Source organism: Salvelinus fontinalis, chromosome 30 (genome assembly GCF_029448725.1).
Source record: "Salvelinus fontinalis isolate EN_2023a chromosome 30, ASM2944872v1, whole genome shotgun sequence".
Lineage (NCBI taxonomy): Eukaryota > Metazoa > Chordata > Actinopteri > Salmoniformes > Salmonidae > Salvelinus > Salvelinus fontinalis.
The window spans coordinates 34,000,986-34,072,889 of NC_074694.1; the positions used below are offsets into that span (position 1 = coordinate 34,000,986).

A 71,904-nucleotide genomic window follows, 5' to 3' on the forward strand; every position below is an offset into this window, starting at 1 on the left:
TTTCTATTTCTACTTTGCACATTCTTCCACTGCAAATCTACCATTCCAGTGTTTTACTTGCTATATTGTATTTACTTCGCCACCATGGCCTTTTTTTGCCTTTACCTCCCTTATCTCATCTCATTTGCTCACATTGTATATAGACTTATTTTTCTACTGTATTATTGACTGTATGTTTGTTTTACTCCATGTGTAACTCTGTGTTATTGTATGTGTCGAACTGCTTTGCTTTATCTTGGCCAGGTCGCAATTGTAAATGAGAACTTGTTCTCAACTTGCCTACCTAGTTAAATAAAGGTGAAAAAAATATATATATATATGGCAAATATACCACGATTAATGGCTGTGTCCAGGCACTCTGTGTTGTGTTGTGCTAAAAACAGCCCTTAGCCGTGGTATTTTGGCCATATATCACAAACCCCCGAGGAGCCATATTGCTTAACTAATGTATAGATCATGTATAGTTTTTTATTCTGACAATAAAGTTAGTCATTAGTGCACAGGTGTCAAACTCATTCCACGGAGGGCCGAGTGTCTGCGGGTTTTCGCTCCACCCTTGTACTTGATTGATGAATTAACATCACTAATTAGTTAGGAACTCCCCACACCTGGTTGTCTAGGGCTTTATTGAAAGGAAAGACCAAAAACCTGCAGACACAAGGCCCTCCGTGGAATGAGTTTGACACCCCTGCATTAGTGTAACGGCTTTCCTGAGGAGCAGGGATTCGACCAAAACGCAGCGTTGTGAAATTACATGATTTATTTAAACAAGACACAAAACTAACTATACTTGATAAACTACAAAACAAATAAACGATGTAGACAGACCTGGACACGAACTTACATATAACGTGAAGAACGCATGAAACAGGAAACAGACTACAACAAACGAACAAACAAACCGAAAACAGTCCCGTGTGGTGCAACGACATAGACACAGACACAGGAGACAACCACCCACAAACAAACAGTGTGAAAACACCTACCTTAATATGGCTCTCAATCAGAGGAAATGAAAACCACCTGCCTCTAATTTAGAGCCATATCAGGTCACCCTTATACAAACATAGAAACACATAACATAGACTACCCACCCAAACTCACGCCCTGACCGTCAAACACATACAAAATAACAGAAAACCGGTCAGGAACGTGACAATTAGAGGTAAAAAATAAAACATCTAAAATTAAACATAATTTAATATAATCTATACTGAACAAAAATATAAACGCAACATATAAAGTGTTGGTCCCATGTTTCATGAGCTGAAATAAAAGATCCCAGATTTTTTTAATATGCACCAAAAAAAAAATATTCAAATTTTTTGTACAAATTTGTTACATCCCTGTTAGTGAGCATGTTTCCTTTGCCAAGATAATCCATCCACCTGATAGGTGTATCATATCAAGAAGCTGATTAAACAGCATGATCATTACATAGGTGGACCTTATCCTCAGAAGAGGCGTGTTCATTTTGTGGGAAAACTTTTCTCGAGACTTAACAGCCACCTTCCCAAATGCAAGATGGCTCCAGTCACCATGACAACACAAAGACCCCCCTTGCCTACTTAACCTAATCACATGTAAGAAGAGCAAAAAGACATCATCATCACCTTCAAGAATTTCTACTAAGAGTCAGAAAACGTCATCTTCATCATTTACTCCACCTACATCAGCACCACCGGCAAAGACAACTAAGACTAAGAAAACATCATCATCTTCCTCATCATTGCAAACTACTAAGAAGAGTAAGTAGACACTGTCATCACCATCTTCATCTTCCACACCATCAACTAAGAGAATGAAAAAGCAGAAGCTCCTTGAGACTTTGATAGTCTCCAAGGAGAGTTTGGTTAAATATCCAGCCCAGACCCCCACGAATCTCAAAAATACAACAACCACAACCAAGCTCAACGCAGCGCCAGCCCCATTTCCTGCTACAGACACAGCCAAGACTAAACCCAAAGCTACTTCAGTCAAGCTCAATCAGCCCCAGCCCCAGACCCTGCTACAGACACAGCCGAGACTAAACCCAAAGCTACTTCAGTCAAGCTCAACGCAGACCCAGCCCCTGCTACAGACACAGCCAAGACTAAACCCAAAGCTACTTCAGTCAAGCTCAACGCAGCCCCAGCCCCAGCCCCTGCTACAGACACAGCCAAGACTAAACCCAAAGCTACTTCAGTCAAGCTCAATGCAGACCCAGCCCCTGCTACAGACACAGCCAAGACTAAACCCAAAACTACTTCAGTCAACCTCAACGCAGACCCAGCCCCAGCCCCTGCTACAGACACAGCCAAGACTAAACCCAAAGCTACTTCAGTCAAGCTCAACGCAGACCCAGCCCCATACCCTGCTACAGTCACAGCCAAGACTAAACCCAAAGCTACTTCAGTCAAGCTCAACGCAGACCCAGCCCCAGACCCTGCTACAGACACAGCCAAGACTAAACCCAAAGCTACTTCAGTCAAGCTCAACGCAGACCCAGCCCCAGACCCTGCTACAGACACAGCCAAGACTAAACCCAAAGCTACTTCAGTCCAGCTCAACGCAGACCCAGCCCCAGAACCTGCTACAGTCACAGCCAAGACTAAACCCAAAGCTACTTCAGTCAAGCTCAAAGCAGCCCCAGCCACTGCTACAGTCACAGCCAAGACTAAACTCAAAGCTACTTCAGTCAAGCTCAACGCAGACCCAACCCCAGACCCTGCTACAGACACAGCCAAGACTAAACCCAAAGCTACTTCAGTCAAGCTCAAAGCAGCCCCAGACCCTGCTACAGACACAGCCAAGACTAAACCAAAAGCTACTTCAGTCAAGCTCAACGCAGACCCAGCCCCAGACCCTGCTACAGACACAGCCAAGACTAAACCCAAAGCTACTTCAGTCAAGCTCAACGCACCCCCAGACCCTGCTACAGACACAGCCAAGACTAAACCCAAAGCTACTTCAGTCAAGCTCAACACAGACCCAGACCCAGACCCTGCTACAGACACAGCCAAGACTAAACCCAAAGCTACTTCAGTCAAGCTCAACACAGACCCAGACCCAGACCCTGCTACAGACACAGCCAAGACTAAACCCAAAGCTACTTCAGTCAAGCTCAACGCAGCCCCAGCCACTGCTACAGTCACAGCCAAGACTAAACCCAAAGCTACTTCAGTCAAGCTCAAAGCAGCCCCAGCCACTGCTACAGTCACAGCCAAGACTAAACCCAAAGCTACTTCAGTCAAGCTCAAAGCAGCCCCAGCCACTGCTACAGTCACAGCCAAGACTAAACCCAAAGCTACTTCAGTCAAGCTCAAAGCAGCCCCAGCCACTGCTACAGTCACAGCCAAGACTAAACCCAAAGCTACTTCAGTCAAGCTCAAAGCAGCCCCAGCCACTGCTACAGTCACAGCCAAGACTAAAGCCAAAGCTACTTCAGTCAAGCTCAAAGCAGCCCCAGCGACTGCTACAGTCACAGCCAGCACTAAAGCCAAAGCTGCTTCTAAGAAGAAGGTGTCACTGAAATAGCTAATTGAGCTATCCGCTCAGACAGCCAGAGCTGCTGCCACACTATCCAAGGATCCTTTAGCAGGGAAAAAAAGAGAAGCAAGATGCTTCTGGCAGAAGGTGGAGTTTGGGAGCAGTAGAGAGGAGTGGTCAGCTCAGACCCCGCATCCAAGACCACACCACCAGCACAGCTGACCTCAAACGTGACCGTCAGTACAGCAAGACAACCGCATTGGACCATAACCCAACCATAACCTTTGACCTAAAAAAAAACAGTCTACGCAGCAAGACAAGCAACAGGGACCACTCACGGTCAACCACGTTTCAACAGTGCTGGATCGTGTTCAGACCACGAACACTGATCATAACAAAGACCATCTATACAACAAGACCAGATGTCTTTTCGCGGTTGACCTTGTTCAAAGCTCAACCACAAACCCCGTCCTCAGTGGTAACCGTGAAACTGTTGGCATGTTAGCGCCCGAAGCTAACTCAGTCCAGTCGCCAACCCTCAGACCTCACTAACTGGACTAGTCACAAGCAAAAGCCAACACTAACCGAGAGAATAAGAGATCTCAACAGCAACATACAACCCAGCCTTCCCCCGTCCCTTTCAGCCATCACCTCTGTTCCCTCTGCCCCTTCCGTCACCTCTTCAGGATTACCCCACCGTGGCCTGCATAGAGGGTCACCCCACCTCAGCCTTTTAATTTCTCTCCCTCTCTCTGTGTCTCCATCCTTGTACTCTGATCCTGCCCCCCCCCCCCCCCCCCCCCCCCCGTATGGACGCAACGCTTGAGATGAGATAGGACTCAAGATAACGTCATCACCCTGCTATCTTACTGGCCCAATACTGGAAGGACTGATGCTTCATGCGTCTACTCGGTTCACTCCCTGTCTCCCATTCTCCCCTCCTCCTCCCTCTCACCCTCCCACTCTTTCTGCCCCTCCTCTTTTCTTTCTTTCACCTCTCTTCCTCTCATCGAGGACAGCAACGGCCAATCAGAGCGTGACGAGGGAGAGAGCGCCACTCACCACCAGGAAGTACGGCACTGAGCAGAGGATAATGGGTCAGTAGTGTTTGTCTCGTCCTACTTTATTTAGACTGGCTAACACCGTTAACCTTTGACACCCCTACTCCCTGTAGAAGAGATGATGAGTTGCAGGTGCACTGTCTCTAGGGGAGGTGAGGCTGAAGGAACTGCCTGGCTTGATCGCTAACCGAGCTCCCGTCAACCCCATACAGGGAATACTGGCCCTGCACAGAGGTAGGACACCCCACACACACACACTCACTCACACAGTATCTTTTTGATTATCCCAAGATATAGCTCACTTCCAACTGTCATTTTCTATCTCTCTCTAGGATAGCAGTGGTACTACGGGAGGTACTCTATATAGACGTGAGGACAGGTGGGAGCCCCTAGTGGTGGAGACAAGATGTGCAGAGCTGTAGTCTCGTGTTACCTGTAAATAAAGGCTAGAAGAGCTGAAGCTATGGCGAGTTCTCAACATAGAATCGTCTGTGAGAGGTGGGAGAATGTGAAAGAGGCAACACTAAGGTGCTGAGCGAAAAAGTCTCATTTCAGTTTCATGTCTTCTAGTCTAGACGTTATATATACACTATATATACAAAGGTATGTGGACACCACTTCAAATTCGTGGATCCGGCTATTTCAGCCACACCCGTTGCTGGCAGGTGTATAAAATTGAGCACACAGCCATGCAATCTCCATAGACAAACATTGGTAGTAGAATGGCCTTACTGAAGAGCTCAGTGACTGTCAACGTGGCACCATCATAGGATGCTCCCAGTTTGTCAGTTTGTCAAATTTCTGCTCTGTAAGTGCTGTTACTGTGAAGTGGAAACGTCTAGGAGCAACAACGGCTCTGCCGCAAAGTGGTAGGCCACACAAGCTCACAGAACAGGACCGCCGAGTGCTGAAGTGCGTAGCGCGTAAAACATGTCTGCCGGGACAGGGGCTGAGATTAAAAATAAAAGAATATAGGACAAAACACACATCACGACAAGAGAGACAACACAACACTACATAAAGAGGGACCTAAGACAACAACATAGCACGGCAGCAACACATAACATCACAGCATGGTAGCAACACAACATGGCAGCAGCACAAAACATGGTACAAACATTATTGGGCGCAGACAACAGCACAAAGAACAATAAAGTAGAGACAGCAATACATCACGCAAAGCAGCCACAACTGTCAGTAAGAGTCTTTGAATGAAGAGATTGAGATAAAACTGTCCAGTTTGAGTGTTTGTTGCAGCTCGTTCCAGTCGCTAGCTGCAGCCAACTGAAAAGACAAGCGACCCAGGGATGTGTGTGCTTTAGGGACCTTTAACAGAATGTGACTGGCAGAATGGGTGTTGTATGTGGAGGATGAGGGCTGCAGTAGATATCTCAGATAAAGGGGAGTGCGGCCTAAGAGGGTTTTATAAATAAGCATCAACCAGTGGGTCTTGCAACAGGTATACAGAGATGACCAGTTTACAGAGGAGTATAGAGTGCAGTGATGTGTCCTATAAAGAGCATTGGTGGAGCACCCTTACCTGCCGATCTATAAATTACATCTCCGTAATCTAGCATGGGTAGGATGGTTATCTGAATCAGGGTTAGTTTGGCAGCTAGGGTGAAAGAGGAGCGATTACGATAGAGGAAACCAGGCCTAGACTTAACCTTAGCCTGCAGGTTTGATATGTACTGAGAGGACAGTGCACCGTCTAGCCATACTCCCAAGTACTTCTATGAGGTGACTACCTCAATGTGCTACCATAGTGCAAATGTTAAAGTTTGGTGGAGGGGGAATAATGGTCTGGGGCTGTTTTTTATGGTTCGGTCTAAGCCTCTTAGTTCCAGTGAAGGGAAAGCTTAACGCTACAGCATACTATTCTATATAGACCATTCTAGATGATTCTGTGCTTACAACTTTGTGGCAACAGTTTGGGGAAGGCCCTTTCCTGGTGCAGCATGACAATGCCCGTGTACAAAGCAAGGTCCATACAGAAAGGGTTTCTCGAGATCGGTGTGGAAGAACTTGACTGGCCTGCACAGAGCCCTGACCTCAACCCCATCGAACACCTTTGGGATGAATTGGAACGACGACTGCGAGCCAGGCCTAATCGCTCAACATCAGTGTTCAACCTCACTAATGCTGCTGTGGCTGAATGGACGCTAGTCCCCGCAGCAATGTTCCAACGTCTAGTGGAAAGCCTTCCCAGAAGAGTGGAGGCTGTTGTAGCAGCAAAGGGGGGACCAACTTCATAATAACGCCCCTGATTTTGGAATGAGATATTCGACTAGCAGGTGTCCACATTCTTTTGGTCACGTAGTGTATCAGTATATATCTGAAGTATTTATGTGTTTTTTTCTTTTTCTTTCTGTTGTGATGAAAGGGAAGGATACTTCAACAGCACTTGTATTACTAGGACTAGTTAAGATTACTTGTTGTGTGAACAGCAACGAAGTGAAACCAGAACCTGTGAAGGGCTCCCAAGCCTGTCCACCTGCCCTCTGTCATTCTTGGACTGTCTTGTATATGGCTCATGATTTCGCTATACCATCAACATGCTACGTTGTAAGTCTGTGGTGCCTTGAATGAATTGAATGTGAAATAATGACCAGCAGTATGAGTTTAAACTGGACCCCACAACAAAGTGAATGTCTAAACTACCACCAATAATACATTTGTTGGAGAATGTATTAAATCAATCAGGCTGAGCCAGTTTATGATTGTATTCAAAATGAATTTATTATTGACCTATTTTTGCTGTTGTAGTAAACACACAAACTAGAAATGAACAACTGACAGTATTTTGTAACAATTTCTCTTGGAACACTTCAAAGCCAACAGAATAAAAAAGAACTTAATTTTTCTCGTGTTTTTCCTCTGGGGTTTTCCTTACAAAAAATTATAAATATTTATGTTTCACGTTTTCATTTTTTATACCAAAAAACCCCTATACAAATCATGTAGATAGCGAGACAGACCAAAAGAAAGTCAACAGTGAAAACGGGTCAAGAAAGTAGAAATGTATTGCTCTCCTTGGCGGAAAGGGCATAGCCTAGTACCTCAACCCCTCAAGACACTCCTGTGTGAAATTACTTCCCGTTCCCTATATAGTCCACTACTTTTGAGTCACATAGTTACATAGGCTCTGGGTAAAAATATATGGGGAATAGTGTGTCATTTGAGTGTCGACCAGCAGACACAGGGGTCCTCAGGACCAGGGCTGAGAAGGCCACACCCAGTGGTTGTGTTCCTCTGCTCAGACACTGCTGGCACATAAAGACCTTACAACGCCTGGATAGGCGTGCCACATATGTTCAAGCAATCTGGTGCCCGACGTCACGGCACAGTCAATGACGTGGCACGCAACCATTGGTTGATGTATGCAGGGAATAGGGATATATAGGGAACGTTTGAGCAGGAGAACACGACCATTCAATCCCTTACTCAGACACAAGACAAACTGACAAACAGGCAGTGACGTGTTCTCCTCTCTCTCTAAGGCCTTCAGTCTGTTCCTTCAGTCAGTTTAAAAGCATAGTTTACATACACTTGTCTCTCATCTCTCAACTGTGCGGAGGGAGAGAAGGATAGAGTGGAGGAGGGGAAACTAAGTGTGCTAGGGAACGAGTAACATTCCTCCGGGGTGAGTGAACACACGCACACACAACAAACATACAAACACACCAGCACACGTACACAGAGAGTGGACATACATATATATACACATATACCTTCCAGGGTCATTGTATCACATGACAGTGAGACATTGCCATGGTTGCGTGTTGACGTCGCTGGGACACACATCACTAACAACACAAATAATAGTGATGTTTCATTTCTAAAAAAGTAACTAAATCTAATCGAAATAAAAAAAAGATAAACATGTAACATTTCTCCCTCAATCTGAGGAGTTAGCTCCCCCCAACACCAACACACTTGTGTGTGTGTGTGTGTGTGTGTGTGTGTGTGTGTGTGTGTGTGTGTGTGTGTGTGTGTGTGTGTCTTGGTTCTTCTATACTTGTGGGGACAAGGATAATAAAACAAGGAAACCAGCAGTGGCTGGTGACATTTCCCACATCCCCATGAGGACAAATGCTTTTTTAAGCTTAGAGGGTAGGTTTAGGGTCATGCTTACAATTAGGGTTAGGGTAAGGGGTTAGGTTTAGGGTTTGGGTTACAGGTTAAGGTCAGGAAAAATAGGATTTTGAATGGAAATTAATTTTAGGTCCCCATGAAGATAGAACAAAATGTGTGTGTTTGATGTGTGGGTTGGTTTTTCTATCCTTGTGGGGAACTAAAATCCCCAAAAGTCCCCACAAGGATAGTAAAAAAATTGAAAAATTCTCCCTAGTGGGTACATGAGGACAAACGGTATTTTAAGCTTAGGGGTTAGGTTTAGGGTTATGGTTACAATTATGGTTACAATTAGGTTTAGGGGTTAGGAGTTCAAATCAAACGTTGTCACATGCGCAGACCGAACACAAGTGTTTAGGGATTAAGGTTAGGTAAAATAGGATTTTGAATGGAAATTAATTTTAGGTCCCCACGAGGATAGAAGATCAAAACGTGTGTGTGTGTGTGTGTGTGTGTGTGTGTGTGTGTGTGTGCGCGGAGGGGCATCACATACCTTTAAGGTACATAAGAAAAATGTCAAAGATACATTTCAAAAACTGACAGAAAACCAAAAGCTGCTTTAGTAGTTAGACACTCAGAGTGTGAGTGAGTCTCTCTGGCTTGACTATGAAAACTGAAGTATAAAACAGAAAAATAACATATTTCTTGTAGTTGTCAAATCCATCAAATGACTGTGGTATTATATACTGAGTATACAAAACATTAAGAACACCTGCTCTTTCCTGGTGAATCCAGGCAAAAGCTATGATCCCTTCATTATGTCACTTGTTAAATCCACTTCAATCAGTGTAGATTTTAAGCCTTGAGACAATTGAGACATGGATTGTGTATGTTTGCCATTCAGAAGTACAAATGGGCAAGACCAAAAATGTAAGTGCATTTGAACGAGGTATGGTAGTAGGTGCCAGGTTCACCGGTTTCTGTCAACAACTGCAATGATGCTGGATTTTTCACACTCAACAGTTTCCCGTGTGTATGAAGAATGTTCCACCACCCAAAGGACATCCAGTCAACTTGACACAACTGTGGGAAGCATTAGAGTCAACATGGGCCAGCATCCCTGTGGAACACTTTCGACACCTTATAGAGTCATTCCCCGACAAATTGAGGCTGTTATCATGGGAAAAAAGGAGGGTGTTCCTAATGTTTGGTATACTCAGTGTGTGAAGATGTGTAATGTCAGGTGCAAAAATGAAAGGACATTTCTTACAAGGCTTCTTCATGTAAACATTTGAAGGACAACATAGAATTTCTCAGGCACAGAATCATCATCTTCTTCCTCCCTAAACGTCAGCATAATTGCACGTGGCTAAAGTTGGGGTTCAGGGGGTTGATATCTTCTTCCGGCTCACACCCAACAGGACATGATGTAACACAGGTCATGACCCCTGGCTGTCCTACAGTAACCATAGTACTGTAACCATAGAAAAATGATCTAGATTATATTTCTATGACTGTAACTAACTCAGAGCTGGTTGAGAAGGACTGACAATGGGAGAGCAAAATAAGAAAATAAACAATAACAAACATGTAGCCCCAAGAATGAGCCGGCGGGGCAAAGGATGGGAGGATGAGAGAGATGGAGAGATAGAATGGTGGCACGTCCGTCTGTCAAATCTGTCTGTCTAACATTCTAGAATGCTGTTCACAGCTGCCTCTAGAACCGAGTCTGTGTCGGGCAGGGTGGGCGGGAGGGGCAGGGGGGGAGGGAGGGGCAGGGGGGCCTGGGGGTGAGAGGAGGACAGGTGAGACAGGAACTGAGTCTGTACCGGCTCTGTCGACATCGCCGCTGTGGCAGTAGCAGCCACATTGCCATGGTGATAGTTGCTGTTGTTGCTAGAGGCAGCTTTGTTTCCATAGTTGCTATGTTGAGTCCTCCTCAGGTCCATAATACTCTTAAAAGAGTCTATTCCTCCTCTCCCTCCTCCCCCCGGGTCTCCATAGCCCGACTGGGGGTCTGTCCTGTAAGGGGGGTCTGTGGTCGCCCCCCTCCCTGTCTGTTTACCGCCGTGGCTGGACGAGGGGGAGGAGAGAGGGTCCAAGGGGAGGCAGGGTAGAGAGACGGGAGATGTCTTCACCCCACAGCAGAACTCTTCCAAGAAGCCATCTATGGAGGGAGAGAGGGAGAGAGAGAGAAAGATGATGAGAAAAAATAATGGTCCACACTTTTTCAATGGTCCACACCCCTGCCAAGTCCCGCCTCCTCACCTGGGTCCACCAGTATCATACGTTTGTCTTGTGTCAGGTTCTGGCGCTCCTCTTGGTTGAAGGTCCTGTCAATCATCACCATCTCTGAGGAGGGACTGGAGCGCTGCAGGGAGGGGAAGGGACTTCCTGTTAGCACAACACTTTTCAAAGATTCAAAAATAATTGTGTGTGTGTATACTCACTTCAGCCTCCACCATCAGCAGTCGTCTGTATTTGTTGATCATGACCTGGGTCCTCTTCAATACCTGAGTCGCCATCGACTCAAACTCATCATCCACTGTTAAGAGACAGAACACAGTGGTTACACAAACACACACACACTAGTGGTGCATGGATTGACACAACCTGTAGTCCCAGCGGTTATGTGCGCAGGGCGGGCGGGTTTAGGGTCATGAAATATGGAGTGGATGAAGGGCGGGCGGGTGGCGGGCGGGTTTAGGGTCATGAAATATGGAGTGGATGAAGGGCGGGAGGGTGGCGGGCGGGTTTAGGGTCATGAAATATGGAGTGGATGAAGGGCGGGCGGGTGGCGGGCGGGTTTAGGGTCATGAAATATGGAGTGGATGAAGGGCGGGCGGGTGGCGGGCGGGTTTAGGGTCATGAAATATGGCGTGGATGAAGGGCGGGAGGGTGGCGGGCGGGTTTAGGGTCATGAAATATGGAGTGGATGAAGGGCGGGCGGGTGGCGGGCGGGTTTAGGGTCATGAAATATGGCGTGGATGAAGGGCGGGAGGGTGGCGGGCGGGTTTAGGGTCATGAAATATGGAGTGGATGAAGGGCGGGAGGGTGGCGGGCGGGTTTAGGGTCATGATATATGGCGTGGATGAAGGGCGGGAGGGTGGCGGGCGGGTTTAGGGTCATGAAATATGGAGTGGATGAAGGGCGGGCGGGTGGCGGGCGGGTTTAGGGTCATGAAATATGGAGTGGATGAAGGGCGGGAGGGTGGCGGGCGGGTTTAGGGTCATGAAATATGGAGTGGATGAAGGGCGGGAGGGTGGCGGGCGGGTTTAGGGTCATGAAATATGGAGTGGATGAAGGGCGGGCGGGTGGCGGGCGGGCGGGTTGAATAAAGAGAAAACAATGCATTAAAAATCCATAGATGTATCATTCTTAAGCAGTTCATATCTTTAGGCTACATTGAGGTTTTTATTTCATTATTTATTTAGGGACTAACTAAGTTTACCAAATACACACCAATTGCCAAATGTTTTGGGAACTTGGGCAGAAAAAGTTAACGTCAATCCACTGAGACAAAAAGTCTGAGTTGAATTCAATAAGAGAAAAGCTGTGAAATGTAGAGTTGAAAAGAAATAGGAGGGTCAGAACAGTAGCATGATGTCTGGGGAAGATTTGGTGAAGTGGTGAAAGAGGATGATTGCAGTGGCAGCTACGTTCTGTGTAATGATTGTGAGACACCATTCCAATTCATATACAAAATCTACATTTTGACTCGGGAACAGGAGTGGAGAAATATGATTCATTTCATTCAGCCTCTTGAGAGAATGTGAATGCGCGATAGGGACCGTCTGTAAAAGGTGCTATCTTTATCAGCGCCATAAAAGCCGATAGTATTTCAACCACATAAAATATGCATCCAAGACGAACTGAAATCTGATCAGAAACATATTTGGTTGTTTTCACAGCTTTTAATTTCCTTAAAACCGGTTAAACAGATGTAATTTGTTATTTAAAAAACAAAAAATGTCCCCGGTCCTTAAACATCTTAGCTGCGTGAGAGAATGAGAGATGAAAAACCTTAACAATGTAAACTAGATTGAAGCATTCATTCTGACATTAAAGACACTTCTGGTGAGCAAGGGTTGATTTAGTATTCTCGGGCAACAAAGGCATATGGCTAAGCTTCCCCTAAAGTATATTGAATTCAATTGCCAAAATTATAAAGCCTAATTAGTCTATTACATAAATAAATTAAAACATCAAAAACAGGCTACGACACCAGAATGCATGATTTGGCCACAGAGGATTATGAAAAAAATCTTCTTTGAAAAAAATAAGCTGTGGATTGTTTTAAAATCACATTGCCTCCAGCGGAAGGGCCCACATTTTGGGCAGCGCACACGGCAAATACCAAATAGATGATTGTTGAGTTGCGACTGTCAGTGAAAAGTAGAGAGGCCCAGCCAGGCATAGGCCTATTGCAATACTTCAAAATACAATTACGGGAAAACATAGCTATTTTCTTTCCAAACTATTGCTGTAAAGCAGTGTTTCCCAAACTCGGTCCTCGGGACCCCAAGGGGTGCACGTTTTGTTTTTTGCCCTAACACTACACAGCTGATTCAAATGATCAACTAATCATCAAGCTTTGATTATTTGAATCAGCTGTGTAGTGCTAGGGCAAAAAACTAAACATGCACGCACCCCTTGGGGTCCCCGGGACCAAGTTTGGGAAACGCTGCTGTAAAGAGAAGACAATGAAAAGACTCTAATCTGTCTTTTAGTTATCAAAATTCGCAACTTAATTTAATGAACAATATAGCCTTTCTCAGGGATCATCAACTAGATTCAGCCGCGGGATGATTTTTTCTTGTAGACTGCAAATTGACCGCAAGAAGCCCAAACAGATATAATATTTGACTAAAACATAATCATTTTAAACGTTGCTTACATATTTGAATATGATCACATACACTCAGTGGCCAGTTTATTAGGTAAACCCATCTAGTACCGGGTCGGAACCCCCTTTGTTTTCAGAACAGCCCAAATTCTTTGGGTAATGGAAACATTGCTCAACAAGTATCAAGGGACCTAAAGTGTGCCAGGAAAACATTCCCCATACCATTACACCACCGCCACCAGCCTGTACCGTTGACACCAGACAGGATGGGGCCATGGACTGGTGCTGTTTACGCCAAAACCTGGCTCTGCCAACCGTAACAGGAACCGGGATTTGTCGGACCAGGAGATATTTTTCCACTCCTCAATTATCCAGTTTTGGTGATCACGTGCTTCTTCTTGTTTTTAGTTAGTAGGAGTGGAACTCAGTGTGGTCGCCTGCTATAACAGCCCATCCGTGACAAGGACAGACGAGTTGTGCATTCTGAGATGCTGTTCTGAACACCACGGTTGTGCTGCGCCGTTTGTGGCCCGCCTGTTAGCTTGCCCGATTCTTTCCATTCTCCTTTGACCTCTCATCAACGAGCTGTTTTTGCCCACAGGACTGCCGCTGACTGGATGTTTTTTGTCGCTCCATTCTCGGTAGACCCTAGACACTGTCGTACGTGAAAAGCCCAGGAGGCCGGCTGTTTCTGAGATACTGGAACCGGCATGCCTGGCACCAATGATCATATCACACTTAGGTCACTCGTTTTGCCCATTCTAACGTTCAATCGAATAATAACTGAATGCGCTATATAGCAAGCCACGCCCACGTGACTCACTCTGTAGGAGCTAACCATTTTCGTGAACAGGGTTGTGTAATTTAAAAAACTGTCCACTGAGTGTCTCTCTCTCTACTATGTGTGGGAATACTTTGGAACAGATTTCTGAAATTAAAATCACTTGAAGCTAATTTGCTTGTGTTTTTACAGTCAATACAAATATATATACTACTAGTCAAAAGTTTAAGAACACCTACTAATTCAAGGGTTTTTCTTTATTTTTACATTGTAGAATAATAATGAAGACATCAAAACTGTGAAATAACACATATGGAACCATGTAGTAACCAAAAAAGTTTTGCCGGCCCTCAACTTCGTCTAACTTCGACTGATATGTTTTGATATGTTAAACATATCAAAATATATTTTATATTTGAGATTCTTCAAATAGCCACCCTTTGCCTTGATGACAGCTTTGCACACCCTTGGCATTCTCGGACAACCAAAAAACTGACTGCGAAGATGTTTTGTCACAAACTGAATTTAGGCTAACTAAGCAATGTATAGTGTAAAGAATCATTGTACGATCTAAACCGCTGTGAACTTTCCAAATAACCAAAAATATTGTATTTTCAGATTTTTGAAGCTGGTCTACAAAACTGAAAGTCAAATGCACAATAGCAAAACTTAACCGGAAGCATAGAAATAGTGCACATAGAACCGATCTACTGCTTCTTAAACTTGCTTTCAATGAAAATGACAGATCTATAACTCACATTTCTATGTCAATTTGCCCAAAAAGTTACATATTACAGCTTTAACAGTAGTATTACCCCTTTATGGTGACTATCCTTCTAACGACTGGAGGCTAGTAGGCTACATGAGCACACCCAATGAAACAAATGACTGTATATTGGGATCGTGCGTATGTGTCCCATGTTGAGCTGCCCTCCAAATTCACTACAACACTGCTATTTTGCACCCCATTATCCTAACCTGTAGGCTAATAGTATATTACAGTGGGAAAGTGAAAGTTAATTAGACTATAGCCTATCTGCATTATACCCAACAGATGTGGGAGGAGTGAAGCAGGGTTTTACGCAAACGTGTCTGTGGGAGGAGAGGCAAAGGAGCTAATTTTAAGTGCTGTTTTAATATATTGAAATAATAATTTATCTAAATAGGCTTATTAGATCAACGATGATCAATAATCATAAGCTATATATAAATAAATAATCACTGAGAGAGAGAGAGAGAGAGAGAGAGAGAGAGAGAGAGAGAGAGAGAGAGAGAGAGAGAGAGAGAGAGAGAGAGAGAGAGAGAGAGAGAGAGATAGAGATAGAGAGAGAGAGAGAGAGAGAGAAAAAGAGAGAGAGAGAGAGAGAGAGAGAGAGAGAGACTCCAAGGACCACATTAATTTACCACTTTACAGTGTAGACAAGGCTAATCTCCCCCGCACTGAAATGGTAGCATCCAATTGAACCACAGTGATGAACCCCAATTTTCCAGCCACACTAATATTTCAACTTTCAGGTAAAAAGAAAAAGGTCAATTAGAACATTTTACAAGGTAGGAAAATAAGATTTTAAACAATTTCAACCAATTTTCTATTACTCAATTTCAACAAATGGACCCAAAAATGTAGAATTTTTAACATAGAAACTAATATTCTATTGTTCAATATCAACGGGTGTATTAGATCATTAGATTGATAAACGTTACCCCCCCCCCAAGCCATAAACTGTTGGCAAGCGGTTACAGTGCACCAAATCTGGAACCAACAGGACCCTGAATAGCTTCTACCCCCAAGCCATAAGACAGCTAAACAAGACTACTAAATAGCTAATCCAATGGCTACCCGGACAACCTGCATTTACCTTTTTTTGCACTAACTCTCTTGCACTGTCTCTATGCACACACACTGGACTGTCCTTACACTGACACCCCAACACATACATACGCCCACACACACATAACATGCGCACACATGCATACTGACGCCACACACTCACACTTTCACACTCACCACATATGCTGCTACTACTGTCTACTACTTGCCTAGTCATTTTACCACTACCTATATGTACATAGCTACCTCAATTACCTCGTACTCCTGCACATCGACTCAGTACTGGTACTCCCTGAATTTTTAATGACATGTTATTTTTGGTCGTTATTGTAATTTTTTTATCTTTAACTCTGCATTGTTGGAAAAGGGCCCATAAGTTAGCATTTCACTGTTAGTCTACACCTGTTGTTTATGAAGCATGTGACAAATAAAATTGTATTCATAGGCTAGGCCTACTCTACACCACTACGTGCTCATGCATTTTTGCAAACAGTGATTGAGTTATATTATTAGCCTAAATTATGATTATCAAATCCACACATCACATTAGGAATCAAGGTTATTATAGTTTTGAGTTTTTATAATGAGTTTTTATTTCTTTTAGTTTGCCATTTTTATTTTAAATTCTGTTTATTTCAGTTAGTTTTCAGATCCACTTTACTATTTTTTATTTAGCTTAAATATTATAAAAACAGTTCAATTTTATTTAGTTTCAGGTTTTGTTTTAGTGTTAGTAAAGAAAGTAGCCTATCTACTGTATGGAGGGGAGGCTAGGCGCCACGCACAGTTGAAGTTGTAAGTTTACATAGCCAAATACATTTAAACTCAGTTTTAATGTTTAAAACTTAATCCTAGTAAAGATTCCCTTTTAGGTCCGTTAGGATCAGCACTTTATTTTAAGAATGTGAAATGTGAGATTATTAGTAGAGAGAAATATTTATTTCAGCTTTTATTTCTTTCATCACATTCCCAGTGGGTCAGAAGTTTACATACACTTAATTAGTATTTGGTAGCGTTGCCTTAAAATTGTTTAACTTGGGTCAAACTTTCCGGGTGGCCTTCCACAAGCTTCCCACAATAAATTGGGTGCATTCTGGCCCATTTCTCCTGACAGATCTGGAGTTACTGAGTCAGGTTTGTTGGCCTCCTTGCTCGCACACACTTTTTCAGTTGCTGAGTGGCCTTTCAGGTTATGTCGATATAGGACTCGTTTTACTGTGGATAGAGATACTTTTGTGCCCGTTTCCTCCAGCATCTTCACAAGGTTCTTTGCTGTTGTTCTGGGATTGATTTGCACTTTTCGCACCAAAGTACGTTCAACTCTAGGAGACAGAACGCGTCTCCTTCCTGAGCAGTATGACGGCTGCGTGGTCCCTTGGTGTTTATACTTGCGTACTATTGTTTGTACAGATGAACGTGGTACCTTCAGGCGTTTGGAAATTGCTCCCAAGGATGAACCAGACTTGTGGAGGTCTACAATTTGTTTTCTGAGGTCTTGGCTGATTTCTTTTGATTTTCCCATGATGTCAAGCAAAGAGGCACTGAGTTTGAAGGTAGGCCTTGAAATACATCCACAGGTGCACCCCCAATTGACTCAAATTATGTCAATTAGCCTATTAGAAGCTTCTAAAGGCATGACATAATTTTCTGGAATTTTCCAAGCTGTTTAAAGGCACAGCCAATTGAGTGTATGTAAGTGTATGTTCTGACCCACTGAAATTGATACCTTAAATGATAAGTGAAATAATCTGTCTGTAAACAATTGTTGGAAAAATGACTTGTGTCATGCACAAAGTAGATGTCCTAACCGACTTGCCAAAACTATAGTTTGTTAACAAGAAATTTGTGGAGTGGTTGAAAAACGAGTTTTAATGACTCCAACCTAAGTACATGTAAACTTCCAACTTCAACTGTATGTGTTGTATAGTTTTTGAGTTTTTTGGGAGGTCACTTCTTGCCTCTGTTGGGCAGTAATACATAAGGTGATAGGTCAGGTCAAGTTTAAAGGTAGATTTAAGGAGATGACACGAGATGACGTAGATGCACGAACTAAACAGTAGTAGTGGGTCAATTTCCGCAACAACCAGGAGCGTTGAAGCGCAAGGCTAAACCCTCAGCTGTTTTGGTCCTGTAACTACCACGTTGTAGCAGCATGAAGCGCACCCGTGCACAAGCGCAGATACTCTGTGTGACTATGTGAGAGCAAAGCATTGCATCATGCCCATCCCAATGGGCGCGCTCGAGCAGATCACTTTTGTCAACTCGATGAGCATCGGTGGTCACCACCATTCAAAGTGTTGCATTCTGGGGATAAGAATTGTCCGACTGGCGCCTACGTAGCACATGGGATGTATAAAATGTACTCCTCAGCCTGAAGTGTCCCTACTTACACCAGCAAATAGCTAGCTATTTGAGTGGGGCCGACTGGTAAGACACTTCAGGAGAGCGGTCACGTGTGCTAGTAACGCACAGGTCCAGGGTTCAAGCCTCAGTGTGAGCCGAATCAGGAGGACGTGGTACTCGCTAAGCATGCAGCGTAACACCTGTCACATCTACATGTCAACTCCATGAACATGTGATCAAAGTTAATGACGTTGCTATTAACCAACTGCGCCATGCAGCCATCGCCTGCATTGTGGGAGGCTCTATAGTCAACCAATCATTAGGGTGTTTATGTTTTACCCACACAAACGTGACCAAATACATGACTGAAACAGGAACCAATTTGCCGGAATTTATGTTTGCCGGATATATTCAAATAAATGTGATATTTGAGGCTCTCTCTCACTAATCGATTATACAATGTGGAAACACAATACTATATTATGATTTCAGTTTGTGTGATATGGGGGTTAGATGATTATTTCGACATTCTAACAAAAACATTTCATAAACAATGGCAACACTGCCATGTTGATTTGAGCCTTGCTGTTGGAAAACCACATTATACCCTGACTACACCGCTCACGTCACATGCGCGAGCGTTGCAAAATAAATTTAGAAAGCTATATCATTCACTTATTGCACACACACTGCTCGCGGTCTGCGTTGCCAAGGGCTAAAATAGAAGTCAGTTCTATTTGTGACGCAGATAGTGGTGCAAGTCCTGCATCTCCCATCTCCTCATTGGTTTATAGAAGCAGATACCCACGTACCATCTCCTCATTGGTTATACCCACGTAGGTGATTGAAAGACGATCTGTGTTGTCGGTCGTCGTGGTAATACTATGAAAGTTTAGATGCCAATCACCATATAAGTTCAAAGAAGAAAAAGCCTGGAAGGAGGAGAGATGACTAGAAACGATTCTGTTGACCGTTTTATTTGTGGATTAATTGTCGGAGTAGAGGACCTTGTGCATTTCAGGTAAAATAACAACTCAATGTCCATATCCCAGGACAAATTAGCTAGCAACAGCAAGCAAAGTGCAAGCTAGATAGCTAAATTGCCATAAATGTTGAATGCTTTTTTGACCTGTACTCAAATAAATGTAATTGGTTCAGAGTTTGTTTTGATATTTTAACCTGCGTGTCGTGATCGCTTTTGGTGTGGGGAGACAAAATAAATCTATGCACGATGGCGCGCCAGCGCAGACGGTTAGGGCTCCGTGTTAGTGTCTGACTTTGGGCTGTCGCATATGCACCTCCGGGCGGGTGAACAAACAGCTGACCTTGGGAAAACTCTTCCCTGTTGGGCGGAGCTCCATGGAACACGTGGTAGGGGAGGAGTCTGTGCAGTGCGTCATCCAATGAGGTGAAGCGGGCGATTTCAGGTGACAGAACCCCCGAATGATCCATCCTCAACTGCTGTAGCATCCTGGAGAGACACACATAGTACACTTATCACACACACACTCGCAGCCCCCCAAGGGGGTGCCCAGCAAAACTGCGGTACGCCACTGACACGCGCATATCCAGTCGCTAGTGAAAGTCTACACACCCCTTGCACAGTCTTCACATTTTGCTGCATTAAATTATATCTAAAAAGGATTAAATGAAAACCAATCCAAAATGAAAAAACAATTACATAAAATTCTACAAATGACTATGAAATGCAAAATGAGGACGTATTGATTGCATGTCTTCATACCTCAGAGTTAATGCTTAGTGGAAGCATCTTTGGCAGCCATTACAGCTGTTAGAGGTCGACCGATTAATCGGAATGGCCGATTAATTAGGGCCGATTTCAAGTTTTCATAACAATCGGAAATCGGTGTTTTTAATTTTAATTTTTACACCTTTATTTAACTAGGCAAGTCAGTTAAGAACACATTCTAATTTCAATGACGGCCTAGGAACGGTGGGTTAACTGCCTTGTTCATGGGCAGAATGACAGCTTTTTACCTTGTCAGCTCGGGGATTCAATCTTGCAACCTTACGGTTAACTAGTCCAACGCTCTAACCACCTGCTTTACATTGCACTCCACGAGGAGCCAGCCTGTTACGCGAATGCAGTAAGAAGCCAAGGTAAGTTGCTAGCTAGCATTAAACTTATCTTATAAAAAACAATCAATCATAATCACTAGTTAACTGGTTGATGATATTACTAGTTTATCTAGCGTGTCCTGCGTTGCATATAATCGATGCGTTGCGCATTTGCGAAACAGGACTGTCGTTGCGCCAACGTGTACCTAACCATAAACATCAATGCCTTTCTTAAAATCAATACACACGTATATATTTTTTAACCTGCATATTTAGTTAATATTGCCTGCTAACATGAATTTATTTTAACTAGGAAAATTGTGTCACTTCTCTTGCAACAGAGTCAGGGTATATGCAAAAGTTTGGGCCGCCTGGCTCGTTGCGAACTGTGTGAAGACTATTTCTTCCTAACAAAGACAGCCAACTTCGCCAAACGGGGGATGATTTAACAAAAGCGCATTTGCGAAAAAAGCACAATCGTTGCACGACTGTACCTAACAATAAACATCAATGCCTTTCTTAAAATCAATACACAGAAGTATATATTTTTAAACCTGCATATTTAGCTAAAAGAAATCCAGGTTAGCAGGCAATATTAACCAGGTGAAATTGTGTCACTTCTCTTGCGTTCATTGCATGCAGAGTCAGGCTATATGCAACAGTTTGGGCAGCCTGGCTCGTTGCGAACGTATTTGCCAGGATTTTACGTAATTATGACTGACATAACATTGAAGGTTGTGCAATGTAACGGGAATATTTAGACTTATGGATGCCATCCGTTAGATAAAATACGGAACGGTTCCGTATTTCACTGAAAGAATAAACGTTTTGTTTTCGAGATGATAGTTTCCGGATTCGACCATATTAACGACCTAAGGCTCGTATTTCTGTGTGTTATTATGTTATAATTAAGTCTATGATTTGATAGAGCAGTCTGACTGAGCGGTGGTAGGCAGCAGCAAGCTCGTAAGCATTCATTTAAACAGCACTTTAGTGCATTTTGCCAGCAGCTCTTCGCTGTGCTTCAAGCATTGAGCTGTTTATGACTTCAAGCCTATCAACTCCCGAGATTAGGCTGGTGTAACCAATGTGAAATGGCTAGCTAGTTAGCGGGGTGCGCGCTAATAGCGTTTCAAACGTCACTCGCTCTGAGACTTGGAGTAGTTGTTCCCCTTGCTCTGCATGGGTCGCGGCTTTTGTGGAGCGATGGGTAACGCTGCTTCGAGGGTGGCTGTTGTCGATGTGTTCCTGGTTCGAGCCCAGGTAGGAGCGAGGAGAGGGGCGGAAGTTATACCGTTACACTGGCAATACTAAAGTGCCTATAAGAACATCCAATAGTCAAAGGTATATGAAATACAAGTGGTATAGAGAGAAATAGTCCTATAATTCCTATAATAACTACAACCGAAAACTTCTTATCTGGGAATATTGAAGACTCATGTTAAAAGGAACCACCAGCTTTCATATGTTCTCATGTTCTGAGCAAGGAACTTAAACGTTAGCTTTCTTACATGGCACATATTGCACTTTTACTTTCTTCTCCAACACTGTTTTTGCATTATTTAAACCAAATTGAACATGTTTCATTATTTATTTGAGGCTAAATTGATTTTATTGATGTATTATATTAAGTTAAAATAAGTGTTCATTCACTATTGTTGTAATTGTCATTATTACAAATAAAAAATCTAATAAAAATCGGCCGATTAATCGGTATCGGCTTTTTTTTGGTCCTCCAATAATCGGTATCGGAGTTGAAAAATCATAATCAGTCGACCTCTACTGTGAATCATTTTTAATAAGATTCTACCAACCTTGCTCAACTCTTAGGGCAACATACATCCATTGTTTTTGTCAAAATTGCTCAAGCTCAGTACATTTGGTAGGGAATCATTGACGGACAGCAATATTCAAACCTTGCCTCAGATTAGTTTAAGAAGATTTAAGTCAGGATGGAGACTGGACAATACAGGAACACTCAACACTCAAGAAAGCCATTCTTGCTATTTTGTTTCTGTTTGACCATTTTTATTGAAAACAATCACAGTAAGGTACTTAATTGTTACCCAGAAATTATTTGATATTGAGATAAAGGTCCAATGCATCTGTTTTTAAGGCAGCAAAATTTGAAAACTGTGCAAGGGGTGTGTAGACTTTCACAAGAGCACTGCATGCACACACACACACACACATACGGCATCTATACACATACACACACACTACTTACATTCCTCCTCTGGTGAGCTGCTGAGGGGCCGGCCTCTTCTGAGCGCTGACCTACAAGAGACACATTTCAATAACATCATCATCACCACCACCACACACAGGTCTGTAAACCCATGTTTTTCGCAACATTTCTATAGGCCACTATTAAAAAGAAGAGGATCCCATCCGCTTTCTATAGGCTAGGACTACTATATTTATTTCTCAACTTTCCTAATATCAAGCACATTGCTTCACTTTATAAATCGAGGGGGCATGCCTACCTGACTAGCATGAAAATGAACCATGGGAAAAGCATCTTCCATTGGCTATTCAAGTGCATACGGGGTAGCCTAGTGGTTAGTGTTGTGCAAGTAACCGAAAGGTTGCTGGATAAAATCCCCGAGCTGACAAGGTAAAAATCTGTCGTTCTGCCACTGAACAAGGCAGTTAACCCACTGTTCCCCGGTAGGCCGTCATTGTATATAAGAATGTATTCTTAACTAGCTTGCCTAGTTAAATAAAGGTTCAATTTAAATACAGATGACATGTATTTTTTGACCCTGCCCCTGTTCCGTGAATGATAATGGCCCATTCTAAATCTAAACTAATTTCACACATATACTAAATAATATATGTAAAGACAAAAGTAAATTGAAAATAGTCTGATGGGTGAGAATATTATCACTTGTGAATGATGCAAGCGTGTGCAGTCTAAGGCCAGAAACAGCACAACTTTTCAAATCATCTCATGCATCATGTATCTTAGCCCATGGGCCTATATGTTTTTATAAGATTTGTATCACAACTAATGTGGCCAAATAACCTCAAACGTAGCCTATAGTCCCAAGACCCCTGGAACACAGTTGGAGCCCATAGCCTACAGAGCCTAGTGAAACATGTGTTCTTATAAGCCCAGTCATTGTTCAATCACGTGTGAAAACATAGTTTTGACTGGACACTATTTAAAAGAGGATGCCAGCTTTCTCGTGCTGCTATATTTTTTGCTCAATTATTAAAAATTAAGCACATTAATACACCTCAAAAACAGTGTATCCTACCTGGCATATTAAAAACGTAACTGCACGTAACCTCCATTCACTTTTCGAGTGCTGTCACGTTCGCTGGAATAATTATCGGACCAAGCTGCAGCGCGATATGGTTTCCACATATTATTTATTAGAAACGCACAAAACAACAAAGAAAGAACGAAACAAACAACAAACCTTAACAAGGAGGTGTAACATTACACTAACTCAAAACAATATCCCATAAAACACAGGTGGAAAAAATGCTACTTAAATATGATCCCCAATTAGAGACAACGATAGACAGCTGCCTCTAATTGGGAATCATACCAAACACCAACATAGAAAACTAAACTAGAACCCCACATAGAAAATAATAACTAGAAAACCCCCAAGTCACGCCCTGACCTACTATACCATAGAAAAACAAAGGCTCGCTATGGTCAGGGCGTGACAAGTGCAGGCTACAGATGACATGTTTTTGTTTTTTCTGGGCCATTCTAAATAAAATGTTATTAAGAATAATCTTATGGGTGAGAATATTATCAGTGCTTGTCAAATTGTGAATGAGAGACTGATGAAGTGTGTGCAGCCCGCACAATGACTTTTTTCAAATCATCATTAGAGTAGCATCATGTAGCCTTAGAATGTATTAGAAATCGAAACATATAGCCCAACGTTTGTATCACAAGTAAAGGTGCATAAATAACTCTAAATTAAGCATTTAGGAGGACCTGTTTCTTTGTTAACCGCTCAACACAGAATAGCCGCATGTGCGCACTCCCTGAGAAAAATATCCTTTCTATTTTATTCAGCTATGTTCAATTGTATTGTTCTTACTATAAAATAACGCCACAGAAATTATAAGCAAATCTTGCCTGCTAAATGATCTAGCATAGCCCACAGCCATACGACATAACATAAGGACGACTCGGAATATGCTATTCTGTTCTTCTGTAATAGGCCACATTTTCTTCATATCATTATGTATATTTAGACCTGCCTAAAATAAAAAATGGATTTATTGTTATGGTGTAGGCTATATTAAATGTATTTATTACACTTTTTAAAATTAAGATGTTCCAAAGGTCCGCATTAGTGGCTTGTAAGCAAAGCATGGATATGTTAAACATTTTAAACAGTTTATGTTACTTAACGGTCAATCAATTATTGTGAGACCGGCAGTTAGTTGCATGACAATCACCAGCTGACAACATTTCATGACCGCACACACACAGTGTATAACATGTAGAATACCTGTGTGTTTAGCGGGGCGTCTTGGCTGATGTAGGTCATTGTTTTCACAGCTAGGAGACAAATGAGAAACAGAAGTCAGGAGAGGGTTTTATATACATCTATAACAACAACACACAAAAACACAAACACAAACCTTTGTTTCCAAGGAGGTTGACGAGCTGTGTCTGAGCATGCTTGTCCTGAGGAATTGGGAGAACAAAACAATACAAAAACATCTTATTGAAACGCATACAAAGAGGGTAATAATTAAGTGAGGAAGAGAGTTGTAGTTAATACCTGTGTGTACTCCTGTTCCTGTGAGGCAGTACCAGAGAGAGACAGGGGGGAGAGGGAGCTGCTGTTCTGAGTCTGAGACAGTACGAGGCGCTGCACTGGGCTGCCCGACACCTGCCCTCGAACCCCAGTCGCCGTTCCAACCAGCGTCAGACGCCCCTGGTTTGATGCCGCCTGGACTGGGGCAGGGTTCGTACCAGGAAAACTCTGCCATGTTTGGGTCATGGCTCCTCCTACTCCCACCTGGCTGCCTCCCACCTGGATCAGCTGACCTCCCGCCGTCGCCGTGAAGTTCTGCCCGGCGACGAGCTGTACTGTGTTCTGATTGGCAAGCAGGGTTGATTGGGATGGGTCTGAGGGGCCATTGTGGTGGACCAGGTACTGCCCTGGGGGCAGGTTGGCCTGGCCTTGCTGTCCCTGGTTCTGCTGCCCCAAGGGAGAGTGGACCAGGATGGAGCCGTTAGCTGTGTAGTGTCCCTGGGCCGCGGTATTAACCATGGTGGTGGTTGTGGTCTGGAGTCCCAGGCTATAGACTGTCTGAGCCCCAGCTTGAAGGGGTTTGGGCTGGATAGGTCTGACCAGGGCCTGGGCGCCCCCAGGTCCTCTCTGGATGATGATATTCTGCAGGGGGATGTTTTTAAAGGGCAAGTCCACCTGGTTCACCTGGCCCACTGGGGAGGGGGTGGCAAACACCTGCCCCCCTGCTGCTACTCCCCCCACCGCCCCCCCTACCCCACCACCCTGCCGGAGGAGGATCTGTTGGACCCCTCCCCCACCAAAGGACCCCAACACCTGGATGTGCCCCCCTGCCTGGCCGTTAGGCAGCTGGGACACGCCCTGGAGGAACTGACCACTGGGAAACGATGCTGTCGATGTGGTGACCCCGCTGCCGTACCCCCCCGAGACCAGCTGGGGGGGGAATGGGGAGGCGGCCGAGGGGAGAGGAGGGGGAGGTGGTTGGGAGTCTAGCATGGCCTCTTGTTCCAGAGTCTGTTCAGTGATGTCTGCCTCCATGAGAGACTTCTGCAGGATGTCAAAGGGCTGGTCCTCTCCTCCGCCAAGATCCATTCCTCCTGGAGAAGCTTCTCCCCCCAGCTCATCCTCAATGAACGATAGGCTACTGGAAAGCTGTAGGCCCACCCCTGCTGAATCCTCAAACTCTTCATCTTTGAGGCCGGAGTTAGAGCCAGCCTGAGCGAAAGATAACACTTTATAACTATGCAGGCTCCGTCAGTTTATAAACCTATTACCAGCAGGGATGTGCAGATTTATTTCTACTCACAGTGTTACTGGTGAAGAAGGTTCCGGCAGAGCCGTAAGCTGCGTTCGTCACGTCATCCTCCTCAATCTGAGGGAGAAAATACACGTCACTTCACCTGTATGCAAAGCAGCGTGCTAATATTCTATTACTTGAAATGGGCATGGATGAACTAGACCAGAGGGAGAGACACTCACAGACTTGTTGGTGGAGCCGTGTAGGTAGTCATTCAACGCCTGCACATCCCTGGATGACAGAAGGAGGGAGAGAGCTTGAATCAGAGAACATCCGAATTTGACTTTTAAAAAAAATATATGAAATGCATTTTATTTAACATTCGTAACCCCTGGGCACCAGATTTATCTGTTCTACTTGCCATTACTAATGCCTTAGTGTTAGATGTTTCTAGATGTGTTATAGATAGTGTTTGTGATTTATGTGTTATACAGATTTACCCTATAATATCCAGAAGACGGCGATCGTCCTCATCATCCATGACACCTGGGAGAGGAGAGAGCAGAGAGAGGGATGAAGTGACAGGGGGGGGTGAAGTGAGTAGAAAGAGGTGTAATGGAGGAAAGGATAAGAGGAAGGGGGAGATATCATATTTTAACTGTATACACTAACTATGCTAAAAAGCTCATAAATGCAATATAAGAGCTCTTATTCTAAACCCTCTTGACTATTCTACATTGCTGCAACAATTCTTATGAATGCTTGTGAGCACAAAAGAGTTACGGAAGTAATGCAGAGACATAGACAGTGAGACAACACAGAGGACGTGCTGGGTGGGTGTGTCACAGGCGGCCGGAGGCACCTGGGGAGGATGGGCTCATAGTAATGATTGGAATGGAGTAAAATGGAATGGTATCAAACACATGGTTTTTAAATATAATTCCATTCACTTCATTCCAGCAATTATTATGAGCCGTCCTCTCTTCAGCAGCCTCCTGTGTGTGTGTGTGTGTGTGTGTGTGTGTGTGTGTGTGTGTGTGTGTGTGTGTGTGTGTGTGTGTGTGTGTGTGTCAGACTGTATCTGCATGCTTATCTCTGGTGTGGTAACATTTGGCGACGCAATAAAACACTCACAGCTTTCTGACAGCGAGCATGGAATCATTCATTAACCACCACCTTTAATTTCCTGTGATGGAGTAGTGGGCAGAGTGAGAGACGAGAGATAAGAGGGGAGAAAAAGAGAGATGGGAGAAGCACAGAAAGAGAGAAGTTAAGAACAATAGTATTAAAAGTGCCATCCCTCCACCTACCTTTTCCTATTGAATGAGAGTGAAGCTCCCGCCCCTACCCTTCTCTCTTCTCCTGCACATTGGTCTACTCTCCTGTCACCTCCCATTAAATGAAGATGGTCATCAAAGTGTAAATAACTCCACCCTGTTCCCTTTAAAATGTTGTTTGTTTGGGAGTTGAAGGTTTCCAAAGCATTTGCTTTGTTTTACAGCCAACATTCCACAGAACTAACTCCAATGATGCTGGCCTTGTATCGTGGTGAAAGGGGACATAAAACAGTTAATAATGTGGTGAATAGCAATGAGGAGCAAATCAGTAAATGTAGCCTTGGAATATTCTCAAGGTGAAGCTGTGTATTTTGTTAGTTCAGAGATGCAATGCCTGGGTTAAACAAGGTGGTGTTTTGAAAAATGGCATGCCACTGTAGGGGGCCTGTGATGTGTCCAACTGTAGCAACATTTTCATTTTTGACTTCTTTGTATCTTTCATTCGACGTCATGTCGAATTACAAATGTGATACATTGTGTCAAGTCAGTGATGTAACATTGTGCTCTTGAACACATTTAACCAGTCGTTAAAACAAAATGGCGACTCGGCAACCATCTTTGGTTGAGAAAGAAACAAGCCTAATAAGGCTAAAAAAGCAATGCGTCGTAAAATGTCTCAGCTACAATTGAGTAGCTCAATGCAGGGAATTGCACGATTAATAGTTTATAAAACTGGTCGTTTTGGAATTGTGAAACAACTAGCTCTACATTTCAAAATATAGGCTGCTAGCCTGTTTTTTTGCTAGCAGCCCAGATATCTAGCTAGCTGCTAGCATACGCAGATAAGAGTGCAACTTTATATTCAGCTTTCCACCAACAAAAAAAGGAATAAAACAGTAAAACTAGATTTTATTTCACAAGTAAAACCGATACACGTGCTCTTTGAAGGATCACTTCAAGTGTGTCCGTTTTAAGATATTTGCTCGACACCATCACCAGGTTAACGTTGGCTAATCGGCTAGCTAACCTCTAATGAGGTCCCTTTTCAACATTGGGGTTATTTTGTCAGAGGGGCAGGATTAGCTACCACCACTAAATGGTGGGATATGTCTACACGTGTCAAATAACTGGCAAAATGCACTCTCAATAAAGCCTGGAATATTTAGCTAGTTAAATTTTCCAAATTTCACTGAATTTTGAGCATGTGGAAAACAAGCAGCAGTTAGCTAAAACGTTGTTAGCTTGCCAGTTGCCCAAGCTATTGAAAATATTCAGAAAATAGTGTTTCCTCTCCCCTACACCTAGCTTAGTCACCAAGTTAGTGGTCGGAGTAGGCGTACAAGACGTTATGGCTAGCCAGGATCGGAGTAATTTATAAACCAGTTTATCCAAATAATAGTAGACACATTTAACTCCAATTTAATTTTGAAATCGTAATAACACCCTCCCAAATTGTAGCAGCAATGTGCCATCAGACAAACAGCTAGCAACGACAGTCGTGCCACGGTTTTAAGCTTTGGAAACATCGTTTAGACCACCAGCTGATGTACAGCTTGCGATTTATGTCCAAAAATAGACTGAATCGACAGACAATGATAATCGCATTCGAGCACAAAAAGCCTGTCCTCCCAGCCTCTAGCTGGTCGCTGACGTGCTCTCTTTCTCTGCTGTGCTGGTGTAGACTTCAGAGGTTACCATTTGTCTTCTATTTAGCTCATCTGCCAGCATGCAATGCAAAACGTCAGATTTCTCTCGATTGGCTGAACAGACATATTTCAATCGTGGAATTTACGACCGCGCGGAGTCTTCAGCAACAGCTCTTTGGGCTAGCTATTTGACCGCGGAATTTTACTTGTAAACATCGGCCTGTTCAAGGTTAGCTAGCCGTTGTCGCCTATTTAGAATCGTCGGATAGAATTCGTTGACACGGCTAAACAGTGTCGATACCTAGGTGTTTTTTTCGATTAGCATAACATAAAGACGACTGAAAGAAGGCAAACCCTTACTCCTGTCTCACTCCTCTTGAAACCCAATATCTCCATTTGGCAACTTTTAATTTGCTCCCCCCTCCTTCTCCTCCTCCTCCTTCTTCTCCCTCTCCCACTCATATTTTTCTCACTGTCCCTGTTCTGTCTCAGATAGATTTCTCTCCACTCTCACTCTCTTCCCTCCCCGAAGGAAAGGAGGAAGGAGGTTGTGTGTGTTTTTTCCTAGAAATTTTATCACAAAATTATAATACACTCAAAGGGAAACTCACCGTCATGAAAAAGCAGTGCCTTGTCAACGGGGTTTCCTCGCCATCACAGCACGGGTAGTGCCGCTCCAGCAGAAGGCAGTAACATCAGAGCATTCTACAGATAGCGATGCAATATTCCATAGAAGTAACATAGAACGGACAAATAGTCACTACACTCTAAATACTGAAAAACTATGTTCTACCATTCATTAAAGTTTTTTTTTTTACTTTCATGACAGATATTTCATAATTCTTCTCCCCTATGAATAGGAAATTGTTTTACAGTAGACTTGGCCATTATGAACGGTAGGGGGCGGGCCACTAGCAGATGCCACACCTTGATGTGGCTGATAAAGTCATTGAGGAAGCTGTACATTGTGTCTACAGAGAGATCAGCAAAACCAGGGCGTTATTCCACTCACATACCCTCCAATGGGATATAGGAGGGGGCAAACAGCTTTTATAAGTCATCGCAAATGTAACACAATTAATCATATTCACAGTGATGCTATGTACACCATTTTCAATCAGAGATGTTTGTAATTCAGTCTATTCTGGTATAAATTTTATGAATTCATATAGGCCTATTGTGTTCTATATACTACAGACCCATTTCTTATACTTGCATCAGCAGTCTACGCTGGAAGAGTGCCGTTATTTCTTCCTGCAGAAGAATTAACAGGTACTGTACGTGAAAGTGAGGTGTGTGTGACATTGAGAAATGCATAATAAACTCTTCTACACCTACTGTGAAGGTGGCTACTGATATACTACTTTCTGAAATGTGTATTCTATTCTAGATTAAAGCTCAGGTTTTGCTTAATATGTGCACTGTCATCCTTCCACTTGCTTTCGTAATGGCACACAATAAAACATAAACATCATTACAAATGGATATTTGCAGTGGTGTAAAGTACTTAAGTAAAAAAATACTTTAATGTACTACTTAGTCATTGTTGGGGGTATCTGTACTTTACTATTAATATTTTGGATAACTTTTACTCCACTACAATCCCAAAGAAAATAATGTACTTTTTACTCCATACATTTCCCTGACACCCAAAAGTACTTGTTACATTTTGAATGCTTAGCAGGACAGGAAACAATTCACACACCAATTCACACACCTATCAAGAGAAAATCCCTGGTCATCCCTACTGCATCTGATCTGGCAGACTCACTAAACAGACTCACAATGCTTCATTAGTAAATTATGTCTGAGTGTGAAACTAGCTCTCCGTAAATTATTATTATTATTTTTATCATGCTGTCTGGTTTGCTTAATATAAGAAATTTGAAATAATTGATACTTTTACTTTTGATAGTTAAGCATATTTTAGAAAAACATTTACTTTTGATACTTAAGTATATTTAAAACCTTTTTTTTTTTTACTCAGGTAGTATTTTACTGGGTGGGTGACTTTCACTTTTACTTGAGTCGTTTTCTATTAACGTAACTTTACTTTTACTAAAGTATGACAATTGGATATTTTTCCCACCACTGGATATTTGTTATGGATTTAAACAATTATGTATGAATTTGGGTGGGAGTGGGAGAACGTAGCAAACAACGCTCCCTAATCCACCAATGGAATAACAGTATAGTCACAAGAGAGGAGAGATGTATCCAATAAGAAGGCCGTTTGTTACGAAGCAACCGCATCTCTTCCGTGTTCGAATCTTTGCGGATACAAACAATATCAGTGAAAACATGGACGTGGAGAGTGGTACTTGTCAGGGAAACGAGGATTCTGGTCCCAGTGAGTCCGTCATTAAGATCCCGGACAGGATGCTGAAACGAGAACAAGATAGGCTTGAGGACGTGGAGAGAAAGAAAGAAGCGAAAAATAGCCAGTCTGTTACGGAGGAGAAGAGTGGGTTCTTCACCGCGACTTTCAGTAGTGAAAGGGCGAATATCGAGGAGTTACTGGAGGGCTGCTCGGGGGCTACTGACCGCGCCCTGGCCACTCAAACCTTGGAGGAAGTGACTACTAAAACACAGCTCCTCCAGAAGTTTCTAAACGATAGCATGGTGTTTTTACCGCAGTACGAGCTGAGACAGGCCCAGGCGGCGCTCCAGAAACTACAGAACTGTCTGGCCGAGAAGAGAGACGAGATTCTCCCCAAGAAGAAGTTCGCCTTTAGGTCGCGCGCAACAAATACACCCAAAGTAGACCCACCAGCTCCACCTGTAACGCGTACGGATTCTGGCCGAACTAAAGTGGACGGAGCCATAAGCCCCCCAGAGCAGTGTGGCTTCTCCCACTTTGCGGGCCAGGTAACAGTCCCTAACATAACAAGATTCAAGCATTTCTTCTGAGAATGTTTGTCTCTAGTCAATTGTGGTTTAGGTTGTACTCTTTGCAGGTATGTATCTTAAATGTCTGATGACCACTGTTTTATTTTTGGCAGGTGCTGACCAAGTCAGGGGAGGAGATTAAACAACAGGATGTTCTACTGACCCACCTGACCAACTGCAAGGTCAGACTCCTGGGCTCCCCCAGCACCGTCCACATCAAACACGTCCAGAACTGTGAAATCTTCTCTGGGCCAGTCTCCAGCTCTGTGTTTGTGGACCACTGCACCGGCAGCACCCTCTCCTTCCCATGCCAGCAGCTACGGACTCACCACACAACCGACACACAGGTCTATCTGCATGTCACCAGTCGCGCCATCATAGAGGACTGCCAAGGGGTGCGCTTTGCCCCCTTTGCCTGGTCCTACCTGGGTCTGGACCAGGACTTCAAGGTGTCTGGTCTGGATCGGGAGAGGAACAACTGGAACCAGGTGGATGATTTTAACTGGCTGGCCTTAGGTACCCAATCTCCTAACTGGTCTGTCATTCCAGAAACTGAGAGAAGAACAGAGTGGGACTCCTAGAGACATTAGTATACAAAGAGCCTGTCAATCAAAGAAATACATTTTTCTTATTTTCTTTCAGCCCTGATGTGACAAAGCCTTACGTGACTTTGCTTTTCATGCTGATGAGTTGTTCCATCGTACTCACAGTTGTTCCATATATGTCCTGACAGGGTTAACCATGAAATAAATATTGGGTAATATTCACGGTAGCGTGCTGCCTGTAATCTTTAATATTTCCTCACAGGGAGGGAAAAAATTGCCGCATTGCTGCATTCTCACGACCATACTGAGCAATAAACAGAATATGTCAACCACAGGTAATGTGTTAACCACAGGTAACACAGCTCATTGCATGCTCATTTAATCAGAAGGACCATCTTAGTCCTTAAATGCCATCTTATGTTTACCAACAGCACTTGTTCTGTCATTATTCTCCCATCTATAAAGCACTAAATACCTCACTGTATCTTTTCTTCTGATTTAAGTGGTCTGGAGTAAATACTAGAAATGTGAATAAAGGGTTTGGCTGACACCAACCAACCAATCTGTCTTACGCTTGTCTTTAATTGTGCATGAAATAATTTACTGAAACAGTTAGGGGTGGTTTCCCGTACACAGATTAAGCCTAGTCCTCAAATTCCTAGGACTCTCTATTGAAAATGCTGTTTAGTCCAGGACTAGTCTTCATCTGTGCATGCCCCTAATGGTTTCTTCCCCTTTCCACATCCTGTCCCCACTCTTCCCATAAGATAGCTAACTCATTCGATGTCAATATCATACTGCTGTCGTGACAGTGCTGATCTCCGCCCTCAGGTATACTAACACCAGTATGCTCTTCTGGTTTCTCTGAACTCTGGCTCGGTCACATTCTGCCAACTACTGAAGGTGTCATCTGGCCTGTTGTGCGTCCCAGTGTAGCTCACATGTACACTAGTCTATCATGTAGTTAATTGAATGCACTGACACAACCACACACATCTCCCTGCTCTCATATACTGTACACATCACAATCCTAACTTTGCTGTGCAGTGAAGAGGCCCCCGTTAGAAGTTAGTTATTGGTCTACCAAACTGCCATCAGCATACACTGATAGTTCAGTTAGTGTAGACACAAACACCTATATCTAAATCTGCCTGCTTCCTTACTACAGGTAAGAGACTGGCAGGTTGTTGATATTGACTGCTGAGTGTAGGTGGGTCATGGGGAGTCTGAGGGGCTTACATGGTTTTTGGGTGGTTTACTGAAACATCTTAGGTGCCTACACTGTAAACATTCTTCCTTGTCTGAAACCAGGGACCCCTTCCAAAAGTGCAGCACGGCGTAGTTCCACATCTCCAGTCTCCATCAACCGTTAACTGTCCTTATTAATGGCCCCCGGTGCATTCGATCAGGGTGACGGTGACCATGTGAGCATTCAAACCAATTATGTCTCCTGGCAACAGCTTACAGTCAGGCTCATCTTCTGGAGAGGGATTTTTGTAAATGGGATCAGGCTGCTTACAGGGGATTATCATGACGCACCTCCCCTCCGCCTGGAATCTGGAGGATCTTCCTCAATCCTCTTCCAACCAGCGAAAGGAACATCACGATTAGCCTCACCTGTTGATTTCAATGTTTTTGGAGGGAAAGTTTAGAACCAAGGCAAGGGGGCAGGTGTGACCCTGTGTTCTGTCATCTGTCTGGGTGAGTTTTCTTTGTAGGGACCGGCCACTATGGGAGAGGAGAGGGCCCTGAAGGAATAACCGCACTCCTCTTTCTTTACCTCTGCTTCTTCTCTCTGGGATGGATTACAGATCATTCCCTGAGCTGACAGTCCTGCACTGCTGGATGAGCTGCAGGAGAGACTGAGAGACGAAGAGAACGGCTGAAACCACCTTACAGGGAATCAACGGTTCACACTGCTTAACGAGAACAGCTGAAACTCTGCTGGCTGGGACATCCAGAAGAAGGACCAGACCTTAGAGCTATATCTCATCTCAGTAGTGTACTTTCCTTGTGTATAGGTAAGGAATATCCCTAGGTTGCCACCATGGCACTAATGGTGGTCAAGTTTGACCTGAAGAAGCGGGTGAAGCTAGCCCAGTTCCTATGGCTGATGTACTGGTTCTCAGTGATGGCAGGCGTGCTCGTCTTCAGCATGGGGCTGTTCTTTAAGATCGAGCTGCGTAAGCGCTCGGAGATGATGGACAACAATGAGAGCCACTTCGTTCCTAACTTACTAATTGCCGTGGGGCTGCTGGCCTGTGGGATCAACGCCATGGGAGGCAAGATCTGCTACGACTCCTTGGACCCTATCAAGTTCTCCAGGTGGAAGCCTATGCTCAAACCCTTCCTAGTCTCCTGTGTGGCTTTCAATTGTCTCCTGGTGCTGACGGCTCTGCTCTGCTTCCTGATGAGGATCCCTCTCCAGTTCACGCTGGCCGAGGGCCTGAAGAACGCCCTGAAGTTCTACAAGGACACAGACACGCCGGGACGCTGCTACATGAAGAGGACTTTGGACCAGATGCAGATTGAGTTCCGTTGCTGCGGCAACAACAACTTCAGGGACTGGTTCGAGATCCAGTGGGTCAGCAACCGCTACCTGGACTTCAGCGCCAAGGAAGTAAAAGAGTGAGTCATGATATTAGCAACAGCTCTAGGATCAGTTCTAAAGCTATCCCAACCCTATCCCTAACTATTAGGTGGTTATAATGTAAGTTTAAACAAAATAAGAGGCCTATATATTAGGCCCACACCAACAAATGGCATGAATGGAGATTGTAGGGTTAGTTTATGGTGAGTTCACTGTTCTTAATGGGTGTTCAGTATAAATGGATTGCAGGTGCAAGGAGGGAGGCCGTAAGCAATATAAAAGGGTCACTTTCGATTATAAGGTAAAGGAGGGATTACAGGGTCAGTGGATTTGAGGTTTTAGTGTTAGAGGTGGTGATGGGGCTGTGCGTACGTGTGGGTTGGTTTTCGATTTACGGGAGGTGAGGGGGATTCAGTCATTAGTGTGGAGTAATAACGAAAGTGGTGGTGGGGAGGGAGGTGAGCTTTCTGTGAGAGTTGAAGGGGAATAATGCAAGGGTTTGTTTTACAGTGTATGGGTGTAAGGTGTGTTTGGGTGCAGGTGTTTCAAGTGTTGGTTTTCAGTGTAAGTGATATCAAGTGTGTGGTTGTAAAAATGGACAGTTTTCATTAAAAGTGTTCTCAGGTGTGCATTCACCGTGTGTGCAAATGTGTGTGTGAGCCTGTGAGTTCTTAGTGGCCAATCTTCTTGGACCACATTTCCTCCTCCTTCAAGCTTATGTGCTAACCAATCAGTATGGTCTGTGATGGTCTGGGAATAGACCTGTCTAGAGGGAGAGACAGAGTTAGCCAACAAGGCCTTGCGTGGAGACAGTGATTGGCCAACCATTCACTTACGACAATTATTGACCAATAAGGGATTAGCTAGACACAGTGATTAACCAATTGGACCTCAAGGAGATATTAGCTGCATGCTCTTTTGATTCAGGGTTGATGATGGGCTATGGGCTGTTAAAGGACCACATCTTAGTCCTGCTTAAATTGCTCATCTTTCAGGAAACAAATTATCTAAAGCAGGGCCTGCAAACCCTCCTCCTGGAGATCTATGCAAATTTTGTCTCTAGCCCTACTGTAATACACCTGATTCGGCAAATCAAGGTCCTGTTAAGAGTTTCCCATCCCTGGTCTGTATCAGCGTTAACCTACAGTGTGAGTACTCCCAAACGAGTGTAATTACATGTCCATATTGTTGGGAATGACTGGGAATGATCTGTATCCCTGTCACATGTTCATTTAACTAGGCAAGTCAGTTAAGAACAAATTCTTATTTACAATGACGGTCTACCCCTTTGTTCAGGGGTAGAACAACAGATTTTCACCTTGTCAGCTAGGGTATTCGATCTAGCAACCTTTCAGTTACTGGCCCAACACTCTAACCACTAGGCTACCTGCTAGGCTATCACACCACTCTTTCCATAATGCTAATTTAGAACTGCCCTACACCTGTCAATCACAATTGAAACCCCACCCCCAGACCACCCAAAGGCCAAATGCACACTTCCTCCTACAGAATCAGAGATTACTGCTGTCACAGTCAGTCCATTCAGTCTCACTTTGTTAGGATAATCCTCATCTACTCAGACGATCTACAAACTGCTTGATTGATTACCCGTCAACTACAACTCTGTGTACAAGCCACAACGATGTTTACTACTACTGTATATCCAGCCATCTATTAGCTAGTATGCAGACTAATTCCATTTCAGCAATTCATCCTCATTGAAAGTAATGGATCAATCATCAATTTTTTTATACAATTTCAATACATCCTCTGAAATTTCCTCTCAGTGTAGGAGAGGAAAGTAACTCTGGTAGAGATCATTCGTAAGTGGTGTGCAGCATGATTTTCCATATCCTTTTGCTGTAATTTCTGAGTATTTGGCAGATATACTATATGTGCATCTTTCCAAGAAAGATGTGTCCTCCAAGAGTTGCTAAATGTTTTTCTCATCTTCAGTGTGCATATCTGTTTATGTTGGAAAGCGAGGTATAGTGGAAGTATTGTTGTTCCTTCCCAATGTGAGCAGAGTTCTTGGCTCATGCACCTTCGTTGGAAAGCAAGTGACAGTATTAGTTTTCCTTTGCACTGTTTCTTCCCAAAGCCAGTGTGAAGAGGCCGTGTTCACAGTAGGGAGGAGCTAATGGGGTTAATCCCGTTCAAACAGCATGTGAGAGACTGATAGACCTTCATGATCCTCTCTTTACCAGGTACACTGTGAACTGATTTCAGCTCTGTGTCAGAAACAATGCAAGCACTGTAAACCCTCTATCATGGATACTGAATGAAAAATCAGTGTTAGGTTGTGTCAAAGTATGAGAGACTTTGTTGTAGATGTTCTTTCAGCCTAAACCTACCTTTCTAAATGCTGGTAGTTCACTAGCACTTTCTCACACTTACAGTACATGATGGATGGATTGGGTAGCACTTTCATATATTACCCCGAGCCTAACCTCTGCCCTTTGCCATCTGACCCCCATTCGCTTCAGCAGTAATGTGGATGCGAAGTACCCGATGGATGGCTACCTTTTCACTCCGCTAACCCCATAAGACCTTGAACCTAACACACAATGCACTGACCCTAACCCATAATACCCTAACCTCTGTCCTTTGCCTTTTCACCCCCCTAGTCGTATCGGCAGCAACGTGGATGGGAAGTACCTGATGGATGCTGTTCCATTCAGCTGCTGTAACCCCGGCTCCCCTCGGCCCTGCATCCAGTACCAGGTGACCAACAACACGGCCCACTACTCCTACGACCACCACACCGAGGACCTGAACATCTGGAAACGGGGCTGTCGCGACGCACTGATATCCTACTACGGAGGCATGATGAACACCATAGGCGCCCTGGTGCTACTGGTCGTTATTCTGGAGGTAAGGAAAATGCTCCCTATTACTCGCTTTTCAAAGGTGTGGTGGGGTGATTATTTTGTGATGGCGTTCATCACTGAGAGATGACAAAGTTGCCCCAGATGCCTGGCTAGATCCAGAGTTCCTTGCATGGTGTCCTCCTTTACTCTCAATGTACTTTTCCACACCTCCTCCACCCCTCCATCCCTCCTGCCATAGTCATGTTTCCAGGTCATGTGTGGGTTGCTGCTACACCTGCTGCTCTCTTCTGTAGAGGCTGCATCACCTGCTAGGCTTACAGCGGTACACACACACACACACACACCTGCCAGGTTTACAACGGTACACACAGACACACGCGTAGAGGCAGCTTCACCTGTAATGCTTACAACAGTAGTACACAGGGCTGGTAACTAGACTGCTGTACTGGTAATCCTGTGGGCCCGTGTGGATGCAGGCTTTCACAACAACCAAAGCAGACTAATTAAGACTAATTAAGTCCATATTGAAGAAGATTCTTGGTTGGTTAGTTGAATCAGGTGTGTTACTCATTTTGGCTGGCGCAAAAGTCTGCAACCCCCACCGGCCTACGCAGACAAAAAAGCAAAATGGCTGCCCTTGAACATGCGCTGTTTGTCACTTGGTGCAACTCGCTCTTTTCAGAATAAATTATCTGAAGAAGTATGAGAGAAGTGTTACTATACATTTTTTGCTGTTTTGGTATTTGTGAAACATATATTACTAAGGACAGCAAATCTCTGTTCTAGAAATCTTACAGTACTTAACGTGTACTGAGAACCTGGACTCAATCTGCTGAAGCTTATCAGGGACAAAAACAACCATGGCTATCTCCTACCTGGAATAGCCATGGTTACGCAACTGTCTCCATGGTATTACCTTACCGATAGCCTTGTGAGAGGTGGAGTGATGTCTTAATTTGGGGGAGGGACCAATTATGGAAATCAGACTCCTGATCAAATACTGGGGGTTATAAAAGGACCAATCAGAAACACAGATAGTGTAGAGGTAAAAAAAAGAGACATATTTGCTTGTGTATGCTATGCTACTACATTAGCAAACTTATGATTGCTTTTGCTTGTTGTTGCTTTTCCTGTTAGTGTGATTCTCTGTTTTTAACTCCTTGCTTCAGACTGGTTTGATGTGTTTATGTGGAACATATTCAGTTGTTAAATGCTGATTGGTGTGATCCATTACCTACAACTGTTAGTGCAGGCCGATGTGTCTCTCTCTCTCTCTGGGTCTACCCCTGTAGGTTGGTTAATGTGGGGTTAGATTCTGTTATGGTGGGTTTTCACTTTCAGTACATGAGCATGTTCTTGAACCTAGCTCTTACTTCAGGCCAGGTGTAGCTCTTCACACTCTCTAGCTGTAGTCTTAGTCCAGGCTACGAATTTGTTTCTCTATATCCTCTGTAGGTTATTGTGATGATCGGCCTCCAGTACGTGAACACCTCCCAGTGCAACCTGGCCAACCCAGAGGACCCAGAGAGTGAAAGCGAAGGCTGGATCCTGGAGAAGACGGTGAAGGAGACGTTTACTGACATCATGGACAAGATGAAAGCCATAAGCAAGGGTAACGCAGTGGAGGAGGGCGGAGTGGAGGGTGTTGCCACGGTGAGCTGATCAAGATATGCCCACACAAACTGAGACCACTCCCACCAAAGAGAAGAGAGGGAGATTGACCACCTCCGTTGCATTTAGTACACAAAATACACACATACGCGCACAACACACATGATTCTGGCCATCTGAAGGGAAAACTAAAATGGACACAAGTGGACAGATCCTGAGTACATGCCAGCACATAGGATATTTTGAATGTATAAATGCATGAATGTATGTGTAAGTTATATTATAACCAATTGATAAATTGACTTTCCAATATGCCCTCCTCCACCCAAATATATACACACACACACACACACACACACTCATAATACACTTTTTCTAAACCTCATGATTTTTCAACACACACACACCCTCCAACCCCAGCTTTGTTAATCTGCGAAGCAGTTCCCATTTGATGGGATGCTCTCTGTGTGTTTTCTAACATTCTGTATAGTTCTGCTCTATTTCATGTTCATATTTTACAACTTTATTTGTACCCCTTTTTTATAAAACGAGAGGAAAAACATAAACACTATCCACTGTCATGAAAATGCATAATGTCAGATGTTTGCATTGTATTGAGAATATATATAAATATAAACAGGTTAAGAGTAAGGTCAGGAAAGCAGGTATGTTGCATTTTAAGGATGGTGTGGGGCTGGTGGTTGCTACGCAACCCTCCATCCCAGAAAGGAGGTTAAAGTGGAAAGGTTAATTAATCACCCAAGGAGCAGAGAGTTTTATCTTAAAACATTTTGACCCACCTGTAGAGCACTTTTTTATTATCAAATTCCAAAGAAATGGACTGAAACACCTCAGACATCACCTCTTTAAAGTCCTTCCTCTCCTACCATTACCTTGAGGGATGGAGCGGGGCTGGAAACTCCTGGGGGGTAGGGGAGGTGGAAACATTTCAACTTAACCTGATGGTGTTGAAGTTTGGGGTGGACTGCTGGAGGATTGGAGGGGCTATAGGAGACGAGGCGCGGGTGAAAGTGGCAGAGGTGAACCAGGGGTGACCCCAAAACTTGAGGAGGACATTTGAGATTGGCAGCTAAACCCCTGATCTCCAACCCCTGAACTCTGACCCCAGCCCCTGCTCTGTGACATCACTCAGCAGGTCCAATCAGCATTTCTCTTATTGGACCGTCGAGAGTTACTGTATATATCACACTCACTGAGTTCCTGTACATACATCACTCATAGGCCAACGCCCGTGCTACTGTTATCTTTGTAAATAGTATAGTACTGATAACTTTTTTTAAACAATGTAATTAATATAAATGATTTTATTTATTTTAAAGAAAATGTGTTTTGCCATGGGAAATCAATCTGATTTTCTTTCTGTATGTTGTGTAGAAAGATGATAAGACCATTGTGTACATTTGAATAAAAGGAAGTTAGCCCCGTGAAGTAGTGTTGTGTTGTTTCTACTAAAGACTGATCAGAGATCAAACAGCAATGCCTTCTGGGAACTCAGTGGGGCACCTGATTTAGCCAATTGGATCAGGGTAATCATCAGATTATAGCGATCACATGGACACAGGAAAACCCTGCACATGGAGGTTGAAGGACGAAGGAGTTTATATGTGTGTGTTCTGTGTGTTCTGTGACTGTGTGTTCTGTGATTTTAGATTTGATCTATTACTTTCTATGTGTTTCTATTAGTTAGGCAAACAACGGATCCACCATTAACTACATTACAAATTCCAATGTCATTATTCAAGCACCTTTGTAAGACTTGATCTGGCTTATTGAATTGTCTAATCTTCAAATAGTCTGTCTATGACATTATGTGATTGTCTGTGTCGCGCTGTAAGGAGTAAGTCTCAATAAATCTATAAACTAACTCGACAACGCCAGAGCCCAGTCATTCATCTAAGCACTCATTGACCAACCGAGATACAACAACCTTATTCACCTACGGGCGATCATCACATATTTTGTCAAGTAAGTTTCCAACCAACGCCATGGGGCCAAATTCTTTTACTTTGTTGTATATTTATAAATCGGCATATACCAGTGCCTTCAGAAAGTATTCACATCCCATGTCTTTTTCCAGATTGTATTGTGTTTCAAAGTGAGAACCTTGATTTGTACCACCAATCAAGGTTCTGATTCCACGTAAGCCAGAGGGTAGACCTGTAGAGGGCTATAATGGAGGGCAGGACAACAGTAGTTGTTATTTCGGTATTGTGCTGGACCAGGTATAATGGGGTAGTTAGCTAGTGAGTGGGGTCCTGAGGGGCAGTTAGTGGGTGTGTGGGGTAGTTGCAGGCACCAGGAAAGAGGCCAACAGTAGATGGTGCTGTGGTTAATCAGCAGCTCTGAGCAGATAAGAGGCCTAAAGAAGCCTTAGGTTAACATTATTAGACATCAGCCTGGAGAACAACTGAACAGCCCTGGACATACATCACTAAGGGAGGGAGGGTGATGGAGGAGGTGTGGAGGGAGATGAGGTGAGGCTGGGGAGTGTGAGGTAGAGAGAGAGAGAGAGAGAGGTTCTCACTATGCTCAGAGCCAGAGCACGCTGCTTAGACCACTGTGCCACGGCAGTTCACAATTGTCTAGCAAGCAGGGAGTGTACTTGATGATACTAAATGGAAACAGCACTTTTTTTATCCTTTAGCTTTATGCTTTCCCTCAACCTTAACCACTGAATTAACACCTAAACTTAGCCCTTTGAGTTGTTTCTGTTTTAACCCTGTAACCAAGTGGAATGAACCCTGTAACCACACGTAATTAATGGATGAAAAAATATACGTTCATCCAATTACGTCAAATTCCGAAGTAAAACTTTGAGATCAAGTTGCAGGCTATATATGTGTTTCAGGGCTAGGGTGGGTAAAGCGTCTTAGGGTGGGTAAAGTGAGTTAGGGTGGGAATAAGGGTTAGTGCTAGATGGATCAGGTGGGTTTATGGTTAGTGAAAGGGTAGGTGAAAGGTGTGTAGTAGGCAGGGGTAAAAGTAAGCCAGAACTGTCCGGTACTGGCAAAATAAATATTGGGGATACACCATACCGGTAAAACATGAGCCTTTTCACAATAATTAAAACAGATTCCAATAAAACTGTAGGCTGCTACAGTATTTATCATTACCGCATGTCAGTCGCATGAAAAATTAGCGAATAGACTTGAAAAATTAGCGAATACTCTCCAAAATGTTATGTGCATTGACACTGACATTTTTGCCAATGCATACTGAGATGAGTGTCCGAGAACGAGATGAACGCAGGCAGTGTATTGTTTACAATTCAGTTTACAAGACTTGACTAGGCCTAATGACTGACAATAACTGAATAACCGAATGTCATTCATAACACTTTTGGTGTTTTATATTTATCAAAAGGCACTGTATGGATGCCGGAATTATTTTAGAGTGGAGTAGCCTAACATACCGAACAAAAATATAAATGCAACAATTTCAAAGATTTTACTGAGTTACAGTTCATAGAAGGAAAATCAGTCAATTTAAATAAATTCATTAGGCCCTAATCTATGGATTTCACATGACTGGGCAAATGCTCAGCCATGGGTGGTCCTGGGAGGGCATAGGGCCACCAACTTGGGAGCCAGGTCCATCCACTGGGGAGCCAGGCCCAGTCAATCAGAATAAGTTTTTCCCCACAAAAGGGCTTTATTACAGACAAAAATACTCCCACAGGTGAAGAAGACAGATGTGGAGGTCCAGGGCTGGCATGGTTACACGTGGTCTGAGGTTGTGAGGCCGGATGGATGTACTGCCAAATTCTGCAAAACGATGTTGGAGGCGGCTTATGGTAGAGAAATGAACATTCAATTCTCTGGCAACAGCTCTGTTGGACATTTCTGTAGTCAGCATGCCAATTGCATGCTTCCTCAAAACTTGAGACATCTGTGGCATTGTGTTGTGTGACAAAAGGGCACATTTTAGAGTGGCCTTTTATTGTCCCCAGCATAAGGTGCACCTGTGTAATGATCATGCTGTTTAATCAGTTTCCTGATATGCCACATTTGTCAGGTGGATGGATTATCTTGGCAAATGAGAAATGCTCACTACAGGGATGTAAACATAATTGTTCATAAAATTTGAGAGAAATAAGCTTGTGTGTGTATGGAATATTTCTGGGATCTTTTATTTCAGCTCATGAAACATGGGACCAACACTTTACATGTTGTTTTTATATTTTTGTTCAGTGTAGTTGGAATAGTAACTTAAGTCTGGACATTGACTGTCACGCCCTGACCTTAGAGAACCTTGTTATGTCTCTATTTGGTTTGGTCAGGGTGTGATTTGGGGTGGGTATTCTATGTTCTTTAGTTCTATTATTTGTATTTCTATGTTTTGGCCCGGGTAGGGTTCTCAATCAGGGACAGCTGTCTATCGTTGTCTCTGATTGAGAACCATACTTAGGTATCCCTTTTTCCCACCTGTCTTTGTGGGAGGTTAACTTTGTTTGTGGCACATAGCCATTTAGCTTCACGGTTGTTTTGGATTGTTTATTGTTTTTGTTTAATAACTTAATAAATAAAGGATTATTTACGACAATTGACTATAGGCCTCACATGTAGCCAATTATAATATTAAGTGTCCCTCGTAATAAAATGATAGACCAAATTTAAATTTCCTTCTCGGGAACAGGAGTGTTGTGTTGCCTAAACGTGGAAATTCTTTCAGTGACATAAAAGCTTGACGATACTTCATTTTCAACCACATAGAATATGCTTCCAAGACGAACTGAAATACTATCAGAAACATGTTGGATTGTTTTCACAGCTTTTCATTTCCTTAAAAACGGTCAAACTGATGTCTCCCTGGTCCCTAAACGGTCTCGCTCCCTGAGATAAGCCGAAATGAATGAGTCAACTAGATTGTCGATAATGCATTTATCATTATATTGATTTATGACATTTATGTAGTATTCTAGGCGAGCATCAAGTAATGACAGAAGAGAAGCTGCATGTATCTAAATATAGACAAGATTACAAAAAAATTGCCTACCAAATATCAGAAATTATAAACAGAAGAATATCTAAATGAGGATTTAAAAAAATTATCATGCGCCTCTTGTCCTTCCGCCATCCCTGAGTAACTTGTGCAGGTAGCCTACATGAGCCCTTTGAAGTAATTGTTTGACAATCACGTGACTGGTTGTGTTTATGCCACATTAAAAGGGAGGATAATACATTTTAAACGTTAAATGACAAATCTTTACAGTTAGGTCCATAGAGATTATACACTGCTCAAAAAATAAAGGGAACACTTAAACAAAACAATGTAACTCCAAGTCAATCACACTTCTGTGAAATCAAACTGTCCACTTAGGAAGCAACACTGATTGACAATACATTTCACATGCTGTTGTGCAAATGGAATAGACAAAATGTGGAATTTATAGGCAATTAACAAGAAAATGTGCATTTGTGGCCTGTTGGAGGTCATTTTGCAGGGCTCTGGCAGTGCACCTCCTTGCACAAAGGCGGAGGTAGCGGTCCTGCTGCTGGGTTGTTGCCCTCCTACGGCCTCCTCCACGTCTCCTGATGTACTGGCCTGTCTCCTGGTAGCGCCTCCATGCTCTGGACACTACGCTGACAGACACAGCAAACCTTTTTGCCACAGCTCGCATTGATGTGCCATCCTGGATGAACTGCACTACCTGAGCCACTTGTGTGGGTTGTAGACTCCGTCTCATGCTACCACTAGAGTGAGAGCACCGCCAGCATTCAAAAGTGACCAAAACATCAGCCAGGAAGCATAGGAACTGAGAAGTGGTCTGTGGTCACCACCTGCAGAATCACTCCTTTTTTGGGGGTGTCTTGCTAATTGCCTATAATTTCCACCTTTTGTCTATTCCATTTGCACAACAGCATGTGAAATTTATTGTCAATCAGTGCTGCTTCCTAAGTGGACAGTTTGATTTCACAGAAGTGTGATTGACTTGGAGTTACATTGTGTTGTTTAAGTGTTCCCTTTATTTTTTTGAGCAGTGTATATGCAGGCTTAATTCTATGATTAGGCCCATATTTGTTTTACAAAAGCACGTAAACACATAGGAAGTCCACGTACCGGGAAGAAATCAAATGTACTGATTAATAAAAAAAACATTATTTATGGAAAAAATGTTTAAAAAATATATATATATTTATTAATGATATTATGAATACAAATGGACGAGTTTTGTCACATATGCAGCTATCGAAAATATATGGGAATATCTGCTCAATCCAAATTTACAACCAACTGATTGAGCATTACCACCAAAATGGAGGAGGGAAGTGGAAAAGTGAGAAGGTAGGGAACTTGTTTGCCTGCCATATATTAAAGATACAAATTAGCTGAAAGGAATTGGCATAAATAGAAAAATACCAGTTTCATTTGAGGACAAACGTGTCGACAGCTGCGTCATACAGGTTGCGAAATAAATGGGAAGATATTTTCGATTCCATGGTTTATGAACTGGTACAAAACAAAACACTTGATTCAACACTTAGAGTTTTTCAATTTACATTATTATATACAATTCTTGCCACCAACAGAATACTATATATATGGGGCATACGACAGTCTCTTCTCTGTAGATTTTGCTGCAAAGAGACAGAATCAATAGATAATTTATTCTGGTATTGCCCCTATGTAGCTTGTTTCTGGTCACAGGTTCAGGAATGTTAAAAACAAATCACAACATGCAGTTAAAATTAACCTTATAAATAGCAGTGTTGGTTGATTTAGAAAGCCATTGTCAGTCAATAAATAATATAATAATACTCGTAGTAAATGTTTTCATCTTTAGCTCACAATCTGTAGATACTATACGATTAGAAAGGTTAAAATAGTTTTGTAAAACATCACAGCACAATTGAAATATATATGGGATTAAAGAGTTTATGTTTGGTAATGTATTATTGTTATGTGACTGCTTTATATAAAACTACCATGTACAGTATGTAAAATGTATATGCAAAGTGTATGTACATGTAGCAGAAAAGCTGTAAAAAAAATGAAAATAATTTGTCCTCCGAAGAAGGGTGGTGGATGGATTAATAATTTATGTATTTTTTATTATAAAAAGAAGACAAAAAGTCAGCTATCTCTCAGGGGGTTAAACCTTCATAGTGAGAACTCTACAGTAGGTGGGATGAAGTGGAGAGCTTCTGACATATCTGGGCCAGCAACATGGAGTTGCTGGAATTGACAGGGTTATGTATGGCTATGGCTGTGTCAAATTAACTATACAACATCAAACACCTGTATTTCACCCTTGTTATTTCAGAGGGGCGATTGCAATCTTCTTATGAAGCCTACACAAGACTTTACAACTCAACATAGGTGGTGGCAGGTAGCCGAGGTTAAAGTGTTGGGCCAGTGTCCTTTAACTCAGTTGGTAGAGCATGGCACTTGTAACACCAGGGTAAATGGGTTTGATTCCTGGGTCAACCCATATGTGAGATGTATGACTGTAAGCCACTTGGCAGATACAGTGCCTTCAGAAAGTATTCACATCCCTTTGACTTTCTCCAAATGTTGTTGTGTTACAAAGTGGGATATAAATGGTTTTGGTCAACAATCTACACAAAATATGGTGGAATGTGGAAATGGAAGAAATATTCTAACATTTGTCATTTTTTAATATCTATATATCTTGATTAGATAAGTATTCACCCCCTGTGTCACGCCTGCTCCCGCTCTACCCTCCTGGCGTTGGAGAGCGCCAGGCTCCCCAGCATTGCGCACACCTGCCTTCCCCCGGCACACCCATCAGCGATTATTGGACTCACCTGGACTCTATCGTCTCTGTCATTACCTTCCCTATACATGTCTGGTTCCCCGTTCTGTAATCTGCTGTTGTATGTCCTTGTGTACCCGTGTGGCGACGCTGTGCATGTCTTGTTACCTGTTTGTTCCTGATTAAATGTTGACTCTAGGTACCGGCTTCCCATCTCCGGCGTCGGTCCTTACAGCCTGGGTCAATACATGTTACAAGCACCTTTGGCAGCAATTACAGCTGTCAGTCTTTAAGAGCTTTCCACACCTGGATTGTGCAAAATTAGGGCATTCTTTTCAAAAACCTTCAAGCTCTGTTAAATTGGTTGTTGATCATTGCTAGTCAACCATTTTCAGGTCTTGCCATAGATTTTCAAGCAGATTTAAGGCAAAACTGTAACTCTGCCATTCAGAAACATTCACTGTCTTCTTGGAAAGCAACTCCAGCGTAGATTTGGTCTTGTGTTTTAGGTTATTGTCCTGCTGAAAGGTGGATTTATACACATCCAGACAGCTGAAGTTCTGATAGAGCTAACAAATCTGGATCCCTTCAAATCAAATTTATTTATATAGCCCTTCTTACATCAACTGATATATCAAAGTGCTGTACAGAAACCCAGCCTAAAACCCCAAACAGCAAGCAATGCAGGTGTAGAAGCATGATGGCCAGGAAAAACTCCCTAGAAAGGCCAAAACCTAGGAAGAAACCTAGAGAGGAACCAGGCTATGAGGGGTGGCCAGTCCTCTCCTGGCTGTCCCGGTAGGAGATTATAACAGAACATGGCCAAGATGTTCAAATGTTCATAACTGACCAGCATGGACAAATAATAATAATCACAGTAGTTGTCGAGGGTGCAACAGGTCAGCACCTCAGGAGTAAATGTCAGTTGGCTTTTCATAGCCAATCATTGAGAGCATCTCTACCGCTCCTGCTGTCTCTAGAGAGTTGAAAACAGCAGGTCTGGGACAGGTAGCACGTCCGGTGAACAGGTCAAGGTTCCATAGCCGCAAGCAGAACAGTTGAAACTGGAGTAGCAGCACGGCCAGGTGGACTGGGGACAGCAAGGAGTCATCATGCCAGGTAGTCCTGAGGCATGGTCCTAGGGCTCAGGTCCTCAGAGAGAGAAGAAAGGAGAGAGAATTAGAGCGAGCATACTTAAATTCACACAGGACACCGGATAAGACAGGAGAAATACTCCAGATATAACAGACTGACCCTAGCCTCCCGACACAAATTACTGCAGCATAAATACTGGAGGCTGAGACAGAAGGGGTCAGGAGACACTGTGGCCCCATCCGATGATACCCCCAGACATGGCCAAATAGGCAGGATATAACCCCACCCACTGTGCCAAAGCACAGCCCCCACACCGCTAGAGGGATATCTTCAACCACCAACTTACCATCCTGAGAAAAAGCCGAGTATAGCCCACAAAGATCTCCGCCACGGCACAACCCAAGGGGGGGCACCAACCCAGACAGGAAGACCACGTCAGTGACTCAACGCACTCAAGTGACGCACCCCTCCTAGGGACGGCATGGAAGAGCACCAGTAAGCCAGTGACTCAGCCCCTGTAAAAGGGTTAGAGGCAGAGAATCCCAGTGGAGAGAGGGGAACCGGCCAGGCAGAGACAGCAAGGGCGGTTCGTTGCTCCAGTGCCTTTCCGTTCACCTTCACACTCGTGGGCCAGACTACACTCAATCATAGGACCTACTGGGCTAGACAATCTGGACCCTCTCTTTCTAAAATTATCTGCCAAAATTGTTGCAACACCTATTACTAGCCTGTTCAATCTCCATTTCATATCGTCTGAGATCCCCAAAGCTTGGAAAGCTGCCGCGGTCATCCCCCTCTTTAAAGGGGGAGACACTCTAGACCTAAACTGTTATAGACCTGTATCCATCCTGTCCTTCAATTCCTAAAATCTTAGAAAGTTAACAAACAGATCACCGACCATTTCGAATCCCACCGTACCTTCTGCACTATGCAATCTGGTTTCCGAGCTGGTCATGGGTGCACCTCAGCCACGCTCAAGGTCCTAAACGATATAATAACTGCCATCGATAAAAGTCAGTACTGTGCAGCCGTCTTCATCGACCTGCCCAATGCCTTCGACTCTGTCAATCACTGCACTCTTATCAGCAGACTCAATAGCCTTGGCTTCTAAAATGACTGCCTCGCCTGGTTGACCAACTACTTCTCAGATAGAGTTCAGTGTGTCAAATCGGAGGGCCTGTTGTCCGGACCTCTGGCAGTCTCTATTGGCGTGCCACAGGGTTCAATTCTCGGGCCGAATCTTTTTTCTGTATATATCAATGATGTCGCTCTTGCTGCTGGTGATTCTCTGATCCACCTCTATGCAGACGACACCCTTCTGTAAACATCTGGCCCTTATTTGGATACTGTGCTAACAAACCTCCAAACGAGCTTCAATGCCATACAACACTCTTTCTGAGGCCTCTAAATGCAAGTAAAACTAAGTGCATGCTCTTCAACCGATTGCTGCTCGCCCGACTAGCATCACTACTCTGGACGGTTCTGACTTAGAATATGTGAACAACTACAAATACCTAGGTGTCTGGCTAGACTGTAAACTCTCCTTCCAGACTCACATTAAGCATCTCCAATCCAAAATGAAATCTAGAATCGGCTTCCTATTTCGCAACAAAGCCTCCTTCACTCATGCTGCCAAACATACTCTCGTAAAATGAAGTATCCTACCGATCCTTGACTTCAGCGATGTCATTTACAAAATAGCCTCCAACACTCTACTCAGAAAACTGTATGTAGTCTATCACAGTGCCATCCGTTTTGTTACTAAATCCCCTGGGACCTGTATGCTCTCGTTGGCTGGCCCTCACTACATATTTGTCGCCAAACCCACTGGCTCCAGGTCAACTATAAGTCTATGCTAGGTAATGCCCCGCCTTATCTCAGCTCACTGGTCACCATAGCAACACCCACCCGTAGCACGCACTCCAGCAGGTATATTTCACTGGTCATCCCCAAAGCCAACACTTCCTTTGGCCGCCTTTCCTTCCAGTTCTCTGCTGCCAATGACTGGAACGAATTGCAATAATCACTGGAGCTGGAGTCTAATATCTCCCTCTCTAACTTTAAGCATCAGCTGTCAGAGCAGCTTACCGATCACTGTACCTGTACATGGCCAATCTGTAAATAGCACACCCAACTACCTCATCCCCATATTATTACTTACCCTCTTGCTCTTTTGCACCCCATTATCTCTACTTGCACATCATCATCTGCACATCCATCACACCAGTGTTAATGCTAAATTGTAATTATTTCGCCTCTATGGCCTATTTATTGCCTACCTCCCTACATTTGCACACACTGTACATAGATTTTTTCTATTATGTTATTGACTGTACGTTTGTTTGTGTAACAGTGTTTAATTTTGTTGCACTGCTTTGCTTAATCTTGGCCAGGTTGCAGTTGTAAATGAGAACTTGTTCTCAACTGGCCTACCTGGTCAAATAAAGGTAAAATAAATAAACAAATGTATATTCAATTAATTGCTTTTGTATTACTTTAGTACCTTGTTGCAAACAAGATGCATGTTTTGAAATATGTTTTATTCACTACAGGTTTCCTTTTCACTCTGTCAATTAGCTTAGTATTGTTGAGTTACTACAATGACATTGATTCATCCTCAGTTTTTCCTATCACAGCCATTAAACTCTGTAACTGTTTTAAAGTCACCATCGGCCTCATGGTGAAATCCTGAGTGGTTTACTTCCTCTCCAGCAACTGGGTTAGGAAGGACGCCTGTATCTTTGTAGTGACTGGGTGTATTGATACACCATCCAAAGTGTAATTATTAATAACTTCACCATGCTCAAAGGGATAGTCAAAGTCTGCTTTTTATTTTAACCCGTCTACCAATAGGTGCCCTCCTTCGCTAGGCATTGGAAAACCTCTGTGGTCTTTGTGGTTGAATCTGTGTTTGAAATTCACTGCTCGACTGAGGGACCTTACAGATCATTGTATGTGTGGGTTACAGAGATGAGGTAGTCATTCAAAAATCATGTTAAACACTTATTACACACAGAGTGAGTCCATGCAACTTGTTATCCTCAATGGCTCCAGGGGCGCAGGACAATGGTGACCCTGGCCGTGACCCCACTCCCTGAGAGTGCCATAGTTGGGATATGCAAGAAACACATTTCCATTACACTTGTACAAGTGTGTAACAGGATACATATAAGCATCCCCAAATTATTGTATACAGTTTGACATCTGACAGAGGAGCTGCTTTTTTAAGACCACCAAGTACTGTCAAAGTCACTAGGACAAATCCTAACCTCCGTTGCATGCATTAATGTCACTGGGAGACTTAAGGGAAAATTTGACATAAGTAAAAGTTAGGATTTGGCCCTGCCATCCAGGACCTCTATACCAGGCAGTGTCAGAGGAAAGGCCATAAAATTGTCAGACTCCAGTCACCCTGGTCATAGATTGTTTTCTTGGCAAGCGGTACCGGAGCGCCAAGTCTACGACCAAAAGGCTCCTACCCCCAAGCCATAAGACAGCTGAACAATTAATAAAATGGCCACCGGACTATTACATTGACCTCTACCCCTGCACACTGACTCGGTACCTGCACTCCCTGTATATAGCCTCGTTATTGTTATGTTATTGTATTACTTTTTATTATTTTTTAATTTGGTAAATATTTTCTTAACTCTTCTTGAACTGCACTGTTGGTTACGGGCTTGTAAGTAAGAATTTCACTTGTTGTATTCGGCACATGTGACAAATAAAGTTTGTTTTGAATAGGAATGGTGATGGTGTAGCATTGTACATTCAGAATCGTATACCTTTTAAGAGGAGGGATGACCTTAATGCATGTCAAGTAGAGGCACTATGGGCTCAAGTACATCTGCCTCACCAGGCACCCATATTGGTAGGATGTGTACAGACCACCTAGCTCCAAGGTGTCTTATCTGGATGACTCATGCACTGGGTTTGACCAGGCCACAGATAGTAACAGAGATGTATTTTTCTTGGGTGATTTTAATAAAAAATAATAATTCAAATATAACTAAATGAATGAGAAACAAATGGTTAATGACACTACTAGATGATCAACTAAGTTGGGTCACCGTTCGGACACGCGCATTGATCTGATCTTCTGTAATATACTATTGCAATGCTTAAAGGCCAGATCAATGCCAGTGGTCTGGACAGACTATAATATTGTGACCATAACCATGTAAAAAGGATTCTGGTCAAGATAATAATTTAAAAAATGTAATCATGAGCAATTTCAAAGTTATTTGGCTGCTGTACCCTGGGAGCTGATTTATGTAGAGGATGATTTAAATCACACTACAGAATGTTTTATTGATTTGCCCACTGAGGTAATGGACCATCATGCCCCAGTAAGAAAGAATACAGTTTTGGCTCGTCCATCTCCATGGACTGATGAACTGGGTGATGCTTTCTCTCAAAGAAATATGGAAAAAGTCTTAGCAGCCAATTCTAAACTAGAAATTGATGAACAGACTTTTAGAACACTACATAATTATGCAGTTAAATTAAATCGTAAGAAAAACTTTATTTGACAAAAAATACTTATATTGATTATAAAAATGATTGTAAAAAGGTATGGAATATAGTGAAGAGCTTACTTGGTACATCTCTCATCATGCCCATCTAGTGTGGAGGTTGACGGGAGAACAATAACAAAACCAGCTGATATTGCCAATCATTTTGCAGATCTTTTTACAAAGAAAACTCATTTACTGAGAGAATCTAAACACCCATTCTTCCAACAAGCTATTGTCCAATAGATTGATGATAATATTATGCGCAAGAAAACCTATAGAGGAGGTGTTAAACCTATTGAAGTCATTACCCAATAGTAAATTTATAGGTTATGATCTTATGGACAATTTTGTTATTCTATGCTGCTCACCAGATTGCAGCTTCACTGAAATACATATTTAATTAGTCACTGGAAAAGGGGCAATTTCCAAATGTATGGAAGCATGCTAAACTGTGTCCAATCCATAAAAACAGGAATGAATCCATTACTCCTGCCAATAGTCGAACAATCAGTCTACTCCCTTCACTCACTAAGATATTGGAGGGTATTGTGAGTAGACAGATATGACAGAACATGGACAAGAATGATCTGACCACAGCCAATCAGCATGCGTATCGCAAAAACCATTCCTCTACCACTGCGTTGGTTGACATGACTGATGAGTGGCTCAATACTATGGATAATGGCAGGTTTGTGGGTGTACTATTTTTAGATTTTAGTGCAGCATTTGATTTAGTAGATTATGAAATAATTTGACAAAATGATTGCATTATGGGTTTAAGGAGGCAGTATGGAATTTGTTATAGTCATATCTAACTGACAGGAAACAGTCCACTTATATCAATGGGTCATTTTCTTCCCCTCATGCCTTAAACTGTGGAATACCCCAAGGCAGCTACCTTGGGCCACTTCTTTACTTAATATATACTAATGACCTTCCTTATCCAAAACTCAAGCTACTATATTTGCAGATGATACTACAATTTATACAGCAAGACAAATTGGTTCAACAGGTATAGCAAGCTCTACAAGTAGATCTGGGAAATATCAGGGAGTGAGTTTGCCAGAACAAATTTGTTTTGAACACCACGAAAACCAAGATTATGTTGGTCTATTCCACGAGGAAAAGGCCAGCACAACATGGGATGTGATTAAGCATGGAGGGAGTACAAATTGAGGAAGTGGCAGAAACCAAACTACTAGGAGTGCAGATAGACAACTGCTTATCATGGTCGCCTCAAATAACTAATCTATGTCAAATATAAACAAATAAAACTGCATGCATGATCAGAAGGATAGCTAAATATTTACCGGGAAAGATTCTTAAACAAACAACCCAAGCATTAATTGAGAGTCAGGTGAACTACTGTTCTGTAGTCTGGGGAAATGCATCAGCATGTGAGATTAGACAGAACAAAGCAGCAAGAATTATTTTAAGGTGGAGATATGATTATTTTGTTGTAGAAATGCAGAATGTTCTTGGGTGGTCATCAATCAACAAGTTAATTGTGAATATAAAATGTACACCATTTAAAACGGCCAAACCCAATTCACAACAGTATTCAGTTGGTAAGAAACAGACATTTAATCAATACAAGGAATAGGTTGTCCAAAATTTACTGTATTTGTTATCTTGGCAGAAAAGAGAAATAGGCAAAATAACATTTCGATTCAGAGCAATAAAGAAATTGAACAATTTATCTGAGAAAACCAGAAACGTTTCAATATATATTCAAACAATACTTTAGAACCATATAAATATAATAAATTGGAAGATTGTGCAGGACTATGGTAGATGAAGGAACTAACATATATTTTCAGACTAGACTAGAATATTTATCTGGTCAACATATCAGTGTATTATGTCTGTTGTTTGTAACAGTGTGTTATGTGAACATGTGATTGTATTATAATTTAAAAGAGATCCCAATAAAATACAACTTAAAGAAGCTGTATTTTGCTGCCGTCTGCTGGTGTTTATAGGTACTGTTCTTGTAGCATATGGAGATGTGAGAAACTTACTCCTCAGCCTGAAGTGTCCCCACTTGCACCAGCTTGCTTTTCGTGTGGCGCCGACTAGTAAGACACTTCAGGGGGGTGGTCATGTGTGCTGGCAAGGCAGAGGTCCAGAGTTCAGCAGTATGGGCTAAATCTGGAGTAAGTGGTACTCACTAAGCAAGTAGCTTGTCTTTTACAGTGGTGCCGTGACACGGATCTACAGTTGCACTTAGCTTAACACTGGGGTCGCAGTTGAGTAAGTTTGAGGGGTGAATGTAGCACATGGGGATGTGTGACACTTACTCCTCCGCCTGAAGGGTCCCCACTTGCGCCAGCGAATAACCAGCTTTTCGTGTGACTCTTCAGAGGAACGGTCGTGTGTGCTAGCAAGACAGAGGTCCCGAGTTTGCATCAATATGGTCTTGCTAAGCAAGCAGCTTGAAGCCGTTTACACTCTGCTCCCTCTCTCATCCTGCCATTTTACAGCAGTTACATTGGGAAACACTAGATGGCACTCTCCTCTGGTATTTCCTTGGATTTTTGTCCTTTGTTCAGTGATGTCATAGTTTGACCTCTAACCCAAATCTCTGGGTTCAAATGCCTAACGTTCGCTTCATCAAAGACACAGATACTACTGACAAAAAAAAAATCTGAACTCTCTCTCTCTGCTGTGAGTATGTTTCAGTAGCTAGTCAGTGTCTTGTGTCAGGGTGAGAGGTGGTATTGTTTGGGCCATGAGAGGACAATGTCCTACCTCCGCTCTGAATACCCACCATACCATACCAGGCTGGACCAACGCCATCATCCAATAACACACACATACACAGGCACACAAACATGCACACACACACACACACATTGTTCCCTACCCCATTAGACGTATAAGACAGTCGTTGTCTTGAAGGTTAACTACACACGTCTGATTGTTAGCAGGAATGACATGTGGTGCCTAGTGGGTTGAGATGGGGGAGGAGAAGGGAAGGGGGAGGGAAAGAAAGGGAGAGAGAAATGGTGGGGTGAGATGGGAGCTCAATCTGAGATTACTATTCTTTCCCTGTGTGTGGTGTGTATGTGTGTGAGTGTGTCTTTCGATTAATATTCTGTCTGCTGCATATCTGTGTTGGAGTGTACAGAGGAATGACAGTGTGAGACAGCTGTGGCGTATAAAGACTAGAGTCAGAACAGCTAGTCTACAGAGTCAGAACACACACACACACACACACACACGCACATACAGTCTTGCCAATTACAAGGCATTATTATCCAAAGTATACATTAATTTAGCTTTTTATTCAAAGAAAAGTGTGTGTGTGTGTGAGACAGAGAGATAAAGACAGAGAGACCACCTGCATGCCACACACACTTTCAGAGACCCCCAAGTGACAGACAGCAACTGAAGGTAGAACAGGTGTGCATACCTCTGAGTGCAACTGGACAAATAGCATTGTTGACATTGTCATCTAGAATAGTTCATCCTCTAAGTGTGTGTGTGTGCGTGCGTGAGGAGAGAGAGGGGAGACAGCATGCCCTCTCACCTGAATCGAATCTTCGGGGACACACAGCGCGCTCTGGTACCACCCACTACCCCATTTCGGTCTCTCTCTCCCACTCCCTCTTTCTCTCTCTTGCAGTGTGATGTTTGGTCATATGACAGGGTCTGAATACCGACACACACCGGACATGAGCGAGTAGGAGTGAAGGGGAGAAAACAAGTGAACCGACCCTGAGAGAGCGTGAAAAGGCACTAGGGCACTTCTATCTGACTGTGAAACGGCGAAGAAGAGAACTCGCTTAAAGAAACGGCGGACACGAGTTTCACCAACTAACTTTTGCGAGAGCATAGGCCTAATCAACTGAGCGGAGTTAAAAAACAACAACTATTTCCAAGCCTCTCTAGTTATTTCTTTCCCATCTTTTTAGCGCATGACCTCGGGACTGCCTAATACTCCGAGCGGTAAGTGACAAACTCATCACAGAATCGGAGGCTGGGGCTCGAGGCAGCATTTTGGACATCACTTGTATTGCAGAGCGTCGCGCCTTGATTTTGTAGACTTGAGTTGTGAGTGTGGCCATGGTCGGGGAGATGAGTGAGCAGGTCCGGGAAAGACCAAGGCCCAGCCCGGACTACCTGATGCAGTTGATGACGGACCGGAAGGTGATGAGCTCGCTGCCCAACTTCACTGGCATCTTCACACACATGGAGCGGCTCCTAGAAGAAGGTAAGTGTGTAGGCTCAATATATATTTTTAGATTTACAAAAGACATGGTAGCTTAGGTCTAAAGTTAGTTGGTGGATATGTGAATTATATTGCATGGTATAGGCTACACAGTAAAACAAAACATATTGTTAAGTAACTGGTTCTACAGCCCTTTTTTTGTTTACTCAACTTTTCGATCCAAGTGTTACCTGAACTAAAATCAAAATATTGGCCCAAATTTAGCTCCAACTTGATTTAACGTATGCAAAATATGTCCATTTAAAATGATGTGTTTGCTCAACTTGTCTCATGTTTATTCAACTACAAGTTATTATTTGGGCATCACAACTAAAAAAGGCTATGCAACTGTTTACACACACAACATGCTTTTAACATACAATGTTTTCAACTTACATATTTGACACACATGATTAGATTGTGCATGTTAATCTACAGTAATTATTACTAAACATGTCCTCACTTGGGATTTGAACTCAAAACCTCTTAGTTCACAGCATTCTGCTCTTCCTGCTACACCACCATGTTTGTGTCAATTATCAGTTCATCTGACTATTCTCTTAACATTGATTTGATTTATTTCAGCAATTGTTGTGTTTTCTGTATAGTTGTCTATTATATTAGTCTGTTTTTAATGTTACTCCTGAATCACTGTGATAAATAAAATGTTTTTTTTTGTGTGTGCTTTTAACCGAGCTGAGATTTACTTTGGAGTGCAAAGTGTAGCAATACAGGTGAAATCAGTCATTGGCACACATGGTGGCGTGGCAGGAAGATTGGAATGTCTTAAACCAAGAGGCTGTGAGTTCTAATCCCAGGTGTGGACATGTGGAATATGAATTACTGTATACATGCACTATGTAATCATGCGTGTCAAATATGTAAATTGAACACATTGTATGTTAAAAGCAATGTGTGTGTAACTAGTTCCACAGCCTTTTTTAGGTCAATTTCCCAAATAATAGTTTCTAGTTGAATTATTGTATTCTTTTTAGTTCAGGTAACACTTAGACCAAAAAGTTGAGTGAAAAAGGCTGTTGAACCAGTTACTTAATAATAATAATAAGAGACAGAGTGATATTTACTCGGGAGGAGGTGCTGGTCCAAGTCAAGGTGTCATAAAAGAAAATACACCCCACTCCCCAACGTAAAAAATATTTTCACATGACCCTCCCCTTGGACATAAAAATACATGAAACACCCTCCCCCCTCGTAGAATTAACTTTAAATATTGTTTACGACCACAAATAATAATAACTAGCGACCCTGTGTTTCTAAACGTGGATATGGACTTTGCCACTTCAGCATGCTTTTGTAGCACAGTTGATGCCACGCAGGGCTACGGGCCAGAAGGTTGGGGGTTCGCCAACCACCCCAGACAAGCTCACTCTCCCGGCCTGTTTCATTACATAATTATAATTCTATAAAATATATGCAACAAATTTTCCACTTTCTGTGCCAATGCACCACACAACCAATAAACAAAGCATACCAACTTCGGGCACTTCAATATCATGTTTTGTGTTTACACCACAATACATTGACACAGTCTATCTCAACAAACGTTAGATAGTTTGTGTGTATGTATTGGCTACGTGTGTCATTTTTAAATTGATGTACATGTAGTTCTGTCCTTGAGCTGTTCTTGTCTATTAATGTTCTGTATTATGTTTTGTGTGGACACCAGGAAGAGTAGCTGCTGCTTTCGCAACAGCCAATGAAAATCCTAATAAAATACCAAAATACATCCCTCCCTAACTTGTACACTTACCCGGTATAAAAGGCTTGGTTTGACAATCTCTGAATATCATTCAACTTTTTGGTGTTTTGTAACAGATGTCTCTTTCCATTCATCAATTGGCCCGCTGCACAGTTTTGATAGATTTACTTTATTTGTCAGTAAAAAAAAAAGTGTGTTTATATATATATATATATATATATATATATATATACACACACATATACACACATACACACATATATATATATACACACACACACAAAGATTTTTAAACATGACTGGGATTGCACAATAAAGTTAGGGAATTATTTTCATTGTGGTCTCTTTTTTAAACGTAAATACATATACGATTGCATAGATACAGAGATGGAGACGAAAAAATGCTCAACTTCCAGATGAGTATGAGGGGGGTGTTTAATTAAGTACAATTCTTACAAGCCTGTTTGGCTGGTAGCTTATTCTTGAGATGTTCGGGGCTACTGGGGAACACTGATGTGCAGACAATCAAAGTGACACTGGACTAGCACACTAGCTAGGCTTCCATCCAATTGCCGACAGATTTTAATGTGAATATTCTACAATCTTCATAAAAACAATATGCCATTTCAGAGTTTCCTTTAAGAAAATGTGTCACCTGACAACTTAACAGGGAAGATTTAAAGTTCAAGCAATATTTTTTTTTACAGTGTACGGTGAGATACACGCACACATGCTTGGGCACACACACACACACAATAATACACACACCAGGCAGTGAGTGCTGTGAACAAATGGACAGTTGTTAGGCCGGTGACCTAATGTGCGAGGGGTGTGAAAGTGACGCCCCATCCCCGGCCAGGCACGAGGTTCAGTACACGGCAAATGGGATGTCAGCCTGAAAATATTTGACTGGGCAAGGCGTGCAGAGACTATGTATTTGAACACAAAGCCACAACACACACACACCTGTTTGTGTGTGTGGTCGATTTGATTCATTTATTGATTGTAGTATTTCAAGAGGAACACCGCAACAACCAAACACACCCCAAACAAGACAAACAACATGGAAACAAACAATAAGGATGTTTTGTGGATTTATTGATCAGGGTAACAATGGTCATGGTGTTGCTTTTGACAAAGGGAAAGCGGAGGGGGAGAAAGATAGGGAGGGGGGGGAGGTAGTAAGAGAGGGGGAGTTATTTGAGCTAGGATTTATCTCAACACTTCAACCTGCCATTACACTATCTAGAGCTGTCTGTATTTATAGACTGGATCATGGTCAAACATGCACATACTTTCACACTCATGCACGCACTGTCTATCTTTCTGTCCTACAGGCACATTATTCATATTGTGTCAGGTTAACTACTGTGGCTGTCTCATCCGAGACACCTCATCCACGGTGTGTGTGTGGTGTACGTGTACTGTCAGGTGTCTGTGTAATAATCAGGTTTACGTGTGAGGTCAGGTGTGTTGTTAGAGGCTTAAAGCTGTTGTGATTATAGCTTTACATAATTAACTGTACCAGTTATTATTACTATGGTCACACTTAGTTATCACTCTGCTTCCGTCAGGTCATGGTTATTTCACAGGGTAGTCACTGTGTGTGTGTGTGTGTGTGTGTGTGTGTGTGTGTGTGTGTGTGTGTGTGTGTGTGTGTGGTAGCCTAGCTGATTATTATTATATGTTGTTAGTAATGCATCATGCAACAATATTGGAAGTCTGAGTCAGACAGCTTTAAACAAACACACACTATCTTTATTTTGTTATTGGGTCTAGTGTTCTAAATGATCTGTTTCTCTCTTCTTTCTCCCTCTATCAGAGATAGGTAGAGTGCGCAAGGACATGTATAACGACTCCATGAATGGAGGTGTGGCCGCCGAGGGGCGGAACTCTGAGGAGCTGCCTAATGGGATTGGTCCAGTGTCTCAGCTGCAGGAGAAGCTCTACGTGCCCGTCAAAGAGTACCCCGACGTGAGTGGACAAACCTTTTTTCACCCTTTTGTAGACTTTATTGTAGTGTCTATCCAGAGTGACAGAAAATCAATACCGAAATCAACCCCTTTCCATAACAACAAACTTCCATCCCATTGGAGGGTAAGGTAGAGCCATTGCCATGTTGATACTCCTGTCTGGTCCTTTCAGATTTGTTAACACAGATGGGGTAGCAATAAAGGGGGAAGGGCTGCTTTCTAAGCTCCCAGCCCTTATAAAAGGGGGTTAGAATGTATGGCAGAGGACATCAGATAGAGGTGATGACAGAAGCTTCTCCTCATTCACATGATAAAATGGCAGTGTAGCCCTGGATAATGCGTGCGCGTGCACACACATACATACAAACACACAGGCACATGCAGAAGCATGCACACAAACTCACACAAGACGATGGAACAGATGAGATCAGGGCTAAAAATACAGCATAGCTCCTCTCTCTAGTGTGTGTGTGTGTGTGTGTGTGTGTGTGTGTGTGCGTGTGCGTGGGTGTGTTAAAGTTCTTTAGGAATGAAGAGAATGCGTTGACACCCATATAGAAGTGGGGGGTCAGAGAAACAAAAACAGACAGACACAAGGGTGTGAAAGGTAGAGAGACAGAGGGAAAGACAAATGGAGAGAGAGATGGGAAAGAGGGTGAGAGAGAGAGCTAGAGAGAGGGGCAGCTGTCTTATTAATCTCTCAGCTCCAATGACAGATAAGGTTAAAAGTGTCCAGCCTCACCACCAGCCAACACACACAATGACCTATTCCTGACTCTCTCTCTCTCTCTCACGCGCACACACACACACACACATACACAATAAGAACAGAAATTAAATATTAACATGAAGATTGCATTATGCAAAAAGATAAGAAATCTCTCTGCCTGTGCCATCCTGGGTTCAACAGACTGTTATTGCAGCAGCGCTCACTAAATCAGTTGTGGCCAGCTTTCCTCCTGGGGAGTGAATGGACATGCAGGATTTTTCTCCAGCCCTCCTATAAATACACGTCACTCTACCAAATTCTTTCGACAACTACATACTTTGGAGTGAGTCCGTTGTTTGTGATTTCATGGACAATAGACACTCCAAACTGACCAACAACACACACACACACACACACGCGTGCGTGCGTACAGGCTTCAGTTAATTTTTTCCGTGCCTGGAGAGTATTCAATTTAATATTATATTTCTTATTACTTAGCTAGTATGAACAAGTTACCAACCACGGCCAGGAGTATTACTTAGCTAGTATGAACAAGTTACCAACCACGGCCAGGAGTATTACTTAGCTAGTATGAACAAGTTACCAACCACGGCCAGGAGTATTACTTAGCTAGTATGAACAAGTTACCAACCACGGCCAGGAGTATTACTTAGCTAGTATGAACAAGTTACCAACCACGGCCAGGAGTATTACTTAGCTAGTATGAACAAGTTACCAACCACGGCCAGGAGTATTACTTAGCTAGTATGAACAAGTTACCAACCACGGCCAGGAGTGTTACTTAGCTAGTATGAACAAGTTACCAACCACGGCCAGGAGTATTACTTAGCTAGTAGACTACAAGTTACCAACCACGGCCAGGAGTATTACTTAGCTAGTATGAACAAGTTACTAACCACGGCCAGGAGTATTACTTAGCTAGTAGACTACAAGTTACCAACCACGGCCAGGAGTATTTCATGGCTAGCCGCCAACTCCTGGCCCGACATATTTTTAAAATATGTCTCTCTGTGTGTGTGTGTGTGTGTGTGTGTGTGTGTGTGTGTGTGTGTGTGTGTGTGTGTGTGTGTGTGTAGTTTAACTTTGTAGGTAGGATCCTGGGTCCGAGAGGTCTGACGGCCAAACAGCTGGAGGCAGAGACGGGCTGTAAGATTATGGTACGAGGGAAAGGATCTATGAGAGATAAAAAGAAGGTACGTACACACAATCACACGCTCACACCAATGACGTGCGGTGAGGTCGGCGGCTGGGTAGGCACTGGCTATTATCAAAGCCAGATTTACTCACAAATAAACATTGCTGAAGCCCAGCTTCACTATACGGTACAACAGATAGCTTAAACAACCAGATTGACATAGGCTACTAACCGACAATTTTCAACAAATGTAGCCAAGATACACAAGCGATAGCCTCCGATGGCAGCATATTTCAAATCATCCAACAAAATGACACACTGCTCAACTCAGCTCAGCCATTAGACTGATGTAGCATCCACAGTTACAACTGATAGGTGGCACTTTTAAAGACTAGCATATGGACACATTTCATCGGAATAGTTTGGAACGGAAACTCCAGCCTTTCACAATGGATGTACGCGCGCAAACACACAGACACATAATAATATTATTATGTGAAATATTATTACACACACATTTTATCCGAATCCGTGCTTCTACACCTGCATTCTAGCTGTTTGGGGTTTTAGGCTGGGTCTCTGTACAGCACTTCGAGATATTAGCTGATGTACGAAGGGCTATATAAAATAAACTTGATTGATTGATTGAATAGTTTGCAACGCAATGAATTGACTTTCCCCAATGGATTTACGCACACACACACACGTAAACACATGCACTAATATTATTATGTGGAATATTATTATGAATAATATTATTATACACACATATACACACAAAACACCTGCTCTTTCCATGACAGACTTACCAGGTGAATCCAGGTGAAAGATATGATGTCACTTGTTAAATCCACTTCAGTCAGTGTAGGAAACAGCTTAAAGAAGGATTTTTAAGCCTTGAGACAATTGAGACTTGGATTGTGTACAGTATGTGTGCCATTCAGAGGGTGAATGGGCAAGACAACTGATTGAAGTGCCTTTGAACGGGGTATGGTAGTAGGTGCCAGGCTCACCGGTTTGTGTCAAGAACTGCAATGCTGCTGGGTTTTTCACGCTCAAAAGGTTCCTGTGTGTTTCAAGAATGGTCCACCACCCAAAGGACATCCAGCCAACTTGACACAACTGTGGGAAGCATTGAAGTCACCATGGGCCAGCATCCCTGTGGAACGCTTTCACAATGCCCCGATAAATTGAGGCTGTTCTGAGATCAAAAGGAGGGTGCAACTCAATATTAGGAAGGTGTTCGGTATACTCAGTGTATAATAAATAAGGTTCTAATGAAATGTCCATATCTGAAATGAAATGACTGAAAAATGCAGTCCCAAAAGTCAAAAAAGTGTCTCATCAAAACTAAATTCTAGCTAGATAAATCAAACGGATCAAATGAATGTTGTCTATTCTCATGTTCATTCAACAGTAGCCTAACCGGCAAATTGCAAAGGAAAAATGCATATAGGCCTACCTTAAATGAAGTCCATTCGTCTGTCCTTCAGGATGAGCTTCTTGGTGGTCAAACTCTTGTCTCTGAGCATCCACAACTTTCATTGTGGCGCTGATATGTGCACAGCAGAACCCCGTGTCCATTATTTTATTCTGCAGATCACAAAAGAGTACATCAGTTTAGCTTAAAATCTCCACTTAGATCATCAGCAGAAAGCCAGTTGAAGCCTTTGACAAGCAGGTATCATATCCAGAGGCCATCAGCAGGAAGCCAGTTGAAGCCTTTGACAACCAGGTATCAGTCCAGAGGCCATCAGCAGAAAGCCGGTTGAAGCCTTTGACAAGCAGGTATCATATCCAGAGGCCATCAGCAGAAAGCCAGTTGAAGCCTTTGACAAGCAGGTATCATATCCAGAGGCCATCAGCAGAAAGCCGGTTGAAGCCTTTGACAAGCAGGTATCATATCCAGAGGCCATCAGCAGAAAGCCTTTGAAGCCTTTGACAAGCAGGTATCATATCCAGAGGCCATCAGCAGAAAGCCAGTTGAAGCCTTTGACAACCAGGTATCATATCCAGAGGCCATCAGCAGAAAGCCGGTTGAAGCCTTTGACAAGCAGGTATCATATCCAGAGGCCATCAGCAGAAAGCCAGTTGAAGCCTTTGACAACCAGGTATCAGTCCAGAGGCCATCAGAAGAAAGCCGGTTGAAGCCTTTGACAAGCAGGTATCAGTCCAGAGGCCATCAGCAGCGTGTCGTTGTCCCGATCTGATGATTTTCCGTCTCATCCTTTGATGAAAGTCAAAAAGTGCAGGTGCTGGTCTCCCTCTCTGAATTGTACTAAGTTTTCCTTGGAAATCCAACTTGAAAATTGTTTGAGGTGCAGTATAGTGTCCATTTGTCATGTTATTTTTGCTGGCTAGCTAGCTTTGTTCAGTTCAACGGATGCGAGCACAAAATAATGTAGACACCCAAATGTGCAGGGCTAACCCCAGGCATACCCACACAACAAGGGTAATCAACAGCGACAGGAGTCAGTAACGCGTTTGAATGGATTTGAATGGTTGGAAATGAAGGCGTGCATACCCTGGTGCCTTTCCTGAGGTTTTGATACAGTTTTATCTAATGTTTAGATTCTGAGCATAAAAACCACCAGAATCATTGAGAAAAAACGTTAGATAACAAAAAATGAATGATCTTTTTTTTTTAAATATTATTTATTTGTTTTTCCATAACAGCTTTTTTTATGACATAATCATAGACCTACCCTGCCTACTGCACATCATTGGCTCACACACCACACATTTTAACAGACACTCTTAACCAAAGCGACTTACAGGAGCAATTAGGGTTAAGTGCATTGCTCAATTGCACATCGACCAATTTTTCACCTAGTCGGCTCAGGGATTTGAACCAGCAACCTATCAGCTACTAGTCCAACACTCTTAACCACTAGGCTACCTGCCGGCCTCACATGCATCCACCTATGCACACACACCCATAGCATAGTGTATTTATTTTGGCACTAGATTCTAAATGGAGTGGAGTAGAGGTGAAAAGAGCTGGGTCCGTCTGTTTCTCCGCTGTTTTTGGTTCTTTGGTTCTGGCCAGGGCGTCAGACTTCCAGTGGAGCAGCTAACGGCAGGTGGAGCATATCATCATTCCATCTACCTCTCATGAGAATACACCAATCCCACACCTCAGAGAAAGAAAGAAAGAAAGAAAGAAAGAAAGAAAGAAAGAAAGAAAGAAAGAAAGAAAGAAAGAAAGAAAGAAAGAAAGAAAGAAAGAAAGAAAGAGGGGGGAGATGGAGAGATGGGGAAATTAGTTGAGAGGTATAAAAAGTGGGTAGACATTCTGACCTTCTCCACGAGTGGGGATTATTCACTTGCAACAAAATGGCTGCCGTGTTGTTACAGAACTAAAGTCAATGTGGACAGTCTTCAGGGAATATTATTGTTTTGAATGTGTATCAGGAGGAGCTGAACAGAGGGAAACCTAACTGGGAACACCTGAGTGAGGAACTCCATGTACTCATCACAGTGGAAGACACACACAACAGAGCTCAGATCAAACTACAAAGAGCTACCGTAGAGGTCAAGAAACTACTCGTACCAGCCGTGAGTACCATGAGATTCATGCTATAATTATGTGTGTGAGTGTGTGTTTGTGTGTGTGTGTATATACAGTTGAAGTCAGAGGTTTACATACACTTAGGTTGGAGTCATTAAAACTCATTTTTCAATCCCTCCACAAATTTCTTGTTTAACAAACTATAGTTTTGGCAAGTCGGTTAGGACATCTACTTTGTGCATGAAACAAGTAATTTTTCCAACAATTGTTTACAGACAGATTGTTTCGCTTATAATTCACTGTATCACGTACACTAAGTTGACTGTGCCTTTAAACAGCTTGGAAAATTCCAGAAAATGATGTCATGGCTTTAGAAGCTTCTTATAGGCTAATTGACATCATTTGAGTAAATTGTAGGTGTACCCGTGGATGTATTTCAAGGCCTACCTTCAAACTCAGTGCCTCTTTGCTTGACATCATGGGAAAATCAAAATAAATCAGCCAAGTCTGGTTCATCCTTAGGACCACGCAGCTGTCATACCGCTCAGGAAGGAGACGCGTTCTGTCTCCTAGAGATGAACGTACTTTGGTGCGAAAAGTGCAAATCAATCCCAGAACAACAGCAAAGGACCTTGTGAAGATGCTGGAGGAAACGGGTACAAAAGTATCTATATCCACAGTAAAATGAGTCCTATATCGACATAACCTGAAAGGCTGGTCAGCAAGGAAGAAGCCACTGCTCCAAAACCACCATAAAAAAAACAGACTACGGTTTGAAACTGCACATGGGGACAAAGAACGTACTTTTTGGAGAAATGTCCTCTGGTCTGATGAAACAAAAATAGAACTGTTTGGCCATAATGACCATCGTTGTGTATGGAGGAAAAGGGGGAGTCTTGCAAGCCGAAGAACACCATATGAACCATGAAGCACGGGGGTGGCAGCATCATGTTGTGGGGGTGCTTTGCTGCAGGAGGGGCTGGTGCACTTCACAAAATAGATGGCGTCATGAGGCAGGAAAATGATGTGGATATATTGAAGCAACATCTCAAGACATCAGTCAGGAAGTTAAAGTTTGGTGGCAAATGGGTCTTCCAAATGGACAATGACCCCAAGCATACTTCCAAAGTTCTGGCAAAATGGCTTAAGGACAACAAAGTCAAGGTATTTGAGTGGCCATCACAAAGCCCTGACATCAATCCTATAGAAAAGTTGTGGGCAGAACTGAAAAAGTGTGTGTGAGCAAGGAGGCCTACAAACCTGACTCAGTTACACCAGCTCTGTCAGGAGGAATGGGCCAAAATTCACCCAACTTATTGTGGGAAGCTTGCGGAAGGCTATCCAAAGCGTTTGACCCAAGTTAAACAATTTTAAAGGCAATGCTACCAAATACTAATTGAGTGTATGTAAACTTCTGACCCACTGGGAATGTGATGAAAGAAATAAAATGTGAAATAAATCGTTCTCTCTACTATTATTCTGACATTTCACATTCTTAAAATAAAGTGGTGATCCTAACAGACCTAAGACCGGGAACTTTTACTAGGATTAAATGTCAGGAATTGTGAAACTGAGTTTAAATGTATTTGGCTAAGGTGTATGTAAACTTCCGTCTTCCACTGTATAGTGTACACAGTATGTCCCACTGGGCAAAAACTAGTTGAATCAACGTTGTTTCCACGTCATTTCAACCCCAGAAATCTATGTGGTGACGTTGAATCAGCGTGGAAAATTAATTGTATTTGCAAAAAGTAATCAACATAAGGCCATTCCGTATTTTTTTCACCCAACTTTTAACCTAAATCCAATGACATGGTGAAATGTGTTGTTGATTTCATGTTGAATTCCCAATAGTTGACAACTCAACCAAATGTAAATCAAAACTAAACGTTGAACTGATGTCTGTGCCCAGTGGGGTGTGTGTGTGTGTCTGTGTTTGTGTGTGTGTAATTCGCCAGGCAGCATCTATAAAGGCGTATCCATGGTAATGTGTGTTGTGAAAGGAGGAGGGGATGAATGGAGAGACTGTTCACTCTTTCTCTTCACTCTATCACTCCTTTCACTCCTCTCTCACACTCAATTCATTCCCTCCTCCTCATTCTCTTTCTCTTTTCTCACATCAACTCTTTCCATGCGTCCCTCAACAATTCTCACATTCTCTTAGCCACCTACCCAATGCCCCCACACCACAGACAGAATATTGCGAACAATGTTGCTCTCACTCCTGAATTCAATATTGAATAAAGTAGTTGTGAACTTTCACCCAAACTCTCAAATTGCACTGCATTTACTTACAGCAGGGATATTCAAACTGGGGTCCACGGAGGTACCGCAGTGGGTCGGCAAAAAATATATGAATGTGTTGGGAGTTACCTTTCTAGCTAATAGGCTATGTTAAAGTTAACTGTGGGTAGGGCAAAAATAATTTACAACTATCTACCAAATCTATTCCTTTTAAAATGTTGATTACTTCCCCTGGCAATTATCATTCACCTGATTATAAGACAAGACATCTAGAATATATATAATTTTTTGGCCAATGTATACTACTAACAGTACATTAAGTTAACCCAGAAGACCTGAGAGTGTGGGTGGTGATTAATGATATCTGTTAGTTTAACCTTGCTGGTCTAGCTGTACAGCTTCAGGCCTACGCCACTCACAATCTGTTCACCAGAGTGTAACGTAATCCAACCTTCAGCCAACTAGACGGATATTAAATGGTGTGTGTGCGTGCATGTGTGTAGGCTGAAGGAGAGGACAGTCTAAAGAAGATGCAGTTGATGGAGCTGGCCATTCTCAATGGAACCTACAGAGACGCCAACATCAAGCAACGTAAGGATGACACCGTTACACTCTTAGAAAAAAGGGTTTCGAAAAGGTTCTTCGGCTGTCCCCATAGGAGAACCCTTTTTGGTTCCAGGTAGAACTCCCTGTGGAAAGGGTTCTACATGGAACCCAAAATGGGTTTTACCTGGAACCAAAAATGTTTTTTCAAATGGTTCTCCTATGGGGACAGCCGAAGAATCCTTTTAGGTTCTAGATAACATTTTCTTCCCTAATAGTGTAGAAAGTGCCTGTCCTGAAACTGTTGGTGGTGCTTTTTGATGTTTTTGTTTCCAACTAGTAATGCTTTTCTATTTGTTTCTCTCTCTCTCTGCCTGTGCGTGTTTACGTTTGTGTGTGTGTGTGTGTGGGTGCGTGCGTGCGTGCAGCAACTATGGCTTTCTCCCTAGCCTCTCAGCAGCCTCGGCTCATCTCCAGTCCCTCCCCTGTTATGCAGCAGGCTATGAGAAACCCCGCCCCTGTTCAGCAGCCCAATCTCATGCCTCATCTGATTCGTCAGATCCAGAGTCAGCAGGCCCTCATGCAAGGAGCCAATCAGCATGCAGGACTGATGCAGCAATCACCTGAATCAGGAGGATTCTTCTACACTCCCTACGAATATTCCCCCTACACCCTAACCCCATCTATACTAGAATACCCCATGGACACTAGTGGAGTATTAGGTAAACACACACACACACACAGATCAAGTTAATTTGGTAATGAGGGTTGTGTTGTTGTGTTGTAACCTGGTTGTATTTCTCTCTCTGTCTCCAGGTATGGCTTTCCAAACCAAAGGCTGAGAGATGAACTCCCGCCTACATATGGACCTCAGACACACACACACACACACACACACACACACACACACACACACACACACACACACACACACACACACACACACACACACACACACACACACACACACACTTATCTGAAATGGGCCTCTTGACTGTCTTAATGTCTCTGTAACTGTTTGATGATGTCACTTAACTCCCTGTGTTTTGGTGTTTTGGTAATGTGGTGAGCAGGAGCGATGACGGCTAAGGTGCAACGCCACAATATGAGGGTCCATCCTTACCAAAGAGTAGTGAACACCGACAGAGGTCAGTTAGATCACTAGACAGTGTGAGTGGGGATACACATTTGTGAGTGATTTTGTGTGTGTGTGTGTGTTCATGTGTGTGTCTGTTAGTTGACCTGTGTGCCGCCTACTAAGAGGGGTATGAGACCAGAATGTGAGGGGAAGGTCAAACAGTGAGCTGTGTGTTAAAGTCAAACAACAGTCTGTCACAGAGCAGAGAGAGGGTAGTGTTACGAATGGATGAGTCCGTTCCAGGGGTGAATATTCCAGGGCGCTCATAGCCCCTCTGTCAGATAGAGGAATTCATGTGAGGTTGTCCCCTGCTTTTAGAATGGACCGTTCCTCCATGTGACTGTGACCTTGTGACTCTCTTGATTTAGAGTTCTCTTCAAATACTATTTGTCTCTCGCTCTATCTCTTTCCCTCTCTTTCTCTCCCCCTCTCTCTCTCTCTCTCTGCCGGTTGTTTCACAACTGTTCAACCTAAGAGACAAGCAGGGTCATTTCTTTTATACCGTCTTAAATTACACCATTCCTTTGATTTGATTTTGTAAAAGTAAACACTACTTTTTGATCTTTTATTTATTGATATGGTTTTCTAATGATTGTTTTGTATATTATGGATCAGAGACATACAGTACTTGAAGCTGAAACAGCCTTCTTATAACCCTTATCCATACGACCCTATACTACTGAAATCTGCATTAGGAGATATGGAGTGTAAAGTAAGCATTACTGGACCTTCGTGGGTGGTTAGGGATGGGATGACATTAGATATCATTTCAAAAGACATTCCATTGTCATATCATTATGCCTGCCCTATTCTTTGGAGATTATTGCAGTTGTTGCTTATGTGCTTGGAAAATAGAATTGACTTGTGTGATTGTAAAAATGTATGAATATAATTTGAAGCTGTGAGTGTTGTTGCATTCTTGGGGATGTTTTCTTTCGAGTTTACACTACAGACGTGAAGCTCTCACTTGTATTTATTTTGCAAACATTCAAAGGGCTGTTTCGGGAAGACTTTGTATGTTGAAGTGACTCTAGTGTTTTCTTGGTGCCACTATCATACAGTAGAAGTGGCCTAGTTAAGCTGTGTATCAGCCCTAGTTGAACTGGTGTACGTAGAGAACCAATGTTTGATATAAAAAAAAACAGACCAAAAAATAAAATAAAAAATAAATGTCTAAAAGTTATTATTAGAAAATATCTGTAAAAAAAAATATCTGTTCTTAATTAATTCCTTCTAAAACCACATCTCTTAACATCTCATGGCTCTCGGTAACTGCAGGCCTCTTTGCTTCTCTAGCGGATTACATCTCTAATGCTTAACAGCAGTCTGGAAACCATACCAGATCATTTTTAATCAATTAATTGGTCATCATTGCATTTGGTCTTTTCTGTCAAGACACCATAACATACACCCTGACTGCTGCTAACCATTAAACTGTGTCTAAGCCACCCCTCAGGACCCACCAGCTGTTTCACATACCTGATCTCTTCCGTCAAGGTATT

At 42.8% G+C, this 71,904-nt stretch overlaps 4 protein-coding genes and 1 long non-coding RNA gene across 7 annotated transcripts in view; 4 read left to right on the forward strand and 1 right to left on the reverse strand.

Annotated features, from left to right (window-relative positions):
• The first annotated feature begins 4,478 nt into the window (after positions 1–4,478).
• LOC129829067 (uncharacterized) lies at positions 4,479–7,391 on the forward strand. Its single transcript, XR_008755332.1, has 2 exons — positions 4,479–4,763; positions 4,862–7,391. It is a non-coding gene; the product is annotated as an uncharacterized LOC129829067 (long non-coding RNA).
• A 2,897-nt stretch (positions 7,392–10,288) lies between these two features.
• Positions 10,289–30,272, reverse strand: LOC129828511 (BRD4-interacting chromatin-remodeling complex-associated protein-like). The gene is made up of 13 exons (XM_055889537.1): positions 29,991–30,272; positions 27,591–27,642; positions 26,957–27,002; positions 26,699–26,747; positions 26,526–26,591; positions 25,247–26,434; positions 25,104–25,149; positions 24,971–25,020; positions 22,711–22,760; positions 19,730–19,875; positions 11,054–11,148; positions 10,872–10,974; positions 10,289–10,770 (listed from the first exon to the last, which is right to left on the reverse strand). The coding sequence occupies exons 2-13, from the start codon at positions 27,616–27,618 to the stop codon at positions 10,289–10,291; spliced, it is 2,349 nt and encodes a 782-aa protein (XP_055745512.1). The 5' UTR covers positions 27,619–27,642; positions 29,991–30,272.
• A 1,335-nt stretch (positions 30,273–31,607) lies between these two features.
• Positions 31,608–33,375, forward strand: LOC129829068 (tubulin-specific chaperone C-like). Its single transcript, XM_055890539.1, has 2 exons — positions 31,608–32,247; positions 32,382–33,375. The coding sequence occupies exons 1-2, from the start codon at positions 31,681–31,683 to the stop codon at positions 32,847–32,849; spliced, it is 1,035 nt and encodes a 344-aa protein (XP_055746514.1). The 5' UTR covers positions 31,608–31,680; the 3' UTR covers positions 32,850–33,375.
• A 213-nt stretch (positions 33,376–33,588) lies between these two features.
• Positions 33,589–41,294, forward strand: LOC129829069 (peripherin-2-like). Its single transcript, XM_055890540.1, has 3 exons — positions 33,589–35,441; positions 38,031–38,277; positions 39,690–41,294. Exons 1-3 carry the CDS (start codon positions 34,861–34,863, stop codon positions 39,894–39,896), a joined length of 1,035 nt encoding a protein of 344 aa, XP_055746515.1. The 5' UTR covers positions 33,589–34,860; the 3' UTR covers positions 39,897–41,294.
• Positions 41,295–56,843: 15,549 nt separating this feature from the next.
• LOC129829070 (KH domain-containing RNA-binding protein qki.S-like) overlaps positions 56,844–71,904 on the forward strand; it is a 16,885-nt gene continuing 1,824 nt past the window's right edge. The window contains exons 1-7 of one of the 3 annotated variants that reach the window (XR_008755333.1): positions 56,844–57,411; positions 60,951–61,102; positions 62,908–63,024; positions 66,381–66,524; positions 69,225–69,312; positions 69,693–69,986; positions 70,081–70,412. Coding sequence is in view for 2 of the 3 variants with exons in the window: in XM_055890541.1 (XP_055746516.1) it covers positions 57,264–57,411; positions 60,951–61,102; positions 62,908–63,024; positions 66,381–66,524; positions 69,225–69,312; positions 69,693–69,986; positions 70,338–70,412 (1,018 nt within the window). In the remaining variant the exon portion in view is untranslated. Of the gene's footprint in view, positions 57,412–60,950; positions 61,103–62,907; positions 63,025–66,380; positions 66,525–69,224; positions 69,313–69,692; positions 69,987–70,080; positions 70,432–71,904 lie in introns of those variants that run through there. The other 2 variants (XM_055890542.1, XM_055890541.1) reach the window with 2 other exon arrangements.

Bases quoted from the DNA above. Each gene is read 5' to 3' on its own strand.
- LOC129829069 (XM_055890540.1), top strand. From the start codon at position 34,861: ATGGCACTAATGGTGGTCAAGTTTGACCTGAAGAAGCGGGTGAAGCTA. The intron at 35,442-38,030 runs GTGAGTCATGAT...TCACCCCCCTAG, and splicing joins AGCGCCAAGGAAGTAAAAGA to TCGTATCGGCAGCAACGTGG. The intron at 38,278-39,689 runs GTAAGGAAAATG...TATCCTCTGTAG, and splicing joins TACTGGTCGTTATTCTGGAG to GTTATTGTGATGATCGGCCT.
- LOC129828511 (XM_055889537.1), bottom strand. From the start codon at position 27,618: ATGATTCCATGCTCGCTGTCAGAAAGCT. The intron at 26,592-26,698 runs GTGAGTGTCTCT...TTTCTCCCTCAG, and splicing joins ACGGCTCCACCAACAAGTCT to ATTGAGGAGGATGACGTGAC. The intron at 25,021-25,103 runs GTTTGTGTTTGT...TTTGTCTCCTAG, and splicing joins CAACCTCCTTGGAAACAAAG to CTGTGAAAACAATGACCTAC.
- LOC129829068 (XM_055890539.1), top strand. From the start codon at position 31,681: ATGGACGTGGAGAGTGGTACTTGTCAGGGAAACGAGGATTCTGGTCCC. The intron at 32,248-32,381 runs GTAACAGTCCCT...TATTTTTGGCAG, and splicing joins TCTCCCACTTTGCGGGCCAG to GTGCTGACCAAGTCAGGGGA.